Genomic DNA, 61,790 nt, shown 5'->3' with positions numbered 1-61,790 from the left:
GGGCCTCCCCTGTGCCGGGCTGCTGGAGATGGGGCGGCCTATCAATCACTCCTGTACGGGTGGGGGGTGAGGTGCCTGCTTCCTCCTCTGCCCCCCGCCTCTTCCAAGCATGTCTTCTCACAGACATTCCTGAGAAATCCGTTTCTCCGCTTTACATCATCTTGCTCACCAGAGAGGAGGTAAAGCCCTAGGAAGGAGCTTCAGGAGGGCTGCGAGAAACTGCTCGGGCAATGCCGCCTTGTTCCCCACGGCTCGAGGGGGGATGTCGGGGTGACATTTCATCCGCGTCCCTGGGAGCACGGTTGGATGGGATGAGCAGGGTTTTGCAGCTGATGTTGTTATAGTGATACTTACTTCTCTTTGCAGAAGTCAGGATTTTCTGAATGGTAGGAAGAGGGATTTGTTGGCCTTAGCCTTTGTGTTTCTCTGATCCATATGCAGAAACTGCTTACTGGGATTAGGTGGCATGGCTTTCTCAGTGGGGCTAAGCTTGCTGCTTAGACTCTGCATTTCTGCTCCCAAGATGCTTTCCTGACGTGTGAGCTCAGTTCAGGCCGAATGATCAGTTTCTGTGTTGTCTGCCTCGTTTTGCTATGCTGTGAGTACAGCTTTTGTGTCACACAGGGCACAGCTCTCTGAGACCCTCTTCGGTGTGACATCAATCAAAAACGTTATGCTGGTTCTGTTGGTTGAATTTTGTTCACCTGCTTTACGTGTCCCTCTGTGACGCTTGGCTTTTAACAGCCCACCGGAACATCGTGCTGGGTTGAATGAAAATGAGCTGTTCCTTTTTACCTTCATGTTAAAGTGGCTGTAAATGAAGTTTATTTTGAAAAGGAAAGTATCAAACTTTGTCTTTTGACATGAAAATTTGCAGACTTTTCCAATACATTTCAGGCATATTTGCATAGTTAACTTATCCCCCCCCCGTTATCTTGAGTCATAGATCATTTTTTCCATAAGCTTAAAAAACATGGTACTGATTATGCTCCCAATAATGCAGGAAAACGTTTCTTTGTGTACTGGTGTTAAAAGGCCCTGGGCTTGTCGTTCACTTTGTAATGTATATTGGGGGACTGGGCTTGCCAACATCTGTTAGGAGTTAAGAACTTCAGCGTCTTAAACAGAATTATTTTTCTATGTGTCTTGTGGGATAATGACAGATAGGTGTCTGGGAGGAATCCTCTCCTGGTAGGAAGCAAGCTGTTCTCATTTTTGAGGTGCGAAGACATTGGAGTTTAGGGATAATATACATCAAATCCGGTGTTGGCTGTTGTAGTCAGAGTATAGCTCGTGCGATAGGTGCTACTGAGAAAATTTTGATGAGTTTATTGCATATTTTTGGTTAACCAGGGCAATTTTTCTTTTCAAACATTGTATTGGGAAGTGCATGAAGCAGTGAAGCAAGGAGGAGACAATCTGCTTTTTCTGTGAGAAGTTTTCTCTGTCACCTATTCATGTCACCTTGGGGTTCTCAGTTTTGTTTGTTTGCTTCGAATACATCGTTTCCTGTGCTTTGCCTGGTCGGACAGGGATGTTCAGGGTGGAAAGGTGTGACTGTTCTTAACTGCATACCCAAATGCCAGGTTACACGACTGCGTTGTCCATCAGTGGGGATATTTATGTGCCTCTTGTAACTCCCCACCTTTGTGTCATTGTTGGCTGGTCGTTACTACTTGTTTAGACTGCTCAGTTGAACATAAGTTCATACTTCTCAGAAATTGACTGAAGATGTGCACGTTATTCTAGTGGTGATAATGCATTTTTAAGTTGTTGCATACTCTGTCTGCTCTTCCAAATGCAGGACCTCGATTCAGTGCTGAGGGAGCCACTACTTCCTGCATCATCGGCGTGTTGGGATAAGGAAGGGGAGCTCGCTCGTGTCTGTGGGTTGTTCAGTTTAGGGTTGGGTTTTTTCTGTAGGGGAGAAGACAAAATTTTTCAAGGTTTCTTCCTGCCTTTACAAAGGAGGGAAGTGTAACCACCTTTCACCAAAGTTTATAGATGTAGACAGTCTTTTCATTCATTTGCTGAGTGCCTGAATTAATTTTAAGACAGATGAAACAGTAAACAGAATGCTGATTTGTATTGAAAACAAGAAAAATCAGTGCAAACCGGTCTGTTCTTGTCTACTCTTGTTTACTGTTGTAAATGCTGCTTTAACCAAAATCTGCTGTTGTGTGTACAATTCCGTGGGCCTGAAAGAACTGGCAAGCAGAGTTCTGTGAACTCACCATGGCTGGCTCTCTGAACCCATTTTTCAAGTACGGTGCCAGTCCTGCCCCGCTGCGCTCACTCCCGCGCTACAACTGCGGCACTGCACTCTCCTCTGAGCCACCCTTGAGGCTTGAGCTGGGGCAGAAAGAAGCTATTGATGGGGCATGTGAGGCTTGATCCCATTTCTTGTGTAGCACGGATGAAATCTCTTGACTGATTTTGTATGTAGGACTGGTTATTATATTTTTCAAAACTTGTACTCATCAGGATGGAATTAGGCTGCAGCGGCACAAAGAGGCTAGGCTGTGTTTTAGTGAAATTCTCTGCGGTTTCAGACATAATCAGGTCTTTGTAAAATAAAATTTAATCTCTTTTTCTTTCTTTTCCTATGGAAATGATCACTTACGATTTGGTGTACTGTGTTTTTAAATGTGTTACACGCTGAAATCATGGGAAGGCTGATACAGTAGTGAAATCGTTCTGAGCGTAGTCAGAGAAGCCTTCCTGCCTCAACTGTTTAAATCGAGACTGTTTTAAAATTATCAGATATGATGAAAGATACTAATCCTGTATAAACTTGTAGTGACTTAAGTGATTATGATACGCTTTACAGAAAGACCTCTGTTAGGTGGATTATGGTTTAGGCTCCCCATTTGTAGTTTGAGAGATGACTGCTTTCAGTTAAGAAAGCTTTGTAAAAACTTCAAGCCAGTAGTGACGTTACATTCTTACTTTCATTGAAAGGCATTAAATTAAAGCAAATATTCCCTCCTCCTGTTGACTCTCTGCAGCATTTGCAATCTGTACGGGATCAGGGAGCTGGAAAAGCACTGGCTGCAGGTACCAGCTTTGTGTTTTGCGCTGCTGTTTTCACCTTGGCTGGTTAAGAAATCGCTGGTAGAGTTGGGATGTGTTTCGGGGGGTTGCATGTGAGTGCTACTGACCACGCTCCCCAGGCGAGACGAACCCTTAGCTGCGAGGGGAGGCTGCCCTGCGCAGAACACGGAACTTCATCCCACAGCCTCTCGGTCTGAAACGGATTCGCTGACAACTGGGACAGACTAGAACGCTGCTTTTAGGCACAGTGTGCGCTATTTTATCTTTCTCGAGCATAAACCTGAAGCAGCTTTGATCTCGTTTTTCCAAGCGAGCGTGTGATGTGTTTCCAGAGGAAGTGCTGGACTGCACACGGACAGTGTCCCAGCGCGGAGAGGGGGGATGGCCCACGTGAGCAGATGTTACCTGGGTCCGTTAGTGAGCTGCTGAAAAGCACCGCGCTGATGTGGTGATCCTTGCTACACACAGCAGGTTGTGTTGACAGTGTGGGGAAATGTATGTTTGGTCACAGTGCCGACTTCCACTAACCTTTTGAAAATACTGGTTTTCTACAGCAGCCTATGTGAAATGCTTTTGGAGTTCCACGTTCTCCCAAAGGCTTAGTGGTGAGGTTCTTGCGCTGAATAATGCCTCAAGCGTGTGATGCAGTGCATGTGCATAGCTGGGAGGAAGATGCCTGTTGGTTTTTAGAAAGATTTGTAGCTGGTCCGACAGTGCTGGTGCTGAGGGAAGAGTGGTGCTGGGTGTATTTCCTATCTCGCCAGTACAGCTCTGTGTTGCTGTCTGCTGAAGAAGTTCCAAGCAATTGTTTGACAGAGAAAGGCCAGGTAGGTCTCTGTGCTGTTAAGGATAGCACTAGGGTTTTTTTTCTAGGTGTTTGTTCCTTTCTCCTGATTCTGAATCAAAGGCAGAAGTGCATTCAGACGTTTCAGGCTGCTTAATCAAAATGATGAGCCCGCTTTAGGCAAGTGGAGAATTTCCTTCCCTGAGGTGGATCCCCTGAAATGGTCTCCCACCTTCCCCTCTCCCAAGGTGTGATTGGGACCTTGGTGCTTGCCTTGAGGTGGAGGCAGCGGCGTGCTCTGCAGTCTGCCACCCCGCCGAACCCTGCGGGGTCCCTGCCTGTGGGCGGGTAGTGGCCACTGGCCGTATTAGGGGCTTCTCGGGACAGCGGTTTCAGGAGCCCTCCTTCTGCATCCTGTGGCAGACTGGGTTTCTCTGACAGGTTTTGAATTCTTAATGTTCTGCAAAGTTGTGTCTTGCCCAAAAAAGTTGAAATGGTGACTTTGCTTGACGTGCTAAAGCACTTGCTCCATAACCTCTGAAAATAAGAATATTAAATACAGTCTGGTAGTAAATAGAGATGATTAAACTTTGTGTTCATTAATTACAGGTGATAAAGAAAAAGCTGTGGCTTAATGTTAGCCTTTCCCAACAGGCTGCGTGTGGTGCCTCACAGACCGCCGCCGCTCCAGGTGGTGGTTACAAATCAGCGTCCCTGCGCGGAACGCTGTGCCCTATGGCATCACGCTAGACAGTGCCTGACACAGGTGGGGGTGGCTCTTCTGCAGACACAGCACCATTTCTCTTCACAGTTAGCATCCACGAGGAAAGGATTCCGTAACAGAACAATTGTTGGATAAAAGTACATCAGCCTTTAAACTGAGGCCACTTCCGAGGGTGTGACAGGCTTGCCATGCTGTCAGACACCACAGTGCCTTCTGCTTTTCGAACAGCTTTGCAATTCTGTGGCAGCACGCACTTCCCAGTTTCAAAGCGAGTTTTTATCATTTGACTGTAAAGATCTTGCTAGGAATGCTGTGGAACCCACAACATCAGAAGGATGTAGACCAGTTGGAGCAAGTCCAGAGGAGGCCACGAAGATGCTCAGAGGGCTGGAGCCCCTCTGCCATGGGGACAGGCTGAGAGAGTTGGGCTTGTTCAGCCTGGAGAAGAGAAGGCTCCAGGGAGACCTTATTGCAGCTTTCCAGTGCCTGAAGGGGCTACAAGGAAGCTGGGGGGGACTTTTTACAAGGGCCTGTAGTGACAAGACAAGAGGTAACGGGTACAAATTGAAAGTGGGGAGGGTTAGATTAGATAACGGGAAGGAATTCTGCCTGGAGAGGGTGGGGAGGCACTGGGACAGGTTGCCCAGAGAAGCTGTGGATGCCCCATTCAAGGCCAGGCTGGATGAGGCTTGGAGCAACCTGGTCTAGTGGAAGGTGTCCCTGCCCATGGCAGGGGATGGGACTGGATGGTCTTTAAGGTCCCTTCCAACCCAAACCATTCCATGATTCTGCGATTCTGTTAGGGAGCATGTAATGCTCCAGCACGTCAGAGCGCACAAAGGAAATCACTGAGAAATAGAACGTAACCCAAACCAGCAGTGCTAATACTTCCTTTCTGTATAGTTTCATATTTTGAATGGTAGTATAACAAGCAGTTTTACTTCGGGGTGACCTTGTTGCTGTGGCTGTTGTGGCAGGAAGCTCCAGAAGTGTGTAATAGGACATTTCCTTCACATGGAAGCATACGGAACTAGATCTGTGACACAGGTACTTCTGGGGTTTTGTCGCACCATGGTGTGGAGCTTTTCTGCTGTTGTCAGCATGGAGGCTTGAAAATTCAATTAAAAAGTACAAGCAATGGTGAATTTGTTAACTAAATGTATCTGTCTTCCACTAATGACTTCCGAAATGTGTTGTAAAAATAGCATCCAAGATGAAAACAAAGCTTGAGTCATAAATGCTGTTTGTTCTGCTTTCTCCAGTTTTAAAATGAGCACATTGAAAGACATCACACTGTTTTGCGTCGTTACAATCGGAAGGCTTGCAAGAGAATCACAAAATGAAGTGGAAATGACCTTGATTGCCCTACGGAACTTGCGTTGGACCTTCTTGTGAAGGGGCAGATGTGGTGGTGTCTCTTAGCAGGGCTCCCTGGGTGCAACAAGCGTTTCTCCTACGCGCTTCCGTTGCTGTGGGTCTCTGGTGTGATCGAGCACAGCAGTTCAGTCAGATTTTTACTCGAGCCAACCATTCTCTTAGGAAAAACAGCCGATTTCCGCTGTGCTCCTGGTCTGCGGTGCCAGAACTGATGCTTCAGACCTGAACCGAACCACAGCTTGTACGGAGAGGAAATCACACTTGGGCATGAAAATGGGATGGTGTATTAGAGGGGGCCACTGCCCTGCAAATGGGAGGAGTCAGTGTTAGGTACTCTGCGTTTAATGGTTCAATCCACCATTGCAACCCAGAGAAGCTGTGGATGCCCCATCCCTGGGAGTGTCCAAGGCCAGGCTGCATGAGGCTTGGAGCAACCTGGTCTGGTGGAAGGTGTCCCTGCCCATGGCAGGGGGTGGGACTGGATGGGCTTTAAGGTCCCTTCCAACCCAAACCGTTCTGTGATTCTATGAACACTGGTGAGAGGAAAAAACAACCCCTACCTTCTGCCTTGTGATTTCTTTAATATAGTTCATCTAGCCAAACCGTTCTGTGATTCTATGAACACTGTTGAGAGGAAAAAACAACCCCTACCTTCTGCCTTTTGATTTCTTTCATCTAGCATCTAAATATGGACCTTTAAACTTCTGTCAACAAAGACAGTGATGTTAAAGGGTTGGCAGAGATACTCGTGACTGCAGGTCTGCAGAGGCCCCCAGCCTGGACAGGTGCTCTTCAAGCATTTTGCAGCTGTAAAGCTGATCATAATTCCTTGGAGGAGTTCTTTTAACCTCTCTTAAATGCTGTCTCTTTTTTTAAAAAGTCTTTTAAAGTTCGCCTTTCTAATGCAAAATATTACATTGTAGCATTTACTTTGATCTATCAGTGTCTTTCAGAATACACACCTATCGAGAATTCTAGTCGAAATTGGTTAAAACTTGTAGTAGCAATTAAAGTTCCTATGGATAGTGAATTCCTAGGTCACCTTTTAAAATACAGATGCCATATGTGAATTATAGAAAGAGGTGATAGCACTGATTCCCTTCTTGTTCCCACAAGAAAGGGTTGATTTTGATAAATACAGATCCTCCGGAAAGTGAGCTTCTCCCAAGAACCCTTCTCACGTTTTCACTTGGCGGTTGGTACGGGCTGAGTCCCGTGAGGAGCATGCGGGGGAAGTGACCCATTGGTGACCCTACAAGAATTTGGGTACAGCATGAAACAGAGTCCAGTGTTCCCGCAGCAGGAGAAAGCTCTCAGTTTTGTGCAGCCACTCCGAATCTTACCTTTCCTGGGAAAGATGTGTTTCAAGGCTAGTTTGCACCCCTGGATGTTGGGCAAGGGCAGGTAGTGTGGGGCTCGAGTACTTGAAGCACGTTTGAGGCTGAGCGACTTCATCGCCAGGGTCACGGTGGGCTGTGTTTGTACAGGGACCCCCAAGCAGCCCCAGTTCGTGGGACCTGCGGGGGCTGTGGGTGGTGGTTCCTCCCGGGGCTCGGCTGTGCCTCTGGGCCAGTTCTGTCCCACGACGAGAGTGGAGGGCAGAGGTGGAATCACTGTTACCTCTTTCCAACTTGCCTGCTTTGTGAGCTGCTGTGATTTGACCTCCTTGCAGGTCTCAAGATGCATTTTTTTTCCTGGCAGGTATTAGCCTTTTGAAGATTTTTGGTATTTAATGAGCTGATTTTTGAAATAAAGAAACTCTTCTCAGAATTCTGCCTTACTCATGTTCTTCTGCTCCTTTTGATTCCTTTGACATTTGAATTGTAGAAAATTTCACAAAATAGAGGTTTAGTTTCGACTGAGAAAAAGGAATAGATGAACTTCAGTATTTTGTTTTATAGATAACTAATAGAAAGATGAATGTAGAGCAAATGAAATAATCAGTGTGTTTGTAGTTGTCTCTTGTAGAATGATTTTCAAGGTAGTTTCTGGTGTCTCAAAAATTTTTAACCCTTCTTTAAAAGATGTAAAATTTCAATGTAAAAAAGGCTTACAATACTTATCTCTTTTTGTAGCTTCCCATAAAGGTTGGCCAGCAGAATACCCACACCAAAGTCAGTACGGAGCACAACAAGGAATGTCTCATAAACATTTCCAAGTACAAGTTTTCCCTGGTCATCAGTGGTCTCACTAATATCTTAAAAAATGTTAATAACATGGTAAGTTTTATAAATTTGAATTGTTGGGTGATTTTTCAGAATGGTTGTTATTAATTCGTAATATACAGTCTGCAGAGAGTCACTTGAAAAGTAGTCAAAGTGTTTGACTAAATTCCGGTCGCATAATTTTATACTGAAATTTTCATCCTGGTGTGCTACAGTTCACCAACAGCACTGAGCTGTGTTACAGGTAAAGGCAGTCAGAGTTGTGGCAGAGAAATCCAAAGGGAGGTGATGGATGATGGAGGGGAATCTTCCGTTAGGTACATGAAGGTACCCAATACTGGCTCTCAGCAACATTTACCAGTAGAATGAGCTGCTTGCTGGGAGGTGGGGGAGGATGGGAAGGTGCTTCAGTTCTCCAGGAAGCAGTGCTAGCAAAGTCTTTAGGGAGGAATGCAGCAGGGCAAAGGAGCTGCTGAGCCAGCAGCACTAGGAGGTGGTTTTTCCCCCCATCTGTCCTGCCAGAGCATGACCTGCCAGGAGTTGTTTTGGGAAAAGAAGAAGGAACAAGGATTTACAACTAGGCTATTTGAATTTTCCAGGCTGTTTGGATGTTTCAACGTTTGTGTGTGTATAGAAAATACAATAGATTGTAACAACCAGGTGGATTTCGTTCAGAACCTTGTAGGAAAAATAGTTGAAAAGAGTCTCTTGCCTAATCCTGCCACTGCAGCCTCCTGCCTCCCGAGGGGTACCTGACTGTCCGTAAGAAAAACGAGTGAGAAGTGTGTGGGAGTGTTACACATCTCTTCCATCTCTTGTTTGGTCCGCATCAGCCTCCCATTGAACACCTAAGGGTGATAGTTGAGGGCAGTCGGCTGGTGTGAAGGGATGCGGTTCAAGGCCGTGTTTCTGCGAGGTCCCACAGAGAAAGCTTTACAGCCAGGTGACTTGGAGGGTGGTTTACTTCTGCACACTGCTTTCCTCTTCTGCCTCCAAGGGAACCATTAAATGATTCCTGAAATCCATCAAAATATTTGACTCAACATCATCACTGAAACTCATTTAAAGTAGATCCCAGTGGAACCAAAGAGCAGAGGAGCCTGGAGGAAAAAGGACTGTGGATGGCCATAGTGTCAACTCTGGAAAAATAACTATTATCAAGTTGGGCCAGTGGAGAGATTAGGAATACTTTGTGAGGAGAAAGTTGCAGTTTGAATATTTTTTTAATGGAGGGACTGTTTTTGGATTTGTCATGAGGAAAGGGCATTGAGTTTTGCAGCCGTGTGACCGGTGATTGTGTGGAATCTCCACAAACGGGTAGTGGAACCGGCCAAACTCTGGCAGTACTTTTTAAAATGGTTTTAGGAAGATAGTTTGCAGTGAGTTGTGGTGGATGTCAGTTATATAGAGATGTGCATCTACTAAAACTCTGCAAAGGATTGATAAAATCAGCCGATAGGTTGCCCTACTGCTAGGGATTTTAGGCTGCTTAAAGCTATCTGTAATCCTGTTCAGGAGAGAATTTCTTTTAATTAAGCTCCATAGGCATGAAGGAGCGTGTTGATGTTTAAGATGATTATCTGATAAATGAGAACTATGCAGGTAAAGCAAGTTTCTGTGTATGATAGATGCTGAGAGGAAAGACTTCATGAAAGTGTCAGTAAAAAAGGTGAACATTTGCTTTGCACTGAGGAGCAAGGCACCATTTTTTTTTTGTTCGATGGACTGAGCCACTGTATGAATCAGCAGTAGTTCTGAGGGATGTCTGTCGCTGAAAGAAGACGCACCGCTAGACTGTGGTAATGGTCTTCGTTTAGAAAAGAATCTTGAGGGTTTGCCTTTGACTTAGCTGAGCTAATCTCTCCCGTGGCTGGAAACAGCTTCCTTCGGGTGACCTCCACTTGTGTTCATGTGTAGGCAATAGTACCAATATATTTTTGGCTAAATCTTTTCTGCGTTATTTTGCTGTCTTACTAATGTTGGCAGTAAAATTGGGTGCTAGCTTAAGCACCGGGTGGAATTCTGCCTTCATCCTGTATCTGAAGCGTGGCATCTCGTTTGAGGGTCTCGTGTTTCTTCCTGTGGTCTGGGCTAAATTTTGCAACACTTGTATAAGCGTGTTCAAATGGATTTGTTGTAACACCAGTTCTATTAAGATGTTGGCGATGAAATACATCACTGGAGAAGAGTCAGCAGTAATTGATACCAAAATAGTTCCTGAAAAGTTAGTGCATTTCTGAATAAATCACTGGCTTGATGAAGGTAAGGGGCTGCAGTGCACCTCCAGTCTTACTTTGCAGCAACTGTTTGTTCCTTATTAGATTTGGCATTGCAGACTGGACAAAGATGTTTTGCCAGCGATAAGGTTTTAATTCCTATTTTAATCTCATTTTTGCTGGCTTTATTTTTAAACTCAAAACCAGAGCGGTAAAGGAACCATAGCATTGTGCCACTTTGCATAAAGGAATGCATTACAGGCCAAATTTCTGTGTCTCAGATGAGTCCTTATCTTTTCTACTTCTAGAGAATATTTGGAGAAACTGCTGAAAAGAATTTATATCTATCTCAGCTGATTATCTTGGATACACTGGAAAAATGTCTGGCAGGGGTGAGTAGGCTTGCATAAGCAATTGCTAAGTTGCAATCAAATGAGTTAGAGTACAAGTCAAATGCTTGTGTAGCTATTATTACTGGTAGTAAAGTTAAAACTAATCTGATTCAGATTAACGCCACTTAAAAAATACTAAAACTTCCTGTACATGCAAGTAGTTGATATAAGTTGATATAATTGATCAATTAAGGATTTGTGGGGTGCTTTTTTCTTGCCTGAAATTAGCGATCTTTTTTCAGCTAAACAGATTCAAGTAGACTTCTGAATTTGCCTGTCCCACTGCTCAGATAATCTGTGGAGTCATGAATAATGGTTTTCTTTTAATAATTTGTTGAAAAGAATTGCAGAGAACTGTGCTTAGAGACATGTGAGCTGGAGTAAGGGAAGACACAAACCCGAAGGAAGAATTAGATGTGGTTATGAAGCTTCGTTAGATTTCTGTAAAGTTTGAGAGTTTGTGGCATGTTCTGCTTGGTAGTTTTTGAATAGATGCATCAAAATGTTTTCATCCCTCAATTTAAAGCGAAGAAGTCATGGAGTAGTAAATCATGCTGAAAGTAGCAGGTAGTTCAGTGCAGGAACTTCAGTGTTCAGTGCAGGAATTTCAGAATGCTACTAAGTTTTCTGCATTGTGTTGATTTTTCTTTAAATTTCTTAAAACTTCCATTTGTTGAAGTAATTTTTCGTGTTTATCTATACCGCAGAAACCCTGCTGTCACTCTGCAGAAGATTCCTTTTGCAGGTGTTTCCTAGATTACATTAGTTAACCACATCCAAACTTCCAGTGGGACTCCAGTCCTGAGGTTTCCAGCCAGGGCTGTGCTGCGCGGCAGTTTGCTGTGAGCGCCGGGCTGTGAACGGTTGTACAGCTTACTGTGCTGCACCTCACTGTGAGCAGAACTTGAGGTGGTGTATTCCTTTAAGAAAGGAGGTTTTCTGTGTAAAGCTGTATCCCTGGATGAGTGTCTTGGAACCATCGAAGCTCTTTGCTGTTTCCCTGCAGCAGTTTTTGAAGGTTCTTTCTTTATAAGGTAACGACCTTATTATGGTTAGATTTGTCAAGTGGAATATCTTACAATGCAGTACTAAAACAGGCTGAATAATTGTGAATTCTTCTAAATTCACAAAAGATCCAGGTGAATACATTTTTCAGCTTTTACAGCTGAGGTAAATACCTCTTTTTGGCACTTTTTGTGTCTTTGATGGAGTGAGTCAAAAAAAACAGTTTTAACTTCCAAAATTAATTCTTTTGGAATATTTCTTCTGTGCATATTGTTTGAAACTTAAGTGGGTTTTTTCCCTAATAGATGACATCTGAACAGCCTGAAATTGTGCTGAATACTTCTTGCTTTGTCAATTCAAATGGGAGCTAGTTGAGCCAGTATATGTTTAATAAGACTGAGCCAAAGTGCTATACAAAGAGCGTTGTGTTCTGTGATATCTTCAGACGTATTTCTTGCTCGCAGTTCTTGCTCAATGTTTCATCGTGTTCTCATGGTAACAAGACTCAGGTCAACCAAGTGGGAGTCTCTGAAACCTCCCAATTCCCTGTGGTAAATTCATTGGTAGAATTTTAGAAAGCTTTAATGCTGACCCTTCTGTGAAAACTTGCTCTTAGTAGAGCAAAGTTTCGCTTTGAATTCTTTTGTAAATAGTTTCCTTATGTCTCATACTGTGCAAACTGGCAAAAATTAGATTTTTCTTTTGCAGGAAAGTTAAGCCATTTTTGACTCGTATAGAGCAATCCCAGGCAAGAGCAAGGGAGAAGCACTTCTTTTGGGGCTCCTTTTTTTAATATAGAATATTTGCTCTCAAAATACAGTGGTCAGAGTACTTCCCAACAGAGAGGTAAGGGTGGGGCTTTGCCCTTCGAGCTCCCATTCAAACCTGAGATAGCTAATGCTCTGCTGCTGGTACTTTTCACAGATCAACAGGGTGCGTTCGTCAAAACAGAGATGTGTTCTACTTCAAAAACTAGCTTGCTGTTTTGATTGATACTTGATAACGTTGATCAACTCGGTGTCCTGTGCATTTCAGAGATGTAACTGAAAATGATGCGGGTTACGGCTCAAATGAGAGCCTGTTCTGTGCAGAGGGCTTTACACTATGGTCAGGGGTAGCCTGCAGGCAGAATTAGAAGTTTAGATTTGGGTCCTGTGCCTGTGAGTGGCAGATGCTCCATATTTTTTGCCTCCAAACCTACGAAACAGAATTTCATGCAATACTGAATGTTTATTTTTAGCAACCAAAGGATACCATGCGACTAGACGAGACCATGCTGGTAAAACAGTTGCTGCCAGAAATCTGCCACTTCATCCACACTTACCGTGAAGGGAACCAGCACGCAGCTGAACTACGCAATTCTGCCTCTGGGGTTCTTTTTTCTCTTAGCTGCAATAACTTCAATGCCGTGTTCAGCCGCATTTCCACCAGGTAGGTGTTCTTCAGTAGCCTGACCTGGAGTGTTAGAAGCTCTACTACATACTGGTGGCTAGAGCATCTGTCATGAATTGTAGTCTCCCTAATCTCAGAGAAGTGCACTCTTTAGGTGTTATTTAACAAGGTAGTTCTTAACTGAAACCTTTCAAAATTTACTTGAGTTTCTGGTTACAAAAGGAACCCGTTTTGTGTCCATTCTAAGTTACTGCCAGCACGTTTTCTGTGAGCTGCACTTACTGCTTTTTTAATCTGCTTTCATAAGTACAGGTCAAGTGCTGTAGTAGAGTGAAAATAACTCAGCTGAGTAAGTTGGATGAGTTCTTGTGAGTGCAAGGTATTTTGGAAAAAAAAAAAAGGGATGCTGAAGATAATAGGTTGTATCTCTTTACTTATGAATTTAGAATGCAAAATTTCTGATTGTCTACAGCTCTGTTGGAGCCCCAAGGCTGTTTTCCTTCCTAATTTTTCCTGCTTGAAGGCTTTTATGTTAAATCTCTCTTATGCCTGAAGGGGACAAAACAGCTGGACTGTTTGTTAGTTGCTGGAAAAGAAACATTTGTCTGCTGACTTGAGTTTCACAGCGCATTTACTTTTAAAATAACTGTCTTTGCTGCTGTTCTAAGTGAGAAGAGAGACAGGCCCAAAGTTTCCATCTATTCTTTGCTCTTTTTGTCCCATTCCAGATCCTTCTGATGCTTCAATGTTTGCCAGTCTGCTAGAGTTGTGTATTAAGCTTTTTATTGCTGAAATACTTTGATGTTTTTGCTATCTGCTTGAAGTACCTTAGCTCTTACCACACGTTGTTACAGCTAAAATCATCCTTGATTTATTCAAAGTGGAGCTTGGGCAGCCTTATGTGGCATAGCAAAGAGTGTGCCAGTTTAATTGAAACAAAGATCTGTATATTCCTTGTAGTACAAAACCGGTTCCATTCCAACATTTTGAAAAATATTAACATTTTAGAAATCAGACTAAAATTAGTTAGTAATTGGAAATGTTAAGTATTTTAAAAACTTTTACAGAGCCTTTAATAACTTCTGTTTCAAGAACATGGACTTGGCAGCTAGCATGGAGGATGTGGTTTAACTCAACAGGTCGATTAGGTTTTGTTGCTTATGGAAATGGAAACAATTTCTTTTGCTCCTTTAACAGGAAGTATTTTTCACTTGAATTTTTTTGACGGGCTTGAATGTAGTCCATGGTCTGTATTTGTTCATGCGCCTGGAGCATGGTTTAGTTCTCAAGCTCCAAAGCCCTTCTTACCATCCATTTGAGCTGGAACATCCTGCTTTTTCCCCTAACCTGTTTTCACTCCAAGATGGCTTGTACGTAAATAGTTAAATATTTGACCAATTGTTGCTGATCTCCATAGGGGTCAGCTTGCTGACAGTTAGCATTGCTGATCTTTTGACCTGTGCTTCCTGTTTAGGCATATTTCTAGGCCTTGTACAGCAGCTGGGGGATTTTTGGCACGAAAAGCACAGCAGTGGGGACCTTCCCATTCCCAGCGAGGGCTGTTAAGTTTCCCTGGCGCTGGAGAAATGAAGAGCTGCTTTTGTGTGTAGTACTAGAAATCACATTCCAAGTCTAAAACACATCTGTAGCTTTGGAACAAGACCTAGCAGTCTGCAGTTTGTGAGCACATATGATTTTGTTATTAGAGGTTTAGTTTACATTATGAAAATGAATTACGAAATTAATTTATTCATGAATTATGAAATTACATTATGAAATGTTTCGTAAATCATCTAATACAAAAGTGTGAAAAGATGCCATTGTGTTTAAACTGGTGTGATTAAAGTTCATCCTGTTTCTTTAGGGCAGAAAAACATGGAGCTAGCGGTTGTAGCTCACTTCAGCGATATTAAGTACCATCAGTCACTGCTTTCCTTTCAAGGAAATAGCTGGGGCAAAATTTGCTGCTGAACAGCAATTGTCTCAAGGTGTCACGATTCCATAAATATGATATTTGGATGGAAGGGTGGCAAGATTACTGCTACAGTATGGTAGATAACAAGAGGATTTAGGCCAATCTTGGGCATAAACAGACCATCTTCAGGTGCTATTGGTATCTTGTAAGACATCACAGGTATTTTTAGATCTATTTTGAGTTTGAGTGTGGAATAAGACTATGGTCTGTCTTTCATTTCTAAACCTGGAAAAGCTTATCTGAGGAGATTGTATTGTGTGAGGAGATCATACAGTATTCCCCTGCTGTTCCAGTGTGTAGGGTCATGGGGGTGTGTTCGTACCTTTCTGACGTAACCTGATTGAGAAGTCAGTTTACTTTGCGTATTTTTAGATTACAGGAACTGACTGTTTGTTCAGAAGATAATGCTGATGTTCATGATATTGAACTTTTACAGTACATCAGTGTGGATTGTTCGAAACTAAAGCGACTCTTGCAAGGTATGATTTGAGCCTGTTTTTTGAAATATTTTTACCTGAATATGCCTAGTTAAAGGTGATGCAATGGTATTGATGTGTTTATCTTTTTATTGCTGTGTTTTACTCTAAATAGTCATACGTTTAGAATCAGAGATTCGTTTGGCTTGGAAAAGATCATCAGGTCCAACTGTTAACCCGGCACTGCTAATACCACCACTAAGCCATGTCTGTTAAACCCCTCCCGGGATGGTGACTTCACCACCTCCCTGGGCAGCCCATTCCAGTGCCTGACAGCCCTTTCAGCAAAGACATTTTCCCCAATATCCAATCTAAACCTCCCTTGGCACAACTTGACGTCGTTTCCTCTTGTCCCATCACTTGTCACTTGTGAGAAGAGACTGACCTGCCCCCTCTGTCCTCTCCTTTCAGGGAGTTATAGGGAGCAAAAAGATCTCCCCTGAGCCATCTCCTTCTCCAGGCTGAACACCCCCAGCCCCCTCAGCAGCTCCTCACAGGACTTGTGCTCCAGACCCTTTCCCGGCTCATTTGCCCTTCACTGGACATGCTACAGCCCCTCAGTGTCTGTCTTTCAGTGGGGGGCCCAAAACTGAACCCAGGATTTGAGGTGTGGCCTCACTAGTGCCCACTACAGGAGGATGATCACTTCCCTGGTCCTGCTGGGCACACTGTTCCTGATGCAGGCCAGGATGACCTTGGCCTTCTTGGTCACCTGGGCACATGCCGGCTGCTATCCGGCTGCTGTCGACCAACACCCCCAGGTACTTTTCCACTGGGCAGCTTTCCAGCCCCTCGTCCTGAAGCCTGGAGCGTGGCAGGGGGTTGCTGTGACCCAAGTGCAGGACTCTCTACTTAGTCTGGTTGATCCTTGTACAGTGGCCTCAGCCCATCAATCCAGCCTGTCCAGATCCCTCTGCAGAGCTGTCCTGCCCTCGGGCAGATCAACACTCTTGCCCAGCTCATGTCGTCTGCAAACTTACTGAGGGTGCACTTGATCCCCTCGTCTAGATCGTTGATAAGGATTTACCAAAATATTAGAAGATACTCTTAAGCAGCATAAAGATCTGGTTTAAATATTGGTTTGTGCTTCTCATGGCTTTTATAATCAGGGTTGCTTTTTAGAACCAAGTTTCTTTTCTAAATACAGAAATGTTTTCCCTTTACAGAGACTGTATTCAAGTTTAAAGCCCTTAAAAAAGTAGCTCAGTTAGCAGTTATCAACAGTCTTGAAAAGGTGAGTATTTTAATACTTATCTTCTGTTTCATTGCTTATTTGCAGCCATTGTCTAATTTATAAATAGTTGCAATTCATTAATTTACTATAACATATATGGTGGTGCATCCCTTCGATGCATATATGCTTAGAAGTGAGAGTAAGATCGCTTATTCTTTAATGACATAATTCAGAAAAAGTATTTTTGAGCTCTGGAATGTAAAGATGTTTTACATTATCCGCAGGCATTTTGGAACTGGGTGGAAAACTATCCTGATGAATTCACAAAGCTGTACCAAACACCACAGACGGATATGGCTGGTAAGGCAAAACCAGTGACATAGTGTTCAAAAGTTGGTTTCTCAGACGTTCCCACATTCACTTGCATTTCGTGCTCTTTGCTTTTTGTGTAGCCTGCAAATAAGAAACAAATTTCTGTTAGCTTTTGTCAGGGCAGGCAAGGATACACTGCTCTCTTTTCTCTCCTGATTCACCTTTTAAAGAGATTAATTTTTTGGTTCACAACACAAAGAAATAAAACCCAAAAGATGGAAACTCTTTAAATATATATTTTTCATCTTGATACAGGAAATAAACCAAACAAACCTTAAGAGAACATCACCTGTATATGTCTCTAGTCAAAAAGAGAGGAAAATTTGTATTTTCAGGTAAACCATGCCTTTAACTCTGAGACCATTTTATCTCCAGTAATGTGCAAAACAGGACTTATTTCTGTGTAGGCAGAGCTATCCCTCTGATCTTTTATACCTATTCTTTACCGTTTCATAGTTAAACTTGGTATTGAATTTGGGGTTATATTTTATGCAGATTGTGCAGAGAAGTTGTTTGACTTAGTGGATGGCTTTGCTGAAAGCACAAAACGTAAAGCAGCAGTTTGGCCACTGCAAATCATACTCCTGGTCCTGTGTCCAGAGATTATCCAAGATATAGCAAAGGACGTGGTAGAGGAAACTAAAATGAACAAGGTAAGAGAAAAAAGGTGTCTGAATTCTAATTCCCATTTTTAGGGGATGCTTATTCTGTATTTCAGCTATATTTTATTTTGTCTTTCTTGCCTAAAAAGCATGTTACAATACCATATGTAGATTTCTGCACCCTTTTTAAGTTCTCACCTAACACTTGTTCTGTCACTGACAGTAATTCATACAGATAGCATGTCCCAACAGTAGTATTTCAGAACTTTTACATCTCCTTGGAGTTTGAATCCCATTGTTGTGGTTTCCCCTAGCTCCACCAGCAGCAAACTTAGCATTGCTTCTCGTGACCATGCTGTGCTGATCTGTGTTTCTGCAGCGTGTGTACTGTGTGTTCCATTCCTGTGGTACCTGTGGCAGATGTTGAATGTGATGTGGCTGCAACCATTATGGTTAAGAGGAAACAACCATCTCTTTGTGCCATTTGGATTGCCCTAGATCATTCAAAACTAGCCTCTAATAAGCGTAACGTTTCTCCAGAATGCTGTGTCAAGTTGTCTTCTGCAACCCCAATATCGTGATTTCTGATCCGAAAATGCCATGTTCTTTGTTTGCAATGTTTAAGGATCTAAAAACCCCAACCAAGATTATTGCCAGAGCTCTGGTTATAACTATTCCTGGTTTGAATTCTGCAGAAACTGTTCTTGGACAATCTCAGGAAGGCACTCGCAGGCCACAGTGGAAGCAGACAACTGACAGAAAGTGCTGCTATTGCTTGTGTTAAACTGTGCAAAGCATCTACCTATATCAACTGGGAAGATAATTCCGTCATTTTCCTACTAGTGCAGTCCATGGTAGTAGATCTGAAGGTAAAAATGTCAGTTTCTTAATTGCAATGAAGAAACTTGAATTTTAAAGTACTGAAGTAAACTTTGAATTTATCCTTAATTGAATAGCATAGTGTTTTCTGTGGAACGTTTTGTGGTGAATGTAGACAGGAATGATCTTTCTCTGATTTACGTATTTATATTTTTTTAAATATATAGAATTTACTGTTTAATCCAAGCAAACCATTTTCAAGAGGCAATCAGAACGCAGATGTGGACCTTATGATTGACTGCTTAGTTTCCTGCTTCCGCATAAATCCTCACAATAACCAACACTTTAAGGTGAGAACACCAGTTACTGGTAAGTCATTCTCTACATGCCACCGATGACCTCTCAGTTACAGAAGATACGCTAGCAGCAGCTGGCAGCTCATAAATAAGTTTAGCTGTATAAATATCCCTCATTAATAAAACCCTGCATGTTCTTATAGATCTTTTCTCAGCTGGTTAGACTCTCTCGTGTTTAGATTTGACAGCTTTGTCAATGTAATGTAAAAGCTCCTTTATGTTATCCAGCGTGATAAGAGAGATGGCAAAGAAAAAGGTGTTCCTAAGTGGCTTTTATGTATTTTCATTGTAGATCTGCTTGGCACAGAATTCCCCGTCAACATTTCATTACGTACTGGTGAATTCGCTCCACCGCATAATCACAAATGTAAGTTCTGAAAGTGTTTAATCAGCCCAGCAATCTGTGGCTTCTATTCAGATCACTATCTACTGACTAAATACAGTTTGAATAGTGGACAAAATCTTGTTGCTGTATCCATGCAGCAAGAGTTGCTCCTTAATAAAAAAGGGCATTGTAATAAGCTTTACTGATACGTGAAAAACATTCTCAGGACACTTGTTACACCGCCTTCTGCTGCTGGTTATACTGACATGGGAACTTAGGGGAAGAGCTGGCCTTTGAGGGTTTTGCCCAGGGACTTGATCCAGTATGAATTTAAGCAGTGTAAAACTGTAGTAAATACTGAGTGCCAAAAATATTTTGAAAGTTTCTGCAGTTGTTCATCTTCCATGCGATATTGTACTTTAAATCATTAAAATGCAACTTTACTTTTTATACTGTTCAGAAAGGGTTTCCTGATCAGTATGAAAATCCAATCTGCCAGTGTTGAGCAACCAGCCTTACTTAATTTACATAGAATTTTCTGTTGCATTTATCCCAACATTGTAATGACACACTGTATTTAAAAAAAAATAGGAGGCTTGGAGCAACCTGATCTAGTGGAAGGTGTCCCTGCCTGTGACAAGGGGGTTGGAACTGGATGGTCTTTAAGGTCCCTTCCAACCCAAACCATTCCATGAGTCTATGAAAGTAATAAAATGAGGCACTTTGTCAAATAGGGGGAGAAAGTGCTACTGTGAGAAAAAGCTAATGAAGTGGTGTGTCTGGTGGAGTAATACAGCTTTTCAGATGTTATCAAGCACTTAAAATACCAGTTTTCCGTTTTGTTTGGTGGATCACAATGAGTTGGCTGCACGCTGGTTTGAAGTATTACTTGCTGGCATTCAGTATCCTGAAATCTGCCGCGGCTTCCTGCATTCATGGTGGCCGAGTTTGTGTGTGTTCATAAAGAAGCGTGATGTAGTAAGCAGCTGAGTGGGAAGTATTGCATCTGTTACAACTCACTCACGTCTTCTGAGTTTTACAGGGAGAATGCAAATGTAACTTGTCTGAAATGCTGTGTAAAATACTCGGGTGTAAAGGTTAGTTACGCTACAGCTTTCGTAACTTTTAGAGGTAGAAAATAAAGAATAATCTCACTCGTATCTTAGCGGTTTACTGCTTGAGCCTTTCTGTGTTTTCATTGCAGTCTGCGTTGGACTGGTGGCCCAAGATCGATGCCGTGTACTGCCATTCCATGGAGCTGCGCAGCATGTTCAGCGAGACACTTCATAAAGCTATTCAAGGCTGCGGGGCGCATCCAGCAATTCGCATGACTCCGGTAAGGCTTCACCACACAAAGCTGTTGTTTTTCCTGTGTCTCCATCCCACTCCAGCTTTTTTATTCATTAACTTTAGACTGGAAACTAGAGGGGGGGGAAGAACATTGCAACCCAAAAAGCAACAGAGAGCCATACATGCTCTGTAAACCTTGCAGGCTTTGCTGTATTGACTAACTGTTTCTAGTCAGTTAGTGTGGTATGTTTCTCAGTTTTCATGCTGCTTTTAAACTGGCAACATAGAAATATTTCTTCTGTAACTGTCCTCTGTGGCTGACTGTTCATTTTAAGCTTTCTTGCTGTGTGAATAGCTAGGTAATGTGTCCATTCCTGTTAATCTGAAAAAACAAAAGCATTCTGTATGCGAAGGTAATTTATGAAAACTGCAGTGCTTTTACCACAATTGGCATGAGTATTTCTTCTTTTCATTTGTCTTGCTTGCTTTCTGTTGAGCAAGTTGACTGATTGGTCTTAGTGACAGCAACAAAGTAAAAGATTTTTCAACCATTAAGAAATAAAGTCAGTATTCTTGAGTATCTTGGAAAAAAATTTGAGTAAACTCAAATTTGTGGCTCATCCAAATTTTTCTAGTAAGCTCACATGCAGCTGCATTGCCTTTCTTCTGAACTTTCCATTTAGGACTCTCGATTTGTCGAGTGAACTTGGTTGGTTTGATTTAGAAGGCCTAAAATGATACATGAAAATATTCCTATTGGGCTTCGCAAATGAAAGCAAATGGTCAAAATACCTTTAATTGAAAGCTACAACATGTTTAACTTGCTTTTTACTTGTGTATATTAATCCATTGAGAAAATAGCAGGGGTGTTGTAATGGCAACTCTGACATTGATTGGTGGTGCTTTGTCTTCTGCTTCTTATTTTCCGTTCTTATTGGCTGCTGTCGCTGACATGGTCAGATGCCAACCAGTCACTGTTTTGCATGGCAGTGGGCCTCTGTTGCTGTAAGTATGACCCATCGTAACTACCGCAGAAAAGCCTTTCCTTACGCTGACTTTTCTGTGCATAGTTACCGCTGCAGTCACCTCACCTCACCTGGGATGCAGAAGGTAGCACGTTTTGCGGAGGGATGTAGTGCTGGGGGAGACCTCGGCGGCACTCTGCTTGGCCATTGCAAGGCAATCCCTCCCACAGTTGAGCTCCTTCCTAGAAGGAAAGGCTTTTTGTTGGTTCTGTTCTTTTCTTTCTGCCCCCTCCTGTTCCATCATGATGCTCTCCCAGAATCTCCCCCCACTGGTGGTTAGAACAGTTTTCCAATTTCCAGCCTAAACTTACTTATGTCTAACTTACCCCATTTGTTCTTGTTCCAGTGGTGTCTGTTAGCTTCGCACCGGTGTTTATCCCCTCGATGTGTTTACAGAGAGCAGTCATGTCCCTGTCTTTGGTTAATGATAGTCCTTAATTTTGATCGTTTGAAGTAAATAAATAGCTTCACAGAAATGAATCAGCTGCTTCTGCTATGGGCCTCTTCCAGAATGCCCTTAATGGTGGCAAACTAAGGTTTAGCAGAGAATGAGTTGCCTCCACCAGTGTGCTATCAGTTTCTTCATCAGAGGCTTTTTATTGTTGTAGAATTCTGTGTATTTTCACACTCACGATTTAGCAAAATAGCATGAGTTTTAATTTCTTGTTTTATTTAGTTCCACAATGTCATACCATTTCTTCGGTTACCTTGAGGATGATTGCAAGCTAGGGTTTTTTTTGTTCAAATCTTGTAAGTTTAATGAAAATGACAAATAAGTCCATGTTATTGTCTGAGATCTTCACCAATAATGAACTAGACAAAACTAGAAAGCTGAGTTTATAAACAGCATAGGATTCTGTCTTGTGTTGGATATCCACAATGGCAGTTGTTTTGTCCAAGTTACTGTCTTGTAACTGTTCTGGTAGCTGTAATAAAAAATAGAATCATAGAATCACAGAATGGTTTGAATTGGAAGGGACCTTAAAGATTATCTAGTTCCAACCCCCCTGCCACGGGCAGGGACACCTTCCACTAGACCAGGTTGCTCCAAGCCTCATCCAGCCTGGCCTTGAAGACATAATTAAATACTTAAATATGATATAAATAATATAAAGACGTAATTACATATTATATAAAGACATAATAAATAATATAAAGACATAATTAAATACCTTAAATACTAATTTAATCCCTGCTGGTGCAAGTGGAAAAATAATAAAAATATAAATTCTGTAACCTTACGGGAGAGAGTTGAACATCTTTTGTCTCTGGACACAATGGGTGCCAATGAATGCAAGTTGGCTTTTTTAATGCATGTATTTCTGTGTATGTGTGTACACACACACATCTATAGATACTGTTTTTCACAGACTTCAGCACCCATCCAAATTATTTTTGTTGAGATGAAGAAGCTGCAGTTGGTTGTCGTAAAGCAGGGTGACCACGCACTTGGAAGGGTCGTGCACACTGTAGGATGGAAGCATGAACTCAGCTTTTGAAAGCCTTAGAGCCGGTAGCATCCGTATGCACTTATTTCATAGCCAGCACTCTGTGTGGCTGTTGGTTAAACGTGCTGGTCATACTGCTGCCTGGCTTCTGCTGTGCCGGCAGCGGTGGTAGAGTTACGGTGTAGTAAGGCCAGAGTCAAACCAGAGTGCCTTATGTGAGCTCTCAGTACGTATCTGTTTCTTCCTCTGTTTCACATGAGGAAGTGGGCTGGTACAGAGGTAGTTCAGTGGTTTTTCAGATGAAGGTAGATTTTTTTTTTTTTCTTGTAGTCGTTTAAGCGGCACACAGTGTGCCTCGTGAAAACTGAAAGGTACCCTTTGCAGAGGTTGTACAGATGAAAATGCTGTCATCCAGACTGCGATTTCGGCACAGAATAAAGAGAATATTTTGCCTTTTAAAAAAAGCTCCTTGGCCTGTGATGTATTCAAGCTTACTTGGAAACATTTATTTTTATTTCTTTCTAGGACCAGAGAAAATCCCTCTAAATTCTCATTAGTCCTTTTATCCATTTTTCTTTTGCCATGGTTTCATATGCAAAAACTTCTCTTATGCCCACATGTATTTCCTAAAACAATTCTTCAGTGGACTCTAAAGACACAGTGAAGTGATAGTATATGCATAGGTGAAAGGGGATTTTTAAGTAGACACCGTATGCAACTATCCTTGAATGAATTTAATACACTTTTAAACTTTTTCATGAGTTATAGATTATAAAAGCAATACACTTCATAAGATGTTTAATTATGCCTACTATGTAGACTACCTTACTGACAATGACTGTGATTTTTCCTTCCATCAGAGCCTTACGTTTAAGGAGAAGATGACAAGCCTTAAATTTAAAGAAAAACCTACTGACTTGGAAACGAGAAGCTACAAGTTCTTGCTGTTATCCTTGGTAAAACTCATCCATGCTGATCCAAAGCTTTTGCTGTGTGTAAGTATATCATACTATCCATTTCTAGTAAAATTTGAGCTACTAAATGAATAAAAATTAAAACCGTGGAACTCTCACCTAGGATACTTCCCTACTCGTTCTTTTCTCTGGTTTTAACGCTCCTGTTCTTTCCAAGGCAAAAGACCAAACCAGTAAGAAACTGTATGGAATTGTACAGAACCAGAGTAACACAATGAAAGGGGGCGTGGGGGGAGGATGGAGGGGAATAGGACAAGACAACTAAAATAAGAGGGGAGGAAATCGGACATTTCAATGAGTAGAAAGACAGATTCGCTCTTAGATGTTCTGTTTTCTCAGGTCTGTGTGTTGTTTAATTTAAAAAATCTTCAATTCTGTCAAAGATATGATATGTAAAGGGTATCGTAGCTTAAAAAGAAATGAGGTACTCTTTTACAGATCCAGAAATCCCCCGAGTTTAGTTACAGGATTGCTGCTGTAGTGGTCAGTAACTTGGTCAGTCACTGAAAAAATGTACAACTTATGCTGTTCTTTTTGCTGTTCAGAATCCAAGGAAGCAGGGGCCGGAGACGCAAGGTAGCACGGCTGAATTGATTACAGGCCTTGTACAACTCGTGCCGCAATCCAGCATGCCAGACATAGCACAAGAAGCCATGGAGGTAAGGGTAGATGTTCTCTGTGCCACACGATTAGTACACAGGCCAATCAAGGATTTTGTAGAAGCCCTGAAGTATTGATTAGCTGTGAAGTTCTGTGTCTCGGAGTTTGGTATCTATTGAGCTTTTTCTAAATGTCTCTTGCACTGAAAGTTTTACAGGAGAGGGCACTAAGAAGATATGAAAAGGCAATTGGCACTGCTTCTTGTGACTGCCCTGCACCACTTAATGTGGGTTGTTCGTCCCTGGTGTTGATCAGATGCAGTGTGACGGTTCCTCTGTTCCGTCTCTGCCGAGAGCACCGTTAGGCTTGCCCTTTCTGCTCAGTGGTGTCTACATGACTCTGAGAAAGATGCCTAATGCAGGGGCTGGTCCCGTGTTCTGTTGTGAATCAGAGGAGGTGGAATGTGTGGGAGGGATGGATAGCATACTCCAAGGCTACTGGAATCTTCCCACCAGCTTTGACTGAAGAAGCCAACAAATCACCAAAGTTACCTCTGATTTTTAGCCTTTCTGTGCACAGTAGCAGATTCTGTGACTTGGCCAGTTGTAACACTTGTGTGGATTTTCACTACGGTGGCTCTCCAGAGTGCTTCATATACAATCCAAGGAGGCTTCAGCTTCCCCCGGTGCACAGTGGAACAGCAAGATTGATTGATTTATTTGAATCCACGGTGCCAGTTATATTATCCTGCCTTTCTTAGATTCCCATATGAAGAAGTGCACTGGAGAGAGTGTGCTTCGTTGACACAGAAACATGGAAGGGTCTGGGTTGGAAGGGACCTTCCAGCTTTCATGTTTGAGGTTTTCACAGGTAGAATATAGGAAAGGATTAACTACACCTATATGCTATTAAAATCTTATATGTAAATAGTTGAAGTTTAGTAGGTAAGCTAAGGGTTTTTATTAAAACATAGCTCAACAAGATCATGTCAATATACTGCTATGTGTGAAATACGTATTTCTTGATAGTTTAATGGAAGAATTCAAGAATATTTCTTGTATAAGGATAATCCTTTTCACTGGAAGTTTTTGGGGAAGTTTGTTGGGTGGTAACATCCTCACGGTCATTTACAGGAGCTTAGAGATTGAAAAGTTTGTAATTTAGTTCTGGTGTCCTTTTTGGTCTTGGTTCTTTATTGATATTAATCCCTAATCTGCCCGACTGTTGCCTTAGCTGGCTGAGGACCGGCCTCTCAGATGTGGCTTTGAGTAGGTTACAAAACTAGTTCTGGAGTGTTTGTTTACAATAGGAAGTGATTTGAAATAGCTACTGTTGGAGAACAGTATGGGTGGCTTGGTTTTTTTCCAAATGCTGTTTTTCATACTGATCCCTTACAGCAAACTTTTTTTTAATTTGTGAGAGAAAATAGCTACGACTTTCCACACTTCTGTCTATAACTTGTTTTCACCAAAGTGGTGATTTATCTCCCTGCATATAAGACAACCCCAAGTAATAGATGTCTTAAGAGGAGAGATTTTGTTTGCTATAGTTGCTGGATATAATTAAGGATAAACAACTTCTAATTAATAATTTTCTGTTTGTCTGTAGCCTTTGACCAATTTTTTCAGATATGTATTTCTTCGGAAAATTGTCTTCAAATATTTTATAAGTAGTTGATTTTTGAAATTTTTGTAGTTAATCTGACTAAATCAAAAGCAGAGATTATAGTTTTGGTCAGACTTCAGCAGTACGCTCTTGGAAATGGTCAGGACCTTTTCTTATCCAAGTTTCTGCTTGCACAGGGAATGGTTGTAGAGCACAGTGTTTGTCTTGAATTTACAAAGATCTTGAACAACAGAAATTTTCTTGTTGCCGATAGAATTTTATATCCATAGAATTGGTTGCCTTACTTTTTTTTTTTTGCACCTGGACATTAAGAAAATATTAAAGCCAGAACCTGTCTTTTAAAAACGTAGTGTCTGTGTGTCTAGTGTGGACTAAGTAAGGTAAAACCACTCGGTTTGGATTATAAATATGCAATCAACACTAAATACTTCTGACATGGACTAACAAGGAACTCTTCTTCAATACAAAATGCTTTTTATGTCTTTTGGTTTTAAAACAATGTAATCAATATGTGATTGCACCTATTTCTCTGATGTACTCTGTAAATTTGTGCCTTTAAGTGAAACTACTTTGTTCTGAATTTAGGCCTTGCTAGTTCTTCACCAGTTAGACAGCATTGACTTGTGGAATCCTGACGCACCTATAGAAACATTCTGGGAAATTAGGTATGTAAGTTAACTTTGTGAGTTAGAGAAATAGCTGCTTTGTTTGTCTTCTCTTTTGAAATAGCCCTGAATGTTGTGGGAAGCCTATGCAACATCAGCATAAATCTGCAGTCAGGGTTATTATGTGTGTTCATGAAAACATTTTGTCTTCTGTAAACCAGAAGAATTTACTAAAAATACATCAAACATTTAGCTGGCTTTCTTAATGATTCTCTTCAGGCTGATGTTCAGGTGTAGAAATGATGATTAGTTTGAAAAGGTAGAGACTTTTCCACCTCACTCAAATGTTTACTACATGTTTAAATTCTGTTTTATCTTTCTGGGGGCCAATGGGGGGGTAATGCTAAGCAACTCTAGAAGTGTGGGTTTCTTAATCTTGCCTCTGAAGCCCTCACCCAGAGGAGGTAGTAGTTTGCCCTGACCTGCCAGCTCCACTTGTCTTCCCTGTGTATTTGAAGTATTTTCATTCATTAAAGTTATCTTGCTTTTTATGACTTCGCGTCAGCTGTTGCAGTTGATTTTATTAAGGGAAACGAAGTTCCAAAACCATTAGAAATACACAAAATGCTAAACTGAAAAATAGGAATCTGTAAACTCAGATTTTTGAAGAGTTGCCTGAACTAAACAGTTTTTAAAAGGAATATTTGGCGGTCTGAATCGGTACAGCTGTTTGTTTTAGAAGAAAGAGAGCAACAGTCTAGGAGGAACACTCTTACCAGCATCAACAAAGTGGCCTGTGTGACTGCTAAACGTGGCTCAAGGGGCTCGTTACGGGATAGGTTTGGGCCTGAGCCCTGCCTAGATGGGCAAGAACTGAAACTCATTGCTGTAACTCCTAGTAGTAGAAATGAGTTGGTGGTCTTTTCGGGCTGGGGGAAAAACCCATTAAAATTGACACTAATTTGGACCCTTTGGCAGTTTTAACAGAGAGTGTGAGGCCTGAATGGATATGAAGAAGGAACATCCCTAGATGTGTTCCTTCCAGAACAGAGTTGAGACACGTTATCAGAGCAGTGTAGGTAAACTTGTACTGCCACTGTCTGTGCTGTATCTGTTCTGTGGATAAATGGAGGACTTCTGAATCGACAGCCCTGGAGTCTGGACTCCTAACAAGTACCCAAATCACTTAACTTCCTCTAGGGAACTAAAAAGGCCAGCTGGGCGGTGGGAAGGGTCAGAGGGGAGCTTGTCATTTATAGTACATACCTGTATTATATCTGTTCTGCATTTTAAAAGATTATGCTGGTGTATGTATAGGTTATTCATGCTAATTGCCCATTTCTATGTAAAATGTAGTAATATCATGAAAACTTTTGTTACTAGATTGTAAAGCTAATGTGGAATTTCATTTTGCTGCAGTTCACAAATGCTTTTTTATATCTGCAAGAAACTAACTAGTCATCAGATGCTCAGCAGTACAGAAATCCTCAAGTGGCTGCGAGAGATTCTCATCTGTAGGAATAAGTTTCTTCTAAAAAACAAAGTAAGTAAATGGTAACATCTGTCTGTTCAGATCATTAAAATGGATCAAAATCTCTGCTTTGTCACTCCTTGTATTTACCAGGTTATTTTTACGGCTGGAAGAGATTTAATAGCTACACCTACACTTTGTGTTCTGATTTCCTCTCTGCTGACAGTCTGTGCTTTTTGAGGCACCCTTGATAGAGTTTTTAACCAGTTAGGTTTAGGACTTTTTGTTTTACTTGAGCTACGTGGGCTGTCTTACTTGCCTGGAAAATGTGTTTCACAGAAACGTGGTGCCTGATACCTATTTGCCTAATACAAAGGGAAATGGTCCACGAAGTGAGGAAAAGGGAAGGTTAGTTATGATGAAATATACTTCTTCATGGATGACATAAAAATTTCTTTTGGGATCTCATGTTCTTGTGAGTTCTACAATTCTGACTTGCTTCTGATAATCTCAAGAGACTTTTTTTCCAAGCCACATGCTGTAGTGCTATACTTGCTAGAGTTAAAGCCAGACTTGCTATGTCACTTTTTGAATTAAATAGCAAAAATAAACGGTTTCTGTTTGTTCTGTCTGATGTGAAAGTAGCTGTGCTAACGTGAGGATGCTGCCTTATGTGCAGTATATGGCATGCTTGAAAAGTCTTCTTTCAGCAAGAGGTTTTTATCTTAAAATAACATTTTTTTTATTTTCTTCTCTTTTCAACTATGGTAGCTCTGTTACTGATGGGCACTGCTTTTTGTCTGTGTTGATGCTGAGTGTCGGCTTTTCCCTTTGGTATCTCCAGTTTAACATGTATTTGTAAAATACAGCCTCACGTATTGCAGCTGAAGACCTGAGGCATTCTGGCTTTCTGTGAATTCAGGATGACTTTTACATGTGGACTCTTAAGTGGAAATCAGCTGTCCTTCCAGTAGAAAGCATGCTTAATATTACCATTCTCCTTCCAGTTAGGAAGTCATTAGTTGTTTGTAAAAATCTCTTTCGTCTTAAGTTCTTGGAGGATGTTCGTTAATACCAGGATCGGAAAAAGATAACAGTTGTTGTTAGAGCTCTGCTCCACAATTTTGGTCTCTGCTTTTCTGATCTAATATAAAATTTATAGAATAAAATGTATGGTGATCCAGAGCTTGGCTTCTTCAGACTTAATTACATCTACATTGTAATTATATTTATGTCAGCATGTGTTCTGTGGACTAAAACCAAGAAGCCTGTAGGCCTTTCGGGAGGCTCCAAGAAAGGGAGGAAAAGGCATCATTTTGTGCCTCAGGGTGATTTTTTTTTTTTTTTAAGATTACTCTCAAGATAATTTCTTAAGGAAAAATATCATTCTGAGATACCATTAATATGGGTAACTTTATAAAGCCCTGAGAGCACCAGTGTGAAGAGTACTGTGTAAATGTTGAACAACTTTTCACCTTCCTGAAATGTATCCCTTTTACCCTTTTCAAAAAATAAGTTGATCTATTATTTTTCTTCCCTCTCTTTATAGCAATCAGATAGGAGTTCCTGCCACTTTCTCTTCCTTTATGATGTCTCTGGAGCTGGAACAAGTCAAATTTCTCTTGACCACGAAGAGATGATACGCTGTGCTCCAGGAGCCACCCTCAGGAAAGGAAAAGGGAATTCTTCCATGGTAAGTAATATATGTTAATAATTCTTTTCAACACTTGGGGAGAAAAACCTGTGTGCAAGTAGAAATTAAATTGCTTGGAGAGTAGTTTTAAGAAAGAAAGTAAGTTCTTTCTGAGGAGGAAGAGACATCTGTGCCCTACGTAATGTGTGTATCTAACAGGCTGGTGTTTCAGGCTTTAAAAAGTCACACCTTTCTCAAGGTAAAATGTTGGTGAATCTTATTTCCTTAGGAATGCACATAGCATCCCTACACATCGGTCTGTTGTAATAAATCTGAAATCTCATTTGTATTGCATGCAGTTTGAATACGATAATGAATCCTGTGAAGGATCATAAAATGAGGCATTTTGGTATGGTATACCCTTTGACAGAAGTATCTCAGGCTGGGTTTTACGACTACTAGCTGCAGGAAAAAAAAAGAGGATATTTAGAACATCTTGTATAAGCCAAAACTTTGATTTTGATTACATTTCTAATGTATGCTTTTCCGCTGTCGCTAAGATTTTCCGAGGTACGTGGTGACCTTTATGAAAGGAGCACGTTCTTAGCTACTGTATCCCTGCAACACCATCTAAGAACTCTGATCTTGTGAAGGACCGCTTATTGCTACTGGAATAAAAGCATTTTTAAAGAACAGTTTCAATAAGGCCGAATGTTATTAAAATTGCCGTATTCATAAGCAATATTACCGAAGTTGGAATTCTCTGTTTGTTTCCCAAGGAAAGTACAGCAGGATGCAGTGGAACACCGATTTGTCGCCAAGCCCAAACAAAATTGGAAGTCGCCTTATACATGTTTTTGTGGAGCCCAGATATTGAGGCAGTCCTTGTTGCCATGTCCTGTTTCCGTCACCTCTGCGAGGAAGCAGACATCCGATGTGGAGTAGATGAAGTGTCGGTGCATAATTTTTTGCCAAACTACAATACTTTCATGGAGTTTGCATCTGTGAGCAATATGATGTCGACAGGTGAGAATCATCAATCTGTAAAACACCTTTTCACTTGTATAGTAAGACTGTTATTTGTGTTTGAGTTCTTTAAACAGGTTGAGATTCTTGATTTCATTGCTGCTCCTGCTTTCACAGAAACATCTTAATCATGGACATTGCTAGAGAGAGTAGAGAATTTAGGTGACTGAGTGCATGAGAATTTTCAAGTGTAATGAGACTAATCCTTTTCTAAATGCTCTAAGGGGATATGTTCCTTTGCTAATTTAATAATTATATTTAAAGATCTCCTATTTGGTGTAGGTGGGTTGTCAAAAAACTTGGTTAAAGGTTCCGTGCTGTGTTGCAGGGAGGGCAGCTCTCCAGAAAAGAGTGATGGCGTTACTCAGACGCATTGAACATCCAACTGCAGGCAACACAGAGGTAAACCTTCCTCGGAGCTCATGTGTTCTTCGTACGCATATTGTTTTGAAAACAGAAAATACTGTTGCTACAAGTAGTTTTGGAGTTAAATCTTATATTCTGTCTTATTTCAGGCCTGGGAGGATACACATGCAAAATGGGAACAAGCTACAAAACTAATCCTTAACTATCCAAAGACCAAAATGGAAGATGGGCAGGTGATTATGAATTTTTCCCTAGGTTCAAGGCTTAGAAATTCAAAAGGACTGTTTAAGCTTATGTATTTTAAGAAATTGAATTTAATATAGATAAATGAGTTTTGTAGGCAGACTTGAGCTCCATTAAAGTGTTCCAGAAGAAAAACGTTCATCAGTTGTTCGCTATGCTTACTAAGAGACCGAGAAGTGATTCGACTTAAATTGTTGCAAGGGAGATGGAGACTGAGCGTAAAAATTAAAAAGAATTTGAAAAAAAGAACAGTGAAAACTCTGGAATGCTACTAGAGAAATGATGAAATCACTTTACCTGGAGGTTTTTAAACAAGCTGCTGGCTATTATGCTTTAAATAGTCTTTATCCTGGTGCAGAGCAGGGAATTGACAGGCAATCCCTTCAGTCCTTTTTAGCCTTGCTTTTTCAACTTCTCCAAAGCCAGTGCCTTTGTCTAGATTTCTGTTCATACTGTCACACTGAACTGTAAAAGGGGAATCTGAGAAAATTATTGAGACTGGAATTGTAAGTGGCAGGATGCGTTACGGAATACTTTAAAATTCTGATCTCTCTATTAGTGATGTTTGATTGAAGAGTTTTCATCTTCAGCCTTCTCTTCCAGGTTACTGAAAGTCTTCACAAGACAATTGTCAAGAGGCGAATGTCGCATGTTAGTGGGGGAGGCTCCATAGACTTGTCTGACACAGATTCTCTTCAGGAGTGGATCAACATGACGGGGTTCTTATGTGCCCTCGGAGGAGTGTGCCTGCAGCATCGGAGCAATGCAGGGTTAGCGACCTACAGCCCACCTATGGGCCCTGTCAACGAGCGTAAGGGCTCCATGATATCTATGGTGTCCACGGAGGGAAATGCAGAGACTCCTGTTAGCAAATTCATCGATCGGTTGCTGACCCTGATGGTCTGTAACCATGAGAAGGTGGGACTCCAGATACGGACTAATATTAAAGATCTGGTGGGTTTGGAGTTGAGTCCAGCACTTTATCCCATGCTGTTTAACAAACTGAAGAATACCATCAGCAAGTTTTTTGATTCTCAAGGACAGGTAAAGTGTTGATACGTTGCTTCATATTTGTGTCTTAATAAGAAGTGTCTGTCTTGTCTTTTGTGTAGGTAGTTGCAATTGATAGCTGTTTGTGTTTTGTACAAAAGCCCACTGACATTGTGATTGTGTTTGACAACATGCATTAATAATTATTGTATTTGTGATTCCAGGCATTACTTAACATGAAGTAGTTGAAAACATTCTCAAATTCTTAGTGAATTCTGAGTACAGAATCTGTGAGAATGTTCTCAGAATCGTTATGGCTGGTAGTATCAACATACTTAATCTTGATATATTGGAATTCTTTTGGCTAGGTGATACCAGACAAATGCTTGTCCATTAGATTTTTGAAATGCTGCAGTATATTTGATAAATACTCTTTATTGGTTTTGTGTGTGACGAATTAAAACGAACAATTTTCTTCCTGTAGGTTTTGTTAACTGAGACCAACACACAATTTGTAGAGCAAACCATTGCTATAATGAAGAATTTGCTTGACAATCATACAGAAGGGAGCTCAGAACACCTTGGACAAGCTAGTATTGAGACAATGATGCTAAATCTGGTTAGGTAAGGAATCCCGTTGGCCTTCCTATACAAAGTAATACATCTACAAGAAAGCTGGGGCGGGAACTTTTTGCAAGGGCCTGTAGTGACAGGACAAGGGGTAACGGATTTAAACTGAAAGCGGAGAGGGTAAGATTAGATATCGGGAAGAAATTCTTCCCAGAGAGAGTGGGGAGGCACTGGGACAGGTTGTCCAGAGAAGCTGTGGATGCCCCATCCCTGGATGTCTTCAAGGCCAGGCTGGATGAGGCTTGGAGCAACCTGGTCTAGTGGAAGGTGTCCCTGCCCATGGCAGGGGGGTTGGAACTTAGATGGTCTTAAAGGGCCCTTCCAGCCCAAACCATTCTGTGATACAATTCTATGATATGTTTAGGTGAGGGTAGACCCTTCCAGTTTGTCTTTTCTGCTTGCATCCATGGAGAAGTAGTAGCAGATTTTCTCATCTTCCTCACGGTGCAGAGTACGCTGATGGGGGGTGGGGATGTGACTTTTTTTTTTTTTTAAAAAAAAGAACTAACCATTCCATAGCTTGACCTAATTCTTGTAAGCATTCCTGGTTTATTTTCTCTTCAATGGTGGTGGTGGTTAGAAACCAGCTGAAGGGCACATTTCTCTTGTGCTACTGGAAAACCTCTTTGGCCAGAGGAGGGTCGGTGCCGGCCTTCAGCTGATGTCATGGCTGGCTTGCCCACTCGGCAAACCAAACAAGGTAGCCCGAACACTTGTGAACCCCTCGTGCAGGTATGCTGGGCCAGCCAGCGTGTAGGTTCCAGCATGGAGCTGAAAAGATTTGTCAGAAGTGTGGGCCTTGTAGTAGGAAGTATTTAATTGTTTTGCTTTTTTCTTCAGGTATGTGCGTGTGCTTGGAAATTTGGTACATGCTATTCAAATAAAAACTAAATTATGCCAGTTAGTAGAAGTAATGATGGAGAGGAGAGATGACCTTTCGTTTTGCCAGGAAATGAAATTTAGGTAGGTATTGCACTGTGTAATTTCTTGGATAGCGTAATGTGGGCAAGTGTAGCTTTGCTTGTTTACTTTTTTAAGACAAAAAACAAACCAAAACTGTTTCTCACCAGTGTTCCTGGTATAGGGATAGGACTCCTGTCTTTGTCTTCAGAATAATTTTGAGCCTGGTCTTGCATTAAAATTTGATTTTGACTGTGGGGATACTGAACACCTGTAAAAGTTCTGTGTGTGATTCAGACTGGAATATTACTTGGTGTAATAAAATCAGTTCAGGTCATCCTCAGCGTGTGGGGATTCACATAGTCCTTACACTGATTTTGTAATAAGTAGGAGTGATGCCAGCAGTAATAAGTGTGTTTGGGGGAGGGCTGTTTAAAATAAAAAGAAGGTAAAAAGAAAAAATAAATGCTAAAATAATATATCTGTGTGTCACAGGAACAAAATGGTGGAATATTTGACAGACTGGGTTATGGGAACATCTAATCAAGCAACAGATGAGGATGTGAAATGCTTGACAAGGTAAGAAAGAATGCTATTGAACTGGTGCTGAAGTTGGCACAGTGTTCCAGGTGGCATTAGATATCCACAAGTGAGCAGGCTCGTGTGGACCACCTTTGGTGAGAGTAATATTCAGGAGAAGACAGAAATTGAAACTTAAGATGTGGTGAACAACAACAGAATTCGATTTAATGCACGGTTTTAACTAACATGGCTCGAGGTGGGGTGTTCTGGTTTTTTCAAACCTACTGAAGGTATTTAATTCCTTTTGATTCCTTTTAGCCTTAGGACTGTGCTGGTTTTGGTTGAGCGTTTTATTTGCTAGAGCTGTGTCTTCATATGATGTGTTCTGAAGAATAAAATCATCAAATGTTATGGTGTTGAATTTATACTTAACTGGTATCTTAGTGTCAAATTTGGTTTGCAGTTGTTGGCCTTACGAGATACGTTGCTTGAACCAGTACTACCGAATGCCATTGCGCTTTTCCTGATGGACAGAACTTCACTAGAATAGTGAAGTTCTTAAAAAAACCATCTTTTCACCTGTGGTTAGATATATAAGGAAAAGGGACGTGGTGCTGGATGGGAAAATTATCAAGGGGGGAAGGGAAGACTGACTGATTCTGCTGGATTGATTCACAGCTGCTTAAAACGTTCTTTTTCAGAGATTTGGACCAAGCAAGCATGGAAGCAGTGGTCTCTCTTCTTGCTGGGCTTCCGCTACAGCCTGAAGAAGGAGATGGTGTTGAGTTGATGGAAGCGAAATCTCAGTTATTTCTTAAGTAAATAAGGACTTCTAACTATTTTTCTATATAGTGACTCTGAAGTAGATGCACCATATGACTTATACAAACTATCGTTTTTCACCTAGCAGAAGTAATTTTATTATCCAAACAGAAATTACCTCTTACATATCCCATTTCCAAGTCTCTACCTCCTAGTTTTATGGCAACATTATAATTTTAAAAATAGCTATCAAATTTGGCTTTTTCTGCTACATGCAGATGTGTGCTTAGTTCATGGGAGCGATTAGTTTGCTTTGATATATTTCTACCCATGAAATCTCTTTCAGGTCACCTGTTTGTAAAGGCACAGCTGTAAAATTCCCTTGCTTGGTTTGAGAAAACTTGCATGCCAAGTTTAGGATGGTGCTTTCCAGTTAATACAGTGGGTTTAAAAGTTTGGGCTGTGCTGCAAGAAAGATTACTTGAGGCAGTGATGAGATCTTTTTGGAGGCTTATTGTCTATTTGCTGGTGTACTGAAATCGTTGCAGATGGTCACCTTTGTGGATCCTGCTTTACTTACCCAAGTCTTTCTCTTTTTCTTTAGATACTTCACTCTGTTTATGAACCTTCTAAATGACTGTAGTGAAGTTGAAGATGAAAGTGCACAAACAGGTGGCCGGAAGCGTGGAATGTCTCGAAGACTGGCTTCGCTACGGCACTGCACTGTTCTTGCTATGTCAAATTTACTCAATGCAAACGTGGACAGTGGTCTTATGCACTCAATAGGTAAAGTAGTTAGTGATAACTGTGCATAAATGAATACGTAATGAAGACATTGGTATTTAATTTATTTTTACATCTTCCTTAGTAGTTCTGGGTTTTTTTAATCAGGCTTGGGCTATCATAAAGACCTCCAAACAAGAGCTACGTTTATGGAAGTCCTCACCAAAATTCTGCAGCAGGGAACAGAATTTGATACGTTAGCAGAAACAGTGCTAGCAGATCGGTTTGAGAGATTGGTGGAGTTGGTTACAATGATGGGTGATCAGGGGGAGCTTCCTATTGCTATGGCTTTAGCCAATGTGGTGCCTTGTTCTCAGTGGGTAAGTTGATTCATGCATTTTATTTCCTACATTTTTGACAATTTAAGACTTGAAATAAAAATGCAAACTTTGAAAGTGTAACAACAGTCTGCTAAAGAGACAGACCTACTGTGCATGATAGCTAAGTTTACTGAATCTAGTTGTCAGAGATCTTGATTATGGACAGCGTTTTTGTAGTAGTTTTTTAGTTAAGATCTAGGAATAATTTTCTATACAATTATTGTAATGAATCAATCTGTTTGGGCTGGTTATTTATTACAGATTGTGCTGTAATGCAGACAACCAGAACTGTATTTGATGCTCTAGGCTTTAGCAAGATGGATTGGACTTTGTTATACAGCAGAATAATTGCTTATCTCTATGTGGACTAACCATTAGGAATTTGTATGACTGGATATCATGAGGCAGAGTCCTAGACAAGCAATAGCACAGGAAAGATGTAAAGAGAGAGTGTGTATGCTTCATTTGATATTCACATGCAAGACTCCGTACCAAACTTAAAGCATTAGTACAAACTGCTTGGTGTTTTTTTAATAATTGTTTATTTTGTACTTGCTTTGGCTCACTGCTAGTCACATTAACATTGCATTGCTTCTTTTAAGGATGAGCTAGCTCGTGTCCTGGTCACACTCTTTGATTCCCGGCACTTGCTCTACCAGCTGCTCTGGAATATGTTTTCAAAGGAAGTTGAACTCGCAGATTCCATGCAGACACTCTTCCGTGGAAACAGTTTAGCCAGTAAAATAATGACTTTCTGTTTTAAGGTATATTATCTAACCTTTCTCTCTGTTACAGTTCTCTTCAATAACAAGTGTAGTAATATAAAAGCACAAAACTGCCAGTTTATGGTGTTAAGCACTTGAGTAACTGGATTAGGTAGAAACAGTTAGTTGAAACAAACAGCTAAATATTTGTAAAAGTTACAGTTAGCTTAAAGTCCTTTCCTAAATAATCTTCAGTTATAGTAGGACTCTTTAAACTTCTGACTAGTGTAGTCATAAAAGTGATTGTGGGGCTAGTACCGGCTTGAAGACTGTTGCTGAAGGTCTTTTTATAACTGGCCATTTCAAGATGGGGAAACAAACTCTCTGAGGTCTTGTTTGTGCTTCCCTTTCAGTTTAAAAAGTTGTGTTGTACTATACAAACAGAGATGGGGTGTTGAGTCACTGTGCTTTTAAGAAAGAATCCCATCTAGTTATTGTGGTTATTAAAGTGACCTGAGTTTTCTCTAAATTGGAAATTAAAATACTTGTGGAAATTGATCACAGATATGTTTCAGAAGTGAGACTAAAATATAGGAACAGTTTTACAGAAATCCGGCTTACACCAAAACAAATGAGATATTTTCAGGCTCTTTTAATACTTGCAGTACTTTGAAGTGTTCCTGTGAGTTGCCATGTTAATCTGGCTGGTATCCTGATGTTCTTTCTACACAGGTGTATGGTGCTACGTATTTGCAGAAGCTTTTGGAACCTTTATTAAGGACTGTGATCACATCCTCTGAATGGCAGCACGTTAGCTTTGAGGTGGATCCAACAAGGTTTGAGATTTGAGGGGGAGGGGAGCAAATGACTTTATTTGTAAACATGATTCCCAGTCATTGTAAATATAACAGGATTCCTTTTCCCACATTGCAAGTATTTTTCTCATACTTCAAACTTTTCTACTCCTCACTTTACCAGACAGGGTAAATGTTCCTGCAGTCCTTATACCCAGGGAGAATTGGACAGAGCTGTCTAGTGCAGCGAGGTGAATTTTGCTGCATGTCCTCTGAGCCCCCAGACAGTAAGGGAGATGGAGAGCTGCTGCACGTCTTCTGAGCCCTGAGAGCAAAATGGAGATAGAGAGCAGGACCTCTTCTACTTCCTACTTTTATGTAGGCCACTAATGTGGGGATTTCGAGTAGTACCAGAAAGTTTCTGCTTTAGGTCAGCAAATTAGTTACGGAAGCCAGATGGAATTGGATGTGATCAGCCTGGAGAAGAAAAGGCTCCGGGGAGACCTTATAGCACCTTCCAGTACCTGAAGGGGCTACAAGGGAGCTGGGGTGGACTTTTTACAAGGGCCTGTAGTGACAGGACAAGGGGTGACGGGTTTAAATTGAAAATGGGGAGGTTTAGATTAGATATCAGGAAGAAGTTCTTCTTGGAGAGAGTGGTGAAGCACTGGGACAGGTTGCCCAGAGAAGCTGTGGATGCCCCATCCCTGGAAGTGTTCAAGGCCAGGCTGGATGAGACTTTGAGCAACCTGGTCTAGTGGAAGGTGTCCCTGCCCATGGCAGGGGGGGTGGAACTAGATGGTCTTTAAGGTCCTTTTCAACCCAAACCATTCCATGAGTCTATGAATGCATGCATGTTGTGTGTAATTTTTTTTGCTTTAATTTCTCATGTCACTTCAAGTCTTGGATTAGTAGCTGTTGTTCTATTGCTTTGATTTATCTCTAACTCTTAGAGGAACTTGAAGTATTTGTTTAGGTACCTTACCAAAAGATAGGCCTTTTTAAACATCGTTTAGCACACAAATATCTGTGTCTACCTCAAAAATTCCGTTCATAGAGACCATCAAACTGATAGTGCAATCATCAGTTAGAATTCTGTAGGTGTGTCTTTGTATGGAGTGGTGTGAGAGAATCCCAGTTATAGCTGTCTGTTTATTACTGAGTTTTAAATGACCTTATGTTTGTAACTTATGGTTTAAAATGTTGATGGGAACTTTTGTGTGAACCATCATAAATATTTCTGTAAGATTTCTATTTACCCTGGAAAACAAGGTTACCACCAAACATGTAAGTACAGCTCATGCCATTTATTTGATTGCTGGCCATACATTTATGGGTCTGTTTCAGGCTGGAGCCTGCAGAAAGCCTTGAGGAGAATCAACGGAGTCTCTTGCAAATGACAGAAAAATTTTTTCATGCAATCATTAATTCTTCTTCGGAGTTCCCACCACAGCTTCGCAGTGTGTGCCATTGTTTGTACCAGGTATGCCTGCAGTGCTTGCCTGCCCCTAAACTTTGGGCTTTGTTCCTGTAATCTGGCAGTTTGGAGCTTGGTCAAGTAATGGGTGGACAGTGGGTATTTCTTAAAGACTGTTTTCAGGCGTTTGTCAAATAACAGGAGTCTAAATGTAGAGACTGAGTGGGGTTTTAAGACCAATTGGTTGGCAAGCAGGAGGTGACTAAACATGTTTGTTTTTTTAAAGAGTTGAATCACAGCTAAGAACTCGGATGTAATGAGGCAGCAATAGTCTCTGCTTTGGCTTCTCTATGGGAGACTAAAGATTAACTAGGGAGTTGCCAGTTATACTTGCTTTTATCAGTATACTGTCTGGGCCATCTACAGGCAAGACCGCAAAGGGGAACAGTTAAAAATAATCACTGCTGGGTTGAGAGCGTGCAGAAACAATTCCATGTGTTTTGAATATGGAACAGTGTGCTTGTGTACTTTTTATATAGGGTCAGTTATATTGGAAATAATGATCTAAAAGTCTTATGGATCACACTTTTGATAAACCTTAACTCTGTGAATACAATAGCTGCCTGTGCAGTTACTGACTCTAGATGGTTGCTCTCTGCATAAAAACAGAGGTAATTTCTTCAAGAGCATTTATCTCTAAAGTAAATTTTCCCAGAAATTGTCATAAAATTGAGGTCGTTGCTCCAGGATTATTATTTGGTCGTACATTACAGGTGGGCACAGTGTTATACTTCTGCCTTTGCTGGAAAAGCAGGTTAAGAAGGGTGTAAGATGAAAAGAAACCTGTATGGTGTTCAGTTGGGCCACATTAGTTACAAGTCCTAAATTTTAGAAACTGTGGATTGAAGCTGAGTGTAATGGAAGAAAATAGATGTATAAAGTGCTGTTGGCTGTATTTGGTAGAGAATTGTTTGTGGTTACATGTTCTTCCCTAAAGACACTGCATCATTCAGGCTGTATGCTGGTCACACTCGTGTCATGTCTCAGGATCATGTTCTGAAAGCAGGAGTCTCTCGGTTGCTGTGGATAACTGAGGAAAGCCATACAAGTTGGGAAGTACTGGGATCCTGCAGATGCTCTGTACTTTTGAGGGTGATAGGTCCTTGTATTTGAGAGGTAGAATGACAACAGGAATACATTTTGGTCTACAAAGCAAGCGTTCTTCTGTTGGCTATGGGCGACTGTAGCCTGTCCGAGGTCCTGAGTACGCTGTTGTGTGCCCAAGGCTGCTGTACTTTGATTAAGTGGCTGACCAGACATTTTGCAAACACAGAGTATTGAGAAATTCAGCAGGTAAATAGGAATAAAAGATAAATATATTTGTAGAGCTCTTTTAATGAGGCAAATTACAGAGACTGGCTTCTGTTTGTGGCCAAAACGTTAGTGCTGTCACACAAACCTTGGAAATTGCTATCCTGGGACCCCCTCTTGCTTGTTGGTGTTATCATTTATAAATGGTGCTGAAGGAGAAGAAACCTTGCGGAGTGGTGCACTCTCCCCTGTGGAGTATGTTCTTCTGTAGTGGAACCCTCCTGGCTGCCTCCTGCTGAGGTACCTGCATTCCCCAGCCTCCATCCCCAACTCCTCTGCTCTCCCATCGCTGCTGCTCTGTGGCAGCTCAGCAGCAGGTTGCTGAGCCCCATACGTTTCTGCGTGCGGCTCTTGCTCTGTGTTTCTGATGGATTTGGCTGCTCCTAAAACTAAAAAAAAAATAGAAAAGAGACTGCCCTGAGGGCTCATAGAATTTCCAGTCCTGTTGGAGAACTGTCCCAGAGGAGCTGTACGTGGCAGAAGAGTTGAGCTGTGGTATCAGTTAGGTGGTCTGGACTTATTTTTGGCCTTTCAACCACAGAGTCTGTATCTCAGGTCTAAACTAAAGCAAGAAAAATAGGTTTTCTGAACTGTGCAAGCTAATTATGAGCAATAAAAAAACCTATACGCAGTGTAGTCTTCGTTTTTATGGTGAATGCTGCATTAGCAGGCAACTGCTGCGATTCTCCACACTTGGGAGTGAGAAACAGGGCATTGTATGTTGTGACTGTGGCTCTTGGGTTGTTACTGGGAGCTGTTGGAATGAATTAGGCGTGCGAATGATGTGCCTTTGCTGCTGTAACAACTTGTATAGATGACTGCTGAGGTCGTCACTTTCTCTTTCCGGCAGTTGTTGTGTTCAGGTTGGGGGGGGATGGTTTTGGGGTGTTGTTTGTTTTTTTAAATCAGGAAATGAAGGGAGCAAGTTGGTTTCCTTCAAGTTCAAATGGCCACAGTCTCAGACACTGACTGGGAATGTATTTGGGTGTTACTGAAAACGTCTCATGCAACCTCGATTGTTGCTTCCATGACCTGACGTTATGTTGTCCCACATCTTTTCCTAGAATTGCTTTTATATGCTGTTACTGGACATAGCGGGTTCGGTTCTGTTTCAGTGATACATTGCTAGAAATTATTTCCAAGCAAATAATTTTTAATTCCTAATTGAATTGGAATTACTTAAACATAGTCGCCAGTGGGCAGGGCCAGAGATGCTTCTGTGGAAGCACGTTGGGTCTATTGGCTTTATTCTTGCCTTTACATAGTTTTGGTATCAGTGGTGGTTTGTTCCTGAAAGAGGTGATTTACTGGCAAATACACAACTGATACTGAACTTCAGTGTTTACTATTTTAACTGTTTCTAGTAACACATGTGTGTGTACAAATGATTGTTCATCACAAATAGTGTACTAATTCATTCTGTACTTTTCAAATTCCAGAGAGTTTTGAAGAGTCTGGCCTTTATCTGAATGAAAGTACAGTTAAAATCAGAATTCTTTTGGGTATTAATCCATTTTTATCTTAAGAACCAAAACGGTGATTTTTATACAGCAACCTCTTTTTTTAGGAGGTGAATGTGTTTCATCCCAACCAATAGTGTAATAGTAAATGAGGCTGAATTTTGCAGTGTCTTTTGATGTTTACAGTTTGGACGTTAAATCTGCGTGCAAAAAATACTAGTCAGGTGCCTTCTGTAAATGGTGTTCAGCTAAGGTTAATCACTGCAGCAGCATCGTGGAGACGGCGTGTGTAGTTGGGTATGGGGGTGTGCGCTGGCTGGCGTTCTCTTTAGGGGAACACAGCCCTGGTAAGTGTGTTCGTCTGGGAACATCGTATAACCAGCGACAGTCACCCTTGCTCACTGTCGGGTAATGTATGTTCAGGGGCGTTGTGTGGTCACGAACAAGAATTTCTGCTGGCTCTTTCGTAAAAAACACAAACACACGTGATTTTTCTTAATGAATAGAGAAGGGAATTTTACTTCCTTCAAATGCAGTAGCCTGACACGTAGAGAATTTATCGTTTCTATGGAGTCAGCAGCCACATACCAAGTCAGAAATGCGGCAGGGGCACCGTTGGTTGGGTACGAATAGGTCCTGCACTCGTGTGAACTATTGAAACTGAGCTTGGTTAGCAGAATAGCTTTTACTGACTGCTTTGGGGTTTTTTCTTCTTTTGCTTTTCACTCTGTCACATTCTTAAGTTGCAGAAGTTCTCTTCCCGTTCCAGTTTGTGTGATACGCTCAAGGTTATTGGTCCGGTCGATGGGTGCTTGCCCTCAAACTGCCGACTACTGCCCGCTTTCTATCCATACAGCTCCAGGTGTTGCTTGCTGGAGGGCTTCTCAGTGCTGCTTTACCGCTACGGCTAAAGCGAAGGGCGTAGGGATGGGCTCCCAGAGCAAAGTTTCCCTCTGCACAGGGGAGCCGAGCGCAAGGCTGATGTACTGCAGCTTTGCTCAGATCCTGGTGGGATATACGAGACAATGTGATGCTTCTTGCTGGGTCCCTTTGCATTTAACTGAAGTGCAGCAATCAAATCAAAGCACAGTCAAATCATGTATCTTGATTTGGAGATCTGTGATAAATTGATGTGGACCTACTGGCTTTTTTCTTCCTCTTTCCACAGAGTATTTCATGACAGTATTTAGCTATTAAAGTAGTAGTAACCATGATGATTGACAGATCTAACTAAATTGAAGGACACACAGAGAAACATTGGGAAGATTTAAAACTCTAAATTTATTTTTAAAGTAATATGTATTTCAAAGGTATAACACTTTACTATTTTTACTATTAAAATTATTTGGGGATGGTGAAATACATTTCAAAGCTGAATATACCATTTGATGCCCAAGATTGTGTATCATGAGCACATTCATGTGGTTTGACTTTTAATCTAGCCAGAAATAGTAGAAATGATTGAAACGCAACATTTTCTTGTTCTGTATTTAGTGCTTTGTAAATAAGATGTAATGAAATTATGGAATAAAAACTCCATCATCAGTCTTTAGTTTATATATTTCATTTTCTGTTGGTTATGTTTGTTACATTTTACTGTGTAATTTATGTACAAGTCAACATTGGTTTTTTGTTGCTGTATGTAGTTGGTGCTGTGACTTGTTTGTGCTCATCTCTGTTCTGTAGGCAACTTGCCACTCTCTACTGAATAAAGCTACCGTAAAAGAAAAAAAGGAAAACAAAAAATCAGTAAGTTTGGAGACCTTTTTATTAGCCATTTCTTTCAAAGCACAACGGAAATCTTTTGCTGTTTGTTCAAAACATCTTCACTTCAGTCTATTTGACCTCACTGTAAAATCATTCTACTAATTCTGGCACAAAATAGCTTTCATTTTCAATTAACACTGGAATTAAGTTATATTTAAAATATTCTCTGTGTGCCTATTTGAGTAAACAAACCCCATTTTTAACATTACTGCTTAGTATTTAATATTCTGATTCTTCTACCCTTGCCACCATCTTCGAATTAAAAAAATGTGGAAGAAAAATGTTTTCTTCAGTTTGGGGGAAAATTGAGTCTGTTTAGTTGTTTTAACACTTTGGTTGATAACTTGACTTCAGCTTGTATCCTGGGAGAAGCACAGTTAGTATACATGTGTTACTGAAAAGAGGCTTTGTGACTTGGTTCTGATATAATTTCTTTCGTTTGCCTGTAAGAAAGCATTAAAATTTAGCACTTGTATTGATTTGCTGACAGAAGCAAATTTCTCATTTGAAGTAACTTTCTGTGTTAAAGAGTTGAGACATACATCTTGGGAGAGAGTGATGTAATTAAAAGTTAAGAATTAGCCTTTTATTTGACAGTGACCTCAAAATATTAAGTATGAATAAAAGAGGCAGAATGGAAATCTAGACTTCTATTAAATATTCCCTTATTTTTTGCTGTAACTAAGCAGAATTGTAATCATGTTTAAATGCAAAATCTGTGTGCAGAGTAGTATTTTACAAGAAAGTACTCTCAGTAATTCCATCACAAGGTAACTGAATGAAGTTGCTACTGAACCAGGGAGATTCTTGATATGTTATGGATGTACTGATGGCTTTATCCGTTTTAAGCGTGATTTCAGATTGCACTACTGTTTTATGTTTTGAAGTATTTTGGTAAAATGGGATTCGTTTGAGGTTTATTTATTTTAAACAATATAACAAGATACAATGCTTGCTAATTTTGTTCCATGAAAAGGTAGAATCTGACTTGATTTGATTAACCATTGTTACCCATAAGAAAAAACACAGATATTGAATCTCTATAGAAGCACGTGGAGTATTTTTAACAACCTTATTTTTGTCAGGGACCTTTAACTTTTCAAAGTCAAATGAAAGCTATCTGGAGAATAAACTACCCTCTTAGAAGTAATGCATAGTTGATTTCCTAAAAAGACAGGAGATTTCTTTTTTCTTTCAACATTTTCAGAAAAATGCTTTTTTTTTCTAGATAGCAGAGAACAATATTTTGAGTCTGGCCAGTGTATGCATGGGCAGGGAAGTACACTGGCCACTCTGGTCGGTTCATTCTGTCTTTCCTCCTCTGCAGATCTGTTGGGATGTGAAGGTTCTGAAGAGTATTTCTACAAATATCTCCTTCCCACAAATTTAAAATTACTCCTGAACTTTACAGCATGAATCTTATAGCTAGAGAGGCTCTTGTGATCAGTAGTGGAATTATAAATAGCAAATCAGGGACCCACTCGTTTATAAAGACGTGCTGTATTTGGCGGGAGGGCTGTGCGCACCTGAGCAGGTGGCACTTGTCTGCGTCCCCGCCAGCTGCAGGCTCCTGGAATGGAGTGGTTGGCGCCTCTGAAAGGCACCTTCTCAGAGCTGTCCGACAGCTCTGGTAGCAATTTCACCCTAGCAAGAAGGGTGGTACGAGAGCGGAACTCGGCAGTGTCTGATAGCCCACTCGCCCCTTACTCTTGCTTCCCTCTCGTTCCTGATTGTCCTGTGACACAAGACCTGTCCGGGCAAGAGTCCTACTCCTGTGTGCACTGAGCGTGATTGGTATGGAAGGAATGCTTGGATTACCATGCAGGGCTTTTCTCAGCTTGCTTTCTCTGTAATGCAAAAATGTTCTTTATAATTCTCAACTTCATAGGTGGTTAGTCAGCGATTTCCTCAGAACAGCATTGGAGCGGTTGGAAGCGCGATGTTCCTTCGGTTCATCAACCCTGCCATCGTCTCCCCTTATGAGGCAGGGATTTTAGATAAAAAGCCTCCACCAAGAATTGAAAGGGGATTGAAACTGATGTCAAAGGTGAATCAGTCAATATTCTTGTTTGGCCATACTGTACATTCTACCTGATTCGGTTCTGTTCTTTGCTTGACCAGTGGGAGAAAATTTAGGTAAAGGAACAACCATCATGTTTGTTTAAAGTGCAGTTCCCATACTGTGTTCGTACATCATGACATTGATGTTACAGCTCACAGCAGTGTAAGTACCAGGAACAGTCTGTATCGGGGAGGGGGAAACCACTTTGCCAGCATGGGATGTAAGGTAACAGGATGTCTCCTGGCTCTTCCCTTGAACTTCTAACCTTATTCGAAAGCCAAGAGGCCATGTGACTTTGAGCACAGGGACAACAATGGCAGCCAGATACTGAGTTCGTACTAGCGCTAAAGAAATGATTTTTCCTGTCTTTAATCTCATTCGGTATCATTTCCTGTAAAATCAGAATGAAAAGCAATCTGACGAGGGCGTACAAATCCTGTGGCCTGTGCATATTATCCATTTTAAATGCTGTGGGGTTACAGTTTTCTTCAAAAGGGCACATGCTATTGCTTCTACAGGTCTGCGTAACTTTCAGAAGAAATAGCTAACATTTTAATACATAGTGGTTTTGAAAGAGGATTTATTTTGGGGTCGAAACCCAAATAAAGTTCATAAATAGGTGAAGTGTTTTTTTAGGATTTAAAAGTGTGTGAAGGAAGATAGTTTGAAACTGAACGTATTTTGAATTAGTTGGCTTGTTGGCCTTGTTTTGTCTTGAGGTTTCACAACAAGTAAAAATTAGTATTTCTGGCAGTGAAGCTACGCTGAGTACCGTAACAGTTAATACATTAAACCTTAATGTGTCTTTACCATCTTTTTATGATTTAGATACTTCAGAGTATTGCCAACCATGTCCTGTTTACAAAAGAAGAACATATGCGGCCTTTTAATGATTTTGTAAAAAGCAATTTTGATGCAGCACGAAGGTAGGCCCGTTGAAACTTCCAGAGAGTCTGTGGCATGTAAAGAGTGAGCAGAGTGTGTGCTTCCAGGCTTTTAATTTGCAGAGTCTGCTCGCCATATTTCCCTTGTACGCTTACAGTTATTACTGGTTTTGAACTGCAGGTTTTTCCTTGACATTGCATCTGATTGCCCAGCTAGCGACACTGTCAACCACAGCCTGTCTTTCATCAGCGACGGCAACGTCCTCGCTTTGCACCGCTTGCTGTGGAACAATCAGGAGAAAATTGGCCAGTACCTTTCCAGCAACAGGTAAGGCTTCAGAAGAATTACAGAGAGGGTGGGAAATGAATATTTGGAAATTCTTTCAGATGCTTTTGTTGTTGTTGCTGAGAATATCACGGCTGAGAAATCTTAACTTTTGGGAACTTGTGTCTTGTCGACAAGCCGTTAGTGGGAACATGTCCAGCATCTTTGCTGCCCACTTCACTGCCAACCTTTTGTGCAAGTGTAGTTGTCTCTGCTTTTGTAATAATTATTCTTTGTGTAGCAAACATTTTTCTTATTTCTTTGTTGAATACTCTTTTTTTTCTTCAATTTAAAAAAAGGAAATCCAGCCTGTTCAGGGTAAGGAAGGGTAGAGGGCAAAAATACTGGAATTGCTGAGTAAAGGCCTTTTTCTTTTAAGTAATGTGCTGTTTCTAGGGACCACAAGGCTGTTGGAAGACGACCTTTTGACAAGATGGCTACTCTTCTTGCCTATCTGGGTCCTCCTGAGCACAAACCCGTGGCAGATACCCATTGGTCCAGTTTAAATCTCACTAGTTCCAAATTTGAAGAGTTTATGACAAGGTAATGATTTTATCACACGGGGGGACACACTGTGGTTTTCTGGACTGTAGCACGTCAGGCATTATAAGTAGTTATTGTGGCTTCAGCTTTCATTTTGAAATGGAGTTTTAAAAAAGTTGAAAAACCTTTTCAGTTTCTCAGTAGATTTTAATTTCAAAAATTAAATTGAGAACCAGAGACAGCAGTGATGTTTGTGATGTAACAGAGGTTCAAGATTGTGTGAACTTAATACTTTTGTTTAAAGGTGCAAATAAACAGGTTTGTGGATTATTTTTTTTTTAAAGGCAGTTGTGAAAACTTGATGTCTATGTACTGCTTTTTAGGCATCAGGTACATGAAAAAGAGGAGTTCAAAGCACTGAAAACACTAAATATTTTCTACCAAGCCGGGACGTCAAAAGCTGGCAATCCTGTTTTCTACTACATTGCTCGGCGGTAAGGAGTCTTTCACCTTCCCTGTCTGAAATAAACACATAAAATCAGAAGCATCAAGTGTGTATAAGAAAGGGAGACCAACTTTATAACAAGAATCTGGAAATAGCTTATTTGTCAAATTCTAATTTTTAATTGAGTCCTTCTGGAATTTTGTACAGACACGTCAAAGTGTTTTTTCACCCTTTTTAAAGACCCTTGCATTCAGGCTGGTGATGTAGGGAGGAAATGCTCACATTCTGTTACATTGGTTGCTGTGGAAGTTCTCAGACACTTGCTCCTCTGCCAGCTCTTAGGAAGACCTTATGTGCAAAGGCAGTGCAGAGGTGGAGATAACATTTGTGGGGATGAGAGGAAAGTGCCCGTGCTTTTTGTCAGTTCTGCATTTATGAATCTATAAGCTCGTGTTACTCCAAGGAATACGAAATAACAGTTTCATTACATAGAAATTGGTAAGAAAACAAAATTTATCTGAACTTCTTTCCTATGATTTATGTCTCTGAAATAGAATCTGTATGAGAAAACATTTATCAAAGTCAGCCTTTTACTTTTCCTTTTGTTTGGGAAATTGCCTTCCTTTAACTTGTCCCCTTCACTACATTTTCAACACCCTCCATCTTCTGGGGGAGCGAAAGAAAACGAGATGAGTAGTACCACTTGTCTTCTGTCCCAATTTTCTGTCTTCAAATGCCGTACCACATTAAATTAGGTTATTGTGTGTATCTTTCACAATTTACAAATTGATTGAGAAGAGGGATAGCTTCTGGAAATTTTCCTTTCGGAATATTAGTGATCGTTGTTGAAACAATACCACAATCGTTTCGTTTTCAGTGAAACGTGTTTCAGCGTATCTAGTGTCTCATGCTGCTTTCTGCTTTCAGAAAACACTGAGCAGCATGGGACTTGCAGAGTGACTTTACTGGGATATCTGAATGTTTTGTGTAATTCTGTGCTAGGAATGGATGTATTGAATTTTGACTTGGAGCACTGCATTTATGCTGGGCAGTAGGAAAAAAATATCAGTGATGCCTTAAAGGTTGAAAGGGAATACAGAGTTGATGGTAAAGTGGGTGTGTACAGTGCTGAAACAGAAATTAGTTTGCCTGTCTCCCGTTTGTTTGTCAGGTCACCTTTTCCTGGAGATTCCTGACACTAAATCTGCACACAAGTTTCAAAAGTTTAACTGAGGACAAGTTTTTACGTGCTGCGTTGTGTAGGGGACTAACTCATGCCAACACTTGGAAACTCCATATCCTTGGATTAGGAGTTTTGCTAAGGTTGGTTTCTGCATAGGGTTAAAAAAGGGTATATACTCGTGGACAGCATCTATCAGCTGAAATAAATGGTTTTTTAAAAAGCATGCTGATTGTTTTAGACAACATAACTTTATGCAGTTGGATGTCAGTAGATTTTTGAAGAACATACAAGGCATTATGTTCAGACCCCTTCTGAACTGGTTGTACTGCTCTGGTGAAAACAGGCTGATTGTGGAAATTCAGGAATAAAAATGGAAGTTTAGAAACTCAATTTTTTCTCCCAGTTGTTGTGTTTATTTACTGTGGTAATGGAGTAAGCTGGAAAAGTTGGACTATTGCAAATCAGGAGGGTGAGCTGGTGTCTTTTTATCTGCCCGCTCCCACCTGCATCTCCTTTCCTCCCCTCAATTCCATCCCAGTAATTTCAGAAAGTTTTTCTGAGACTCATGCTGGTATGTGTCACGAGACAAAATAACTTCTCTTTAGGGTTAGAAAAAATAATTAACAGGTGTACTTTCAGGAATTTCAACTCTCTAAGACACCCTGCCCTTTTCTAAGGAAAAGACAGGGTGGTGGTGGCCCACCACGTGTCTCCTGGGTTGTGTTGAATATACGACAACAAAAGTCTTAGTGTATTACTATTAGAAGTGCTGTTGTTGCCTTGCATGGTTAATCTGAGTATGAGGGCCTCTTTGAGAGAGATGTCGTCAGGGGAGATGTCTAGTGGACACGAGTAGGTATTGGAAGGGAACTTGGAATGCTGGATAGCTTAATTTGAGGCAGGAGGGTGGTCTTTCAGTGTCTGTGTCAGTAAGTGTGGTGTGTTTTACATGCTCAGCAGGAGGACTTGGTTGCAGTTGAAGGAGAAAAGGGATGTTGACTAGTTTTCCCCAGAAGTAAACTGGTGTTTTGCTCTCTGTTCTGGATTGGTTTCTGTTGTAAGCCACTGAGCCAACAGCATTAGGGAGCCTTATGGGAAACGATCAGTTGAAGTGTTTGTGCTAAAGTAAACTTGTGCTCTAGGCAGAAAGTGTTCAGCATCATTGCTCCTGTGAGGAGGATTTTGCTGCAGGGGGTGGTTTGTTTGTGTTTGGTTTGGTTTGTTTGTAGCTTTTTCGTCTTTGGTTTGGTTTGTTTGTAGGTTGTTTGGGTTTTGTTTATTTGAGGTTGGTTTGGTTGGTTTTAGCAAGATACCAGGTGTTTAACCCTTGCCATACACAGTTAGAAGAGAAGGCAGTCTTTTGAATGCTCTAAAAAAATTGTTTGCCATGTTTTTCTGCTCCAGTTGTTTCCATTAGACGCTGTCTTATTTCAATTACAATAAAACATTTACATTGTTATCTTCTGTTCAGACAAGAAATTAGGCATAAAAATGCCAAGAATAGTGATAAGCCGGCTTTAAAAAAGTTTCCTGTGTCTGACAGCGATCCAAGGCATCCTTATGTACGCTGTGAAGACTTGACATGCAGTGTGTTCCCTTCATCTGCAGAGCAAGAAATGGTTATTTCATCTGTAAGGAGAGAATTGATGGAAATAAATGGATACAAGAATGTGCAACACATGCTTGCTAGGCCTACATCACTTACCCAGCTTTTCCTTAAAAGCTGAAAAATAAAATTACGCACTGCCTGCTAACTTAGCGGCGTTGTGTCTGTGAGGCAGCTCGCGGGCCTAGTGGTTGTGACTTACTGGTGAATACACGTGATGTCAGCAAAAACATGGTGCTGTTTAGTTGCTACAGGCTACTTGAGTATTTTGAGCTGAGGCCTGCAACTGTTTATCTGTAAATCTGTCATAAATGAGAATGACCTAGTGGTTATTTTGTGTTCACTCCCATATTTGAAACTGTGACATTTACTGTTGGCTGCTCCAAGGTGCAGTGGAACTGTAAGTGTGATTTAAGTGTGGGTGAGTAGAAGGGGAGTGTCTTGGACATTTGGACATAGACACTAATCCTGTCCCTTCAGCACTACGTGGTTTGCATCTCAGATTCTGTGCAGCAGAGTACCTGAAAAGGTGGTGAAGAGAACTTAAGTCTTTAGTAGTTGTTCAAAATTCTTGTGTACTGAGGATAAGGTTGGTTAAGTTAACACATAATATCTGTGTAAGAAACCTAGAAGTATTTTTGGGACTACATGTAGTTAGGAAATGTATAATTCTCACACAATCAAACACTAGTATCTTGGCAGAAAGGCTGGGGAATTGATTAACCCCTCCGTGGAACTTGATTGTATGCATCCAAGAATGAAGCTGGTGACACGTTTACAAAAATAGGTAATCTGGCCCTGAAACGGCTGTAGTATTGTTCACTTTAAAGTATGTGTACTCCTGGTCACTTGTGGTGAGTGAAGCATGCTGTGCTTCACTACAGCTGAAGGAATAGTGGTGATAACTGTTCATTATGGGGCTGAATTCTGCAGAGTATCTCATCAAGTGCAGGGGAATTTGCTTTTCATAATTATCCATAAGGGTTATTGATGAGAACTGTTAGATTCTATGACCTATATCTTCATGCCCTTTACTTATAAATAATTCAAGTTTTCTTTCTGCTTGCTTCCTTACCTGAGAACGTATAGAGTCTTTAACATCAGTAAATACTGATTGTGATTTGCCTATGTACTATTCCATGGAAAAAGGTGCCAGCTCTGTGGGTGGCTCTTTGTACCCAGATGCTTGAGAGTAAACCTTTCCAAGTCTGGACAAGCCAGTGATGGGCACTAATAAGTCTAGTATATAAATAATAAAGCAGGATGCCACCTGTTTGTTGTGTTAATAGCTACTGAGTGTAACTATAGTAATCACAGGGCTGTTCTGCTATGGATGTATATTGAAATTTGGCTGCAAAACGTGTCCTCACGAGAATTTGCCTGTTGAGACAATAGATGCAAAAATGGAAAAAGGAGAACCTTAAATAGAAAGTGCTGTCAAGGGCTTTGTGATTATGAGCTTACTAGTAGCTCATCACGTGGAGGGGTAACACAACTTGAAATGCTTGTCTATCTTTTTTTCATGTTCTGACTTGCCCAGAATAACATAATCTTCATCGTTCTGAACCTTCTTGTATTAACTAGTAGCTGTTCAGACAGTATAAAATTCCCAGAATGGGAACTATTGACTCCTGCCTATCTCACCACGATGTATCTAATTCCATTTACATCACGATGAAACCTGAGAATACTGATTCTGTGTGTAACTCAGAAACTAAGAAAACTACATTTGAAGTAGTTTTACTTGGCAAAGTAGTGTGGACATTAGGTTTAGTAACTGATGCTTAAGGATTGTTGAATTCAGCAGGGAGGAGTGGCTGACTAAAAATAAAGCTTGAACATCAGAGAATAGTGGAAGTGAATCCTCTTTCATAACTGACCATCTGAAAGGCATTTGGAGGCAAGTTTGCAGAAGTTTGCTGTGGTGTTTTTCTAACACCATGTATGATCGGGGTGTTCCACCCAGCTGGTGGTTCAACAGTCAGCAAACTGTCTGCTGTTGAATTGTGGTCTCGGGGTGAAAAGAGACTGTAAATGAGCTCCAGAATGGCCTCTGATCTCCTGCAGATCTACTGTTCTTCAGGCTTTCAGGAATGGAGATGATTTCCCTAGTTTGAGATACTGAACCCTACAGATATTCTGGTGGTTTAGTCATTGACCACGCTACCTGGCAGTTGAAGGGTCTGAGAAGTTGTCTTCAATAAAACACCATTACAAAACGTGTTCTGGGGGTTTTTGAATGAAAATAAAACTCATTTCCTCAAAGGAAAATGAAAATTGAACCGTAGTGCTCATGGTGCAAATCAGATAAGAGTTCCTGTGCTGCATGAAGGGGTGGTAAGGAGCCAATTTCTGTACATTTTATCTGGGTACAGAATACCTAATGAAAATATTGTTATGCTTTGACATAAGCCTTGCTACTAGGCAGTATAATGCTTGCCTTTGCCTCCCTTTCAATTGCTTGCTTTCTCTTCAGCAGCTGCGTAACAGTTCAGCTCTCCGTGAGGCCACTCTTTCAGACCGAGCAGGTGGGATTTGCTCTGCGGTGATGCTCTGACATCTTTTCTGCTAATAGCGATGTGGCTACGTGGTGCTTACTGGGGTGTTTGCCCTGTGGTTCTGAGCCAGATTTCACTTCTTAAGGTGTGAAATGCTGAAAGACTGTTCAGATTGGAGCTGCCAGGATGTTTGAGGGCTTGTAACAGGCTGGGGTTTTTTCTGGGTTTGGTTTTTCTTTCTTTCTTTCTTTTTTTTTTTTTTTTGGTGGTGGTTTGAGATCTTGTTGCTAGGGCATTGTTGAGTCATTTTACTGATATATATCTGGATTGGTTTTTATCCTTCTTGGACTGTGAAATTGAATCCCTTCTGTCATTTTTCTTCACATTTTTGTTTCCTGAGCAACAACCTGGCTTCCAAAGCCAGCGTGCTTCTGGTTTTAATCCCTGCACTGTTGCAAAAATGATCAATAAATCAATAAATATTGATCTGGAAGTACTGCCAGTATGTTTAAAAGCTGATCCCAAACTAATTAATAGGAATACAAATGTCTGAGTTATTGCTTCAGACCGCAGCTATCCCGACAGCAGTTTTAACCTTTCAGAAGCAGGCATATTGCTACTACAAGGTGCACTGCACCTTCTTTTGGGTATTTTGAATATAGTCCTGCAATGCTAATAGTTATTTTGGAAAAAAGCATTTCTCTGAGAACAGATGATGTATGATGGATTGGATGACCCGCATGTTTAGAACGACACAAACCAGTGCTGTCACGCTCACATCCCTGCCGAGCAGTTTTAGTTCAGTTTAACTGCAGTGTTGCCAAGCAACAAGTGCACGACTCCGCATTTGCCTGCCTACTCCCTGCTCCGTTATCAACTCATTTGTATTCCAGAAAAATACAAGGAAACCTAAATCTCAGTCTGCGTTATTGAAAGCAGTCAGACTAAGAATCCCCCTTGCTTGAACCTACCACAGGCAAGGTTTGGACAGACAGCATAGCCCTAGAATTTGGGAGAGCCATCTTGCTTTCGTACCCATCTGCAGTATTTTCATTTCCTAGCTTCCCAATCCTGTACATGTATTTGGAAAATCCCACAACCCCATTTCCACTTCCAGGCTTTGTCAGCATGCATGTCAGCCAGTCACGATGGCAACTTGCAGTTTGCCTCAAACAACTTCGGGAAAATGGGGTTTTTCATGGAGTTGCTGTGCACTGAAGAGTTTCATGGGTGAAAGGTTCTCAGAGTATTTAAAGTCGGTTCCATGTAGGGTTTTTTGCATCCAGCAGGACTTGCCGTCCTGGGTTGAACTGGTCCGCAGAGACACCTGTGATGTGGTCTTGTCCAGTCGAGCAGTTGAGTCACAGCACCTCGTTTGTGATCGCGGTCCTACCTTGTAAGATAAGCTGCTTTAGACTGTGTGGGATGAAACCATGGGAATGGGGTAATTCTAGGAAATACCTAGATCTGAACACAAGTAGGTTGATACTCTTTGACTCAGTCAGTGCTTAGCAAATACTTCGACTGTCCAAAGAGTGCGGCACGCGGTGACATTTTTTTAATACTGACCATAGTTAGTGGAATTTAACAATTCTGTGTTGGATTATTTAACCTAGGGAAAATACATAGAATTTGTGGAAGTGGGCAACTCTTTCAGACTGCTACTAACCTCATTATATGACGAGGCATTTCTGGCCGTGGGAGGTATCGCGTATGTATGACTTATGGTCTAAGTTATCTGGGCTTCGACTGGGGTAACTACTTGTCCACCTAAAATGTGTATGAAATGTCTTTGGTTAGGGGAGGGCTTGAGTTTTCTGTACTATTAAAGTATATCCTTGTATCTTTCAGTACCTGAAGGGGCTACAAGGAAGCTGGGGAGGGGGAGGACTTTTTACAGGGGCCTGTAGTGACAGGACAAGGGGTAATGGCTTTAAACTGAAACAGGGCAGATTTAGATTGGATGTCAGGAAGAAGTTCTTCCTGCAGAGGATGGGGAGGCACTGGGACAGGTTGCCCAGAGAAGCTGTGGATGCCCCATCCCTGGAAGTGTCCAAGGCCAGGCTGGATGAGGCTTGGAGCAACCTGGTCTGGTGGAAGGTGTCCCTGCCCATGGCAGGGGGTGGGACTGGATGGGCTTTAAGGTCCCTTCCAACCCAAACCATTCTGTGATTCTATGAAATATGGAGAGTCTTTTATCGGAGAGGCAGAAAGAGCTACCTTTTTCTTGTGGATAGAGGAACCTTAGCTGTTTGCAAGTTCTGAGTGTAGGAAAGGGAAGGGTAGACCTTATGTTACTATTATCTCATCAGCTTATGAATGAACAATGCTAGTGATATTTCAGTATGAAAATAATGTAATTTGGTTTAACCATAATTTTCCCTTCATAAGACATTAATATTGAGCCAAATGTCTGCTTGAAATGGGTTTGTATAAAATATTACCTATTCAGTGATATTACTGTGCATATTCGAAAATAAGCAGTGTCACTACTTCAGTTCCATACAAACATAACTTTATTTTTCCTTAAATGCCAATGAAATAACTGTACAAATTCATTGTGTACCATTTACTGTTAGAAATTAAAACACATTTCAGGTTATAGAAATACTGTTCACAATTGGTAAGTTGTGATTTCTCTGATACCAGTGGTTGTAAATGGTCTACAGCCCTCTGACACCTAGGAGAAATAGGTAGAGGACTCCAGTCTTCATAGTGAGGTTTTCTGGGTTTTGCAGCACCTTCATGCTACAATAACTGGAAATTAAATGGCCTGAAATGAATGGAAAACATTGTATAAAAATTTGTAATATTAAGTGAATAATACTTTTTCAGTGAACTTGTTCTTCAGTTTTCATTTCATGCTGTTTGCAAAACTTCATCTGTAGTATATCAGGTACCTTTGCCACATAATTTGGATTATTTTCCTAGAGTGGACAACCATGCGTGCAACTATTTCTACTCGCTGATGGTGCAGATGTCAAGGAGAATAGCATTCATGCTTATCCTTATAAAGCAAGGATTTGGGCATGTTCAATGCCATGGGTTGGATTTATTTTTCTTTTTAAGTCACAAGATTCAAGGATTGTTTCAATGACAGCTTGACAACTAATTGCTTAATTGATTTGTTACATAACGTGCCTTAGAAAATGGCTGATACTTCGTTTTACTGATCAAAAAGTAGCAGCTTGATACATTCTGGCTGATTTGCGATATTCTTTTAAGAATAATATATTAATGTTTCAGATTTTTGGATGTCACTTGACATAAGAGTTCCCTTTCAGTAGCTGGTGTAGGTAACTCCTTGTTGTTGGAGAGTGTCATGGCATTGAACATCTTGTGTTTTCCTCTACTTTTATCTTTTTTTTTTTTTCCCTTAAATATGGAGAGTGAGAAATAACTTGCCTGCAGTTTCTAAGTCAAGCCAGAGCAAAAAGATATCGGCCCTCACCACTTCTCCCATGCTGATGTTGGACCATGTTGCCTTCTCGGTTTACGCCCTCTAGTAGACATCATGGCACTGTCATACTTGGCTCCTAAATTCAAAACTGTTGTTCTTCATATTTAAAATATCCTAATACATATGAAGCAAACATAGATATACATGCTAGCAGTTTTTCTCAGGAATAACTTCTGATTAGTGAAACTAATTAGCTAGGATTAGTTCCTTTATTTTTTCCCTTCCTTTTGCATGTCGTCATCATAACTTACAAAGAATCTGTGCTGCTATATTACAAGAATTGCTCACTGGCAAGTCAAGCAAGACAATGCAGATATGATACAGGCCTTCTGTTTTTGTTTTCCAGTTGTTTAATGACAAAATCATACATAAAATCAGTACCTAAAATTCTGATGTTTTATTCTGTGCGAGTGAAATTAAAAATATAAATACAAAAGAAGCATATTTTTAAAAACAAAATCGTAGGTTAGTTTTACTCAATTAAGACATATTAAAATAAGTAGCAGCTTAGTATCGAGACATTAGTGTGCAGTTCTTTAAGAACTGTTATGTTCTTTAGATCAGAGTCAAAGCTTTCAATTTCATCTGTTTCGATTCACTGTTTCACCTGGATGTCTTACCTCCGGCTGTGTATCACAGAAGTAAACTCAGTGATTTTCACAAGACACCAGCCCTTAGCCAGCAAACATTGCCACTGCATTGAGCACTGCAGCATAAACCACATACATCTCACAGATACTTGCTTTGGAGGGCACGTGAGTATTCAGAATGTTTGTGGTGGATTCCTCTTTCCTGAAGGTAGCGGTTGTGCTCTGAGGCATTCTGGAGTAGTTGGTTGGCATTCCACTGGTGATGCTTAAAGTCAGCGGAGTCGTGGATGATCCTGTTGAATGAGTTAGGCTTGAGTTTACATCGGTTGAATCTTTGATGTAGATGGTGTGTGTGGCTGCTGCCTCTTGAGAACTGACCTTCCCAGTTGTCCGATCTTCTGGGTAGAGGAGAAGGGGTCGGTCTGTGCTTGTAAACAGTACAGTTTGGCTTAAGGTCGCCAAGCTGGTAGCTTCTTTCGCTTTAAATTGTTTATGCATTTTTGTCATTTTGGTTGCCTCAGTTGCCACTGGAGAAGTAGCTTTGCCTGCTGCCTTCATCCCTTTAATCGTGAGGCTGGAGTCTGTAACCCTGGGAGCCGCGGCCGTTGGCGTGGCACTCATCCAGAGCACAGATTGGTTAGCACAGGGAGCCCCTATCACACTGGCAGCAGTCCCCTGCACCCATTTAAGCAAATAAGGGATATTTTGTTTATCGCTGCAGGACCATGGGTTGTTATATAGCGTTACTACTTGCAGCTGAAAGAGCTGGTCAAAAGCCTTGTCAGGAATGTATGTGAACTTGTTGTTGTGCAGGTAGAGGCTTGTAAGTTGTTGTAGTCTCAGCAGCGTTCCTGGGAGTATCTGGGACAAGAAGTTGTTGGATAGATCCACCGTCTCTATGTTGTAGGGCATATTGGTTGGAACTGTCCAAAGTTTGTTGCTGCTGAGATTGAGAAACTTGAGGCTGCTCAGTGTGTTGTTGATCAGAACAGCTCTCTCCACCATATTCCTGGAAACATCGAGCACTTTAAGATTCCACTGGTAAGCTGTATCAAGTTTCTGAAGAACTTTAATGTTGTTGTTTATGGCATATAATTCCCATAAGGACTTGGGCAGATGAGCAGGAACATTCTTGAGCCAGTTATTTGAAATATCAAGGGTCCTCAAATTGGTGAATCTCGTTAGCTGATGATCGAGATCTACGAACTGGTTAAAGGACAGATTTAAATATGTAATGTTGTCTTGAAGTCCATGTGGCAGTATAGTTAAGTTTCTGCCTGAGCAGTCCACATTCCTGTCATTTCCTGAGCATGTACAGTTAGAAGGACAGATACCCAAACCAGTAGGTATGAAAAACAGAAGGACCAGCAGACAGGTAGATGTATTCAATGTCTGGTATTCCATTGTTGCCTGAAAATAAATATACCAAAATGACACCCTTTAAATCAATGTAATATATTTTGTTTCTTTATAAGGGTTGTCTTTGCAATGACCACTTGCAGGAGAAATTAAGTAAAAATATCAATAAACCCCTTTGTGGCACGGTCCTTTTCAGAATTGTTCAAGAGAGACTTTACAAAGCGTCCCTTCATAGTCTGTCATGTTGTCTGGCAGAATGAGACTTGTTTTTTCATCTCCCTTTCCCCCTCCAGCTCAAATGAGGGCTTTCTTCCGAAAATGCAAGTCTCTTCCAAATGTTATACAATGTCTGCTGCTTGTTTTTAGTGATTTCAAGCCTATATTATGTTTGGAATAATGTGTTCTTTTATACAGGATGAAAAAATGGCTGTCAACTCGATCTGCTTTACAAATCTCTGCAGTAATGTAGCAGTCCCCCCCATACGTGCATGCTATTTGCTTAAAGTAGAATTGGTTAAAATACATCTGAAATTGTAAGGAATTTAGTTTGAAACCCGAATTCCATGCTCATGCTAGCATGCACATGACTCTTTTTCCTTATTAGAGTCAAAGCTCGGAACACTTGTTTAAAAGCTGAATTAATGTTAGTAAGACATCTCTGACACTGCACCAAATTTCTGGTGCAAGCATCTGTCATCAACTACTAAACTCGTTCTTATTTCTGTCGCTAATTTTGTAGTAGGTTCTTGTGATGAAAAAAACCAAAACCCAGCAGCTTACCGTAAATTCTTCTGCAATCTCAGCACATCCTTTCGGTGAAAGATTTAAGCGTAGAGGTCGTCTTGTTCTAGAGAGGAGCTACAGTTGCTGTCTGTGGATTGTGCTTGCCTCTTCAGCTGCATCGTATTGCTGCTAGCCGGGGCTCTGCAACCACCTGATCTGCTCTACGCTGGAGGACTGCAGAGCTCTCCGTGCTGACTCAAATTTATTGCAAAGCGAGCATATTCAATAAAACGGTTGGGGTTGATAATTTCAGTCAGTTAACTTCTCCGTATCTATATTTTATGCCCTGTTAATGCATCAAAGCGTGACATAGAGGATAGATGACACAAACAGTACCAAATGACATTTCTGTAGGCTGTTTTAGCTTAAGCTGTGATTCCATTTCAATGATCCTGTTTAAAAAGTCACGTTAAGTTTCGTGTTCTTTTTTACCTTCGATTAACCTCTCCTCCTGTAATACAGGTTAATGTTAATTTAGGCTTTGCATCTTAAGCCTTTTTTAAGCTACGCTGCCAGAATATCTTCTCATCATTTTAAAACGTTCAGTTTTTTACTCCTCAGATTAGGCTATCGCTGTACTGTCAGGTACAGTGTAGCTCAGTTTGCAGTATTTTACAGATTTCTAGAGCAAAACTTTATCTGAATTTCTCCAAGCAATATGATAAGAGTGGATATCATTTCTAGCACTGTTAATATTAACAATGCAACAAGCCTTTTAAAAAAAAAATCATAGTGCAATTGGGATGCTGTTCTTCAGGCATACACAACCATACAGCATATATCAGTGTTCAGAAAAAATTGTAAATCTCTTTTCCCATGTCCATGGTATACACAGCAGCCTGGAATTGCATTTGCCTAATGTACAACTTCAATTCTTAGTGGTAATTTAAAGATTTTTGAAGTTTATTGTTACAGTATGTGCAAACATGTGCACCCTGCTCCTTCCCCAGTCAAACTCAAAACTGCAAACTCCTAGGCGTTTTGCAGAGATCTCATGGAAAGCTAGCTTCAGCATCAAGCAGCTTTTCTCTAGAAATTTAAACATTCAATACTGGTTTAAAAATAAAAAAATAAATGAAAATTGCCCCTGAGACCACCCTCCTACTTGCCGCCGGAAGGTTGGCTGATCAAGATGGCATGGCAGTGACCAGGGCGGTGAGCTTTGCTTGTGCTCAGGGCCCAGAAGGGAACATGGAGAACACTTGGGACACATTGGGTTAAAGGGAACTGACATCCACGCAACACTGAATTAATTTTTAACGCTCATATTAATAATAGAGGGCACTCTGAAAATACTCCTTCAGAGGAAGAAGTCAGTGAATGGCCACAACTATTTCTGCTGATCATAGAATTATCATAGCCCTTTGCCTGGGTGTTCTGCAAACTGTGTATTAGCCGTGAAAGCCAGAAGTATGTAGGTAAAAGAAAGCCTCTTTGTACTCGTTCAAGTGTGAGTGGCCACCGTAGCTCTTCACACCCGCTGTTCTCTGCTTTACCCAGCTGCAGTGTGAAGTGACTGGAGGTTTTACACCAGTAAACTTTGCGGCAGGGTTTGATCTAAAGGAGATCCCGTTGCTGTTAGTGAAGAACCCCTGATGGCTGTGAGGAGGATGGGTTTTGGATGCCTCTGATCCCGTTACCACGTTCTTACCATTAATGTGCAGAACAGGGGCCCCTGCATGAAAGATGATGCGTGTGCGTGGGGAGGCATTCAGACTTTGTTTTGAATTTGAAGCTTTGTATCTAAGCAAATAGTTGTGCTTAAGTGACCAAAACATCTTTGACTTAGAAAGCTTTATTAAAATTAACTTGATTTCATTGCATTCGCTTATACAGCCCCGTAGAACAAACCGTTTTTAGAAGCTCTGAGTACCTCTGAAGCTGTACTCTCGACAGCTCCACGTCTCTACATACATGTATTTCCTGACACACAAAGGTATGCATACTGTCTTCTGTAGTCTCCAAAATATGGAATCACTAGTTGTTGCTAACTAGTGGGCTAAACCATTTTGTATTTTGAAATGATTTGCTTCAGGCAGAAGCAGGTTGTTCCCTTTTGTGAAAGCTGAAGTTAGGAAAGGCTGGGGAAATGCCCACGCTGTGGTCTCGCTGTTCTTGCCTACCTCGACTTCTCCTTTTTTCTGTTATTTGAAGAATACTTCACTTCAGAAAAACGT

At 41.0% G+C, this 61,790-nt stretch overlaps 2 protein-coding genes across 2 annotated transcripts; one reads left to right on the top strand and one right to left on the bottom strand.

Moving 5' to 3' along the window:
- Window positions 1-2,235: 2,235 nt before the first annotated feature.
- Window positions 2,236-48,187, top strand: NF1 (neurofibromin 1). Its single transcript, XM_010159872.1, has 37 exons — window positions 2,236-2,383; window positions 3,703-3,881; window positions 8,015-8,158; window positions 10,629-10,712; window positions 12,958-13,148; window positions 15,457-15,563; window positions 16,727-16,794; window positions 17,019-17,094; window positions 17,602-17,759; window positions 18,404-18,577; window positions 18,755-18,877; window positions 19,176-19,250; window positions 20,413-20,544; window positions 23,832-23,966; window positions 24,491-24,604; window positions 26,757-26,836; window positions 28,196-28,319; window positions 29,797-29,940; window positions 30,660-30,906; window positions 31,235-31,308; window positions 31,422-31,505; window positions 32,119-32,559; window positions 32,990-33,129; window positions 33,976-34,098; window positions 34,531-34,614; window positions 35,259-35,375; window positions 35,924-36,105; window positions 36,211-36,422; window positions 37,025-37,186; window positions 37,859-37,962; window positions 39,268-39,403; window positions 43,855-43,917; window positions 45,824-45,982; window positions 46,826-46,923; window positions 47,063-47,209; window positions 47,603-47,749; window positions 48,073-48,187. Exons 1-37 carry the CDS (start codon window positions 2,236-2,238, stop codon window positions 48,185-48,187), a joined length of 5,091 nt encoding a protein of 1,696 aa, XP_010158174.1.
- A 9,368-nt stretch (window positions 48,188-57,555) lies between these two features.
- OMG (oligodendrocyte myelin glycoprotein) lies at window positions 57,556-58,875 on the bottom strand. The gene has a single exon (XM_010159871.1). The coding sequence runs from the start codon at window positions 58,873-58,875 to the stop codon at window positions 57,556-57,558; it is 1,320 nt and encodes a 439-aa protein (XP_010158173.1).
- Between the last annotated feature and the right edge of the window lie 2,915 nt (window positions 58,876-61,790).

This window comes from Eurypyga helias, unplaced genomic scaffold (assembly GCF_000690775.1).
Source record: "Eurypyga helias isolate BGI_N326 unplaced genomic scaffold, ASM69077v1 scaffold37839, whole genome shotgun sequence".
NCBI classification, from domain to species: Eukaryota; Metazoa; Chordata; class Aves; order Eurypygiformes; family Eurypygidae; genus Eurypyga; species Eurypyga helias.
This window is presented reverse-complemented; position numbering and strand designations above follow the sequence as displayed.

What these genes read in the sequence shown, in the direction of transcription:
- OMG (XM_010159871.1), bottom strand. Translation starts at nt 58,875, where the DNA reads ATGGAATACCAGACATTGAATACATCTACCTGTCTGCTGGTCCTTCTG.
- NF1 (XM_010159872.1), top strand. Translation starts at nt 2,236, where the DNA reads ATGGCTGGCTCTCTGAACCCATTTTTCAAGTACGGTGCCAGTCCTGCC. An exon ending in TGGAAAAATGTCTGGCAGGG is followed by an intron (nt 10,713 to 12,957) that starts GTGAGTAGGCTT and finishes GTTTATTTTTAG; the next exon opens with CAACCAAAGGATACCATGCG. An exon ending in GATGTGAAATGCTTGACAAG is followed by an intron (nt 34,615 to 35,258) that starts GTAAGAAAGAAT and finishes GTTCTTTTTCAG; the next exon opens with AGATTTGGACCAAGCAAGCA.